Source organism: Salarias fasciatus, chromosome 3 (assembly GCF_902148845.1).
Source record: "Salarias fasciatus chromosome 3, fSalaFa1.1, whole genome shotgun sequence".
Classification (NCBI taxonomy): Eukaryota; Metazoa; Chordata; class Actinopteri; order Blenniiformes; family Blenniidae; genus Salarias; species Salarias fasciatus.
In genome coordinates, this window is record NC_043747.1 from 17,393,256 (window position 1) to 17,465,344 (window position 72,089).

Sequence of the window (72,089 nt, forward strand, 5' to 3'; positions counted from 1 at the left end):
ATTAGTTTTTGGTGTGCCGGTTAAGTTAAAAGCGTAAATAAAAATAAAAATGTCGACATGATGTCGTGAGTTGGAAGAATTCTAAATAATGAAAAGGAAGGACACAGGCGTCACACTTCAATAATTAATTTAATCTCCAGGAGTCGCACTGACTTTGTCTTTGTTACACACTGCACACGATAACACGATAAAAACACCTCGCAACGTACAAGGTCGTGCAACATCTAGTCCGGCTTCCAGTCTCCATGACGACGCTCGGATCCAGGGTCGACTGATCGTTTCTTTCAGTTCCTATGCTGAAATTTTTTTTTTTAAATTTTTTTTTTTTTTTCAGTCCAAAATGACATTACTGCAACAGGAAAATCAACACATTGGAACAATAAGAAAAAAAAAATTACAGTGTTTAAAAAAAAAAAGTTTGGATATGTTAAATAATCATCAAAAAATGGCTTCCATGAAAAGGAGTTTCCTGACGAAAGCATATTACATTCACTCAAGAAAAAAAGGCTTGCTCACCATTTTCACTCAAGAAATCTTTTTGTTTTTGCATTTTATGAGATTATTTTGTGAATGAAGAAAACCAGGTTTTTTTTTTGTGTGCGTTTTTGCTTGTATCAGTGAAATTTGGCACAAAAACAAGAGCTGAAGATTTGTGTGTTGAGTCCACAGCGTCAGCTCTTTGGAGAAGTGAGAGTTTCTGGTATCACCGTGAGGAACACACGGAAAAAAGTATCTCACTGTTTATGAGTAAAAACAGTGTTTTGTTGAAAATTAGGAAAAAAAACATGTCTAAACTTTTTTTTTTACTGATTTAGGAAAAAAAGTTTAAAAGGGAAAAGCAAAAAAAGTTTTCTAAAGTTGTAAAAAAATACACAGACCCACAAATTATTAAAAAAAATAAAATAAAAAAAAATTGGTAATTTTTTTTTGATAATCAGGAAATAAAAAATAGAGTGGAAAAAAAAAACTTTTTTTTTTTTGTTTGTGGTACTTTGGATTTTTTTCCAGCAATAAGGGGAAAAAAAACAAACTTGAACCGTAATCCAGATTAACAAGAAGCATTTTTTTCCATAGTGTGAATGCAAAATGTTTTACGGTCACAATAAACCCAAATCAACTTTGACCCCAATATGGACTGAAGATGATCACTTTCTTATTCTTTAAATAACACTGAGAGTGTGTCGATAACTCTTACCTAAAAAAACAAAGAAAAAAGAACTTTTTCCATTCCTGACTTTTTACAGCATTATCTCTGACTTTGCTGTGACAGTGAAATAAAACAATCCCACAGGAGGTTTTAAGCTGCTGTGGGAATATTTGTACACCCAACAAAGTAATAAACATTTGTGTATACATCTATATATATATCTATATATATAATTCATCATTCGTCCACGATTGGTTATATTACATCTTATCCACATGTTTTTGTCCGTATACTTTTGTCATAAATAAAAGATTTCTTGTCATCTGATCAATTAAACAAAACAAAACAAAAAAATGCTCGTAAACACTCATAAACGCACGCAAATCTCTTTTTTTTCTTTTCTGGTAAAGTTTGCTTCTTCATAAAGTGCAAGGCAAGATACAGTAAACTTTGAAATGTACGACACACGACACTCGTGTCCGAAGCTCACGTTAGCTCGCTAGCTCGCTCTCGCGCGCACGCCGTTTGTATTGTTTGGTTAAAAAACCCACTGAACGCAGTACGGACTTGGCACGACACCACTGAAGCCTCTAAGGCGTAGAGCATATAGCCGGCACACTATGGATACAGGAGCACGATCCTACCAGAGCTGAACATCGACGGCGTCCCGCCGAGGGTCGGCGAAAACGGGGGGAATCAAACCGCCGACCTTTTAAAGAGGAAGGGAGGAAGCTGGAAATGATCCTTTTTTTTTTTTTTTTTTTTTTTTAAAGTCGTCCACCTGCACCGAGGATGTAATGTCCAGGACAAAAAAGAAGAAGAAGAAAGAAAAATGCAGCGTTTGCACATTTTCAGCGGACCTGAGTCAAATGAAAAAAGACACTTCTGTGGTTGTTGGTTTCTACCGTTTGCGCCGTGTAGCGAACATGAACATTACTTCGTCCTGACATCCAGGCTCAGAAAACTTTAAAAGGTTTAAACATGACAGGCTGCAAATTCACTTGTTTGCCGTTTCATTTTTTCCCCCAGTCAGTTTGACGATGAAGGTAGAGTCCAACACATAACTGCATTTGTTCATGCTGAGTTTTGATGAATTTGAAAATCAAATTAGTAAATATCTTACACGTTAAATCATAACAGCAAAGCAAAAAATTCCAAAAAAATAGAGCAAAATGACTTCAGCCTAGGATAAAAAAAACAACAAAGGGCTTAAAATAATAAAAAAACAAAATAAAAATAAATGTTAATTTAAAAAAACTCACTAGCTTAGCACACGTTTGCGTGAGTTATTCTCAGTAATTCTAAAGCTCCTAAAAAGGTTTCACGAGGCTCAATGTTCTCGATATTACGACAGTAGTGCTGCATAGCAAGTTTTTGACAGAAATACAGATGGAAAAGTGTCTAACAAAGAAATGTTTGAGCTCGGAATGGTGGGAACTGTGAGATGTTTGGCAGTGTGAAAGGTTTTGGTATGTTTTATGAGGTTTAAATGGCACGTGAGGGTGATTTACACTAAATTCTATCGGATTTCAAGACAGCAAACGAGTGAATTTGCAGGTTTCCCTGAAGGATCATTTCCAAAAAGAAGTTGCCTCGAGGCTGATTAGCTCGAAACCTTTTTCCTTTACAACCTGGATGATGATTTTCTCCAATTTTTTTTCTCCCACAAAAGTCAACTGAAATCCTCTAAAAAAAAAATGTCACTACGACAAGGCAACTTCCACTGTGAGGCGAAGGAAAAAAAAGGCAAATTTTGCATGCAGGGACACACAGAACAGCATCAGTATGCTTGGATTATATGTGGCCGAGGCGTTTGTCAAAAGGGGGGGAAGCAGCAAAGCCGGGACATCTTCACAGGTCACCATCGGGAAAATAAGACTTACAAAAAAATAGATATATGTATATAGATTTGTAATAATTCTAATAGCTTTTAACCACACACAAAATCAAACATCCACTGACTCTTATAGTACAATCATCAAAGTATGGCGGAGTGGGAGTAATACACGGAGTAGCTGCGTCCTTGATGCTTCCTCCTCCTGTAAACACCTTCAGACGCCGACCGAGTCGCTTCGTCCGCCCCGACGCTCCGCAATCGAGAGAAAAGCTGCACAGAGGGATGAGATTTCCCGATTTCTTCTCTCATTCCCGACAAATCCAGCTGAAGCGACTGTTTTTTTTTTTTTTTTCTGCATAGCCTCTGTACCACACACAAGTCACACCACAGCTCACCGAGAACCACGACAGTAGAATCATTATTCACAGGTTGATACAAGTCCGCACGGGTACATTCCTCGGTAGATATTTTTTTTGCAACATTTAATTTTCAAGACGATCTCGACGAGGGTCGAGACGTTTGTTCGTACTCGTCGCCATTTGGGAGTTCTCATGGCAGTAGCGCTAAACACTCTTAGAAAATATCACAAAAAAAGAAGAAGAAGAAGAAGAAGAAGAAGAATTAAAGGCTATTTAGAGATGAAGAGATTAGAGAGAAATGGCAAAAAGACTTAACAACTTCTTAGAATAGATATAAAATCAAAACGGCTGCGCTCAACATGCAAAGAGAGCGCGGCGTAAACACATTTCTCTGTCGGAGCAAGAAAAACAAAACAAAAACAACCCTGCTGTGTTCCAAACTTCTCCACCCTTCACTTCGCCTGCACAACTAAAAGCAGAGCGGCAGCGGCGAAGCGATGCAAAGCCAGGCTCCTCCCTCCGAGGAAAAGAATCACTAAAATCCAGGAAATCAAATCCTCCGCTTGCCGAGAGGACAGAAATGGCGGCAGAGGAGTGAAAAGAGCGTTAGAAGTCGGGAAGATGGCGCTCCTCTGTTTTCCTGACGGCCTCTGTGAAGCCACCCGGGCATCGCGGATGGAGAGAAGAAGAGGGGTGGCTCCTCACCCTGGATAGCGGTCCGGGTGCTGAGTTTGGGAATGAAGCACCGCGTCCGGGGGCTCAGTTACCGGAGGAGTCGGCCTCGGCCGGGCCGCCTTTCACATCCAGAGTTCCTGCAGGGATGACGGACGATCAACAGTCAGAGACTAAAATCCCACCTTAAAATATGAGTTTCGACCCTATGCAGACGACACACCGCTCTACGTCTAACTGTCTTTTAGAGTTCTCTTCGTGTACAGTGCCTTGCAGAGGGAGTGACGGTGTTCTTACCTGACAGGGAACTGTTGGATTTCTGCTTGTGGAGCTTCTCCCTCTCCTTCTTCACCTTGGGGATGATCTTCAGCTTCATGCTGCTGCTGCCGCTCTTCACGCTGCTCCTCACCGAGTCCTGCCAAAGCAAGCAGAGGGCCGGTGGGCATGCGGGCATATCGGAGAGGGTGGGAGGGGTTCTGAAAGGAAACCTCACCTCCTCGGAGCACTGCATGAGCGGGCAGATCCAGTGGATGTCGTCCAGCTTGTGGAGCTCGGCGCTGAGGCTGTTCAGAGTCGAGCGGAGCTCCTCTTCCTCCGGAGACTCAGACTGCGAAGAAATGCTCCGTTAACTCAAATTCGTGACACTGATGTTTGGGTTTGGACTCATTTTATCTCGAAACTTTAATTCAGTTCACAGGTCAAGGTCCGATTCAAGAAGAATGTCTCTGGAGTCATGCAGCTACTTCACCAGAGCTTCTGTTTCCTTTGTTTTGCTCTTAAAGAGCTTTCCTGACTGAGTAAACAAAAGTGGAGCAAATAGAAACCAAACCAAGAAGCCAGAAAGGCGAATCTGTAACATGAGACATCGAGGTTTCAGCACAAAGAGGAAGGAAAAAGAATACTGAGAAAACCAGTTGGAGAAGAAACCGAAGAGTTTTACCAGTAGTTTTCCATCGAGCAGCATCCTGGTCTCGGCCTGGAGGACTTTACTGCTGTTGACGATTTCCACCGCTGTGCTGCGGCTCAGACACTGAAAACACAGAAAATTATTCACTCCGAGTCTGCAGCCTCAAAACTGAGGTAAAAAAAGCAACTATAGTAAGTCGAAACAGCTGGAATGATGAGGAAAAAGTTACTGCGAAAAGCTGAATGATCAACATTGATTAGTACATGGATGTGAGAAACAAGCATATTGCAGAAAATGAGAACGCTTTCCTTCTCCAGCCATCTGTTGGCCGGTCTGTCCCAGGACCCGCCCCGCCCATGGCGTCTTACCTCGGGGCTGGACAGCTTGGCCTCGGTCAGCACCAGGGCCGTGGCGTTGACGGCGTGCGCCAGCTCCTGCTCCACCAGCTTGTGGGTCTTGGCGGCCTCGCGGATCCTGGCGATGACGGAGGAGGGAATAACGCACAATGAGATTTTGCAATTACAATTCTAACGACGCGAAACGCCGCATTTCCGTGGTGCCGCTTAGATTAAAGCCAGTTTTAAAGAAGATCAACGAGAAGAAACCTTTGAAAACATTCTCACGTCATATTGTGGCAACTTTTAACAGTAATATTCAGAGACGCACAAACTGAAATTAAAATGAGGGAAATAAACCAAAGAGTGAAAATGGCCCCTCAGCACAGCAGAGAGGCAGTTTAGCATTACTGAGCTGATTGCAGCGGGATGAAGAGGATCCCTAAACGTGGAGGATGGTTCCCCTCTGACGTCTTTACCATCGTCACAAACGGCAGAGGATCGTCTGCAGGATTCATTCTGTCTTCCATTTTAATGAGACAATAATCAGAGCATTCCCAAGGCAGACTAATTATATACTGATGCCAGTTTTTCAGCAGATTTCATCAATATTTCAGGTTTATTAGCTGCGACGCCGTGCGATATAAGTTTGACTGCACAGTTAAGTTTATGTGAAAAGCCTCGTGATCGGTTTTGAAGGAACAATAAGATGAGCAAAAGCTTTTCAGGGGGTTGTTTTGTTTAAAAAAAGAACACTTTAAAGACAACATAAGTCAAAAGTCGTATGCCTCCAGAGAACACTGCCTGACCTCTTTACAGTATGAAAACCTTTTTTTTTTTTATTACTTTTTCTCTTATTTCTGTTATTCATCTATATTTAACAGTTTCACTCATCTGCTGCAGTACTTCCAAAGAACCACTAGGGACACTTGTTAATCTAACTATCATTATCTGTTGAAAGTGTTTTCTAGTTGGGATCTTGAAATTCGGAGTCTTATTTGACATTGAGAAACAGCATTTTCTCACAACATAATCTCACAAGTTTTGAACGATTTTCCATCAGGAAGCGACGTCACGCCGAGTTTTATCCGATCAGGACTAAACCCAGTGAGAACCACACAGGTTTAGCCGTCGCTCACTCACTTGTTGATGAGCGTGTCAGCCACGATGCCGAGCTGCTGGACCTGAGCGCACTCCTCCTCGGTCAGGTACTCCATGGACTGCTGGGAGTTGAGGCGAGGCCTGCTGGCGCGGTAGCTGTCGATCTTCCTCTTGTCCTCCCACGACTTCAGAGTGCTCTCGAAGGCCTGAAACATCGGGATTTAACGCTCATCATCGGAATGAAATCAGAGAGTTCAAATGTATGTACAATAAACGCAACGAATCTTCACAGAGCTCTTCTGGGCCTCACCCTGTCTCTGGTGAGCATCTGCGCTCGGTTCTTGTGGACGATCTTGACGATGCCGGGCGGCTGGATCCAGGCCTCGCCGTCCACCTGCACCGGGACGCCCTCCTCCCCCAGGATGGTGATCTTCACCTGCCTGCACTGGAAACACAGCAGGAAGCGCATTAATCAATCCGCCACCACTCTGTGACCTGCCGATGAGCGCTGAGCTCATCCTGCTACCTGCGCGATGCGGTGGTGCTGCAGGTTGATGACTCTGGACATGGCCATCTGCATGCTCCCGAACACCGCCACCACCTCCAGCTTCTTATCGTCGAACGACGGGGCGCCAAAGTTCTGGAGATCAAAACACGGCTTCAGAGAAACGGCTGAAGGACGTGTGTGTGTGTGTGTGTGTGTGTTGCGTTTGGGCGTGGAGACTCACGTTGTCCTCCTTGGTTCCGCCCCAGAAGTTGATCCCTCCCGCATAGCTGGGGATGTTGAGCACCGCCAGGCCCTGCAGGCTCGGCAGAGGCATGGCGACTCCGTCACACTGCGGAGAAGAGGGAGAAACCCTCAAGACGGCTGTGTCAGAGTGTGTGTGTGTGTGTGTGTGTGTGTGTGTGTGTGTGTGTGTGTCAGGGCTGAAGGAAGTGTCTCATACCTCCAGCTGGACCCGCTGCTCCAGGTTCTTGTAGGTCTTCTGGACCAGCTCCTTGGTCCCCAGCACTCCGTACCACATCATGTTTTTGGTGCGACTACTGCAGGAGCCAAAGAGCGGAAAAAAAACGATCAAAACCCCGCATCTGGAAGCGCCGAGCAGCTGGCGGCGGCGGCAGCGGCGGCCTCGTACCTGCACTTCTTGGGGTGCTCGTCTCTCTTGTTGTTGAACTCCAGGGAGATCTTGGCGTCCAGGCCGATGCCGAAGTAGTTGTTCATCACGCACTTCTCCGAGCATTGTCTGCAAACACACACACACACACACATCACTGTTAAAGAACCGCATGGTGCCGCGCAGGGAGGCAGCGGTCACCGGTCAGGATGGGCGGAGCTTACACAGTGTCCTCGCTGAAGGTGATGGTGTGAAGGCTCTCCGGTTTCTCCAGGACGATGGGGGAGGTGGGACTCAGGCCTCCGACACCTGCACAGAGTGAGAACCGGCAGATTCAGGAGCTGCAGGTCTCTAAAGCGGACGCCCGAATAACTGACGGAACATATCTTGCCTCTTTATACGTGACCATTTGGATGAGCCTAATATGTGTTTATTATGTTTGAATTCAAAGGTTTTCAAAACTTTAGGAGTGGTAGAGCGAGAAAAACAAGCTCAACTTTTTCCTTTTTAATAAGGTTTTCAACTAATTAACCACCTTTAACCTGAATTTTGGAATTTCTATTTTGATATATTTGGTATTTTTAACCGTGTTCCAGTCAGCTTTTCCTTTTATTTAAGCGATACGGATGGGAGGGTACCGCTCTATTCACCCTGTAAAGTGCTTTAGGCTGCATTTTCATGTAGAACAAATGCTATATCAATCTTTGTTTGATTGATTGATGGATTGATTGATTGGATGACGATAGGCTATCCCCACTTACAGCATTAAAAGAAAGATTCTTAGAATTACTTTTTCTAAAATATGGTTCCCAACATTTTTATTCTTTGGTGAATAGATGTTTGGCAAATTATTTTTTTCTCTTTCAAATAATATTTTAAAATCTGAATTTTATTGATTTATTTAAACAAAATTTTAATTTATTTAAAAATCCATTAAAGTTAGTATATATATATATTTTCCAATTTTGAATAACTTATCTGTTGATTTTTTTATTTTTTTTTTTTTTTCATTTATTCTAAATATTTGATTGTTTTGGACAGCTTACTGAGGCCTAATTTCATCTGGGGAAAAAAATTAACTTAAAAAAAAAAATCATCAGATACAAGGAAACTGGTTCAGAAAATAAAATCAGAAATTGTATTATTTTCACCTTCATTATTAGATATTATGTTTATTTTCCCCTCACTGAAACCCTCCAGACGTACGTGGTTCGGCGTCCTTCAGCTCCTCGCTGTTCTCCCTCTTGATGGAGGACAAGGACGACATCCTCTGGACCTGCGTGTGTCGGTTCTGCTCGTCCACCACTGAAGGAACGAGGGAAACGTCGGTTCAGCTCGACACGCCGACGGAGAGAGGGAGTGACAAAGAGTAAAGGTTTTCACACCTTTCTCGGCCTGCTCGATGATCTGCCGCAGGGCTTTCTTCAGGCTGTTGGCTCGGAGCATCAGCTGCTCCTTGGACCGGTACGTTTTGCCCTCCGAGCCCGAGTCGCCGCCGCTCTCCACGGGACTCGAACCGTCGCTCTCTCGGCTGGGCACCGAGCCAGCTGGAACCACCTGAATGGAAACAGAAGGAGAGAGAAGAGAGACCGTTCCTGCTTCTGCGTTCCAGAGGTTCTAACAGAGGCCGGACCAGGCTGGGACCAGCTTTAACACTGCACCTCAGTGCCACGAGAAGTCAGACTGAAGAAGTCAGGATTCGTTAATCTTAATGACTACAAGAGACTTTTCGCCAAGTAAGATTAATTTCTCAGGATTTTCCCGTCACTGTGGGATTTCCTTCAGTTTCACCACATGATCGAACCAGAGCGTCTCCTCATTCAGAGCCGAAGCCGCCGTGTGCCGTCCAAACTTCTAACGCAGTTCAGCCCTGATCCGAATCAAAGCTCAAACCCAGCAGGCGTCTCTTTTGAAGTAACTCTGACACTTTGAGGGCCGGGCTGCTTTTTTTAACCCGAGAAAAAACTCTGAATGTTCTGCTGTGTGTCTCCAAAGAGGAACGGTGAGATGTGCAGTTTTAAAAACAGGATCAGATTCACAGAGTTTAATTTTACTGGAGTTACAAAAAAATACAAATAATTATAGTAGTCACTAAGTAACATCTCACATGCAAAGTTTCATAATGTGCGGCAGATTTCTGATTTATTGGATATTCTATGAGCATCCTGACATTGATAAACCTGTTTAAAGTGGCACAGAAACCAAAAAGAAAGCATTGAAATAATCATAAAAGAAACAGTGGATACAGGACAGCACATTCCGGTTGAATCATGAAGTTCAATGTTATTATGGAAACATTTTAGGCCGAAAATGACAGTAAAAAATTATTTAACAAGTACATTATGTGACTGAATTCAAAGGCTAAAAAGTGGAGGAACATGAATAAATAATGTAGAATATTGATTAGATTTATGTCTCCACGTGTCACAACAAAACCACCTCTTGATTAAAAAAAGTCTGATTTCCACAACATTCAAAATTAAACTATATTATACTAAACCAGTAAAATCAAATTGATATTAATAATGAAAAAAAGCCCTGACCAGGAAAAAAAAAAATCTGACCAATGAGAGTGTGTCAAAAAGATTTTTTTAAAAATTAAAGTTTTAATTAAGATTAAGGATTCAGGATGTTAAAATTTCTTCATAATAATGTTGAAACTGCTGGATAACGTTACCTGAGCTTCGGCTTCCTCGCTTAAAGCCTTCACCAGGGAGTCGAGTTTCTCGTTGAGCAGCGCGCACTGAGAGGAGGAGAAGAAGAAGAAACTCATCATCTCTGAAGAAACCAGGAGAGGAAACGAAAACAGCAGAAATTCTTCAGCCCAACAACAAAGCATCCTGAGCAGATATCTGTTTGATGGATCTTTATAATATAAAAACTCATTTAAAGTGTGTGTAATAGAAAACGCTCCCGAGAAATTCCAGGATGAATAATGAATTCTAATTATCTTCTAATTATCATGAGGAAAAAAAAAGTACATCTTTTCATTAACTGTTGAGGTTCTTCCTCCCTACACAAAGTTTTAGCAAACAAATAACTTAAGACAATAAAACTGCGAGTATTCCTTAAATATTGTAAATCTATGTGCATTTTGAGATGGATATCAATACATATGTGCATCATTTTGATGTGATAAAGTCAATATAGAAACATTAAATGACAAATTATCATAATTCTGTATAGAAAACTTTAAAATTTGGTCCTTTGGGAGGTAAAATAACATTTTATTTTACACTGAGAACGGAATATTAGGGCTTGAGCATGAGACGACCCCCGTTTCTCAGCTGTATTTCCATGAAAAGATTAACCTTGTGTCGTATTCGGACCCATTCAGTGCTAATTTCAGTCTGCAAATACTATAAAAGCACATTTCTTCACCCTTTATGTATTATATATTTCAACTGAAGGTCATTTTTCTCTGGAAGGAGGACTCTTTGAACACAAACACTTTAATTTGAGACTTTCGGAGTCACATTTAAAGCTTTTTCGCCATTCTGTGTGCATTAAAGTTGAATAAGAACACACACATGGTTATGAAATGTGACTTCGACCCGCCGTTTAATCCCTTTTCAAGACATTCATGCTCAGACTTTCACTCGGGCGTCGCTCTCAGACTCACCGAGAGTCAATAAAATCCAGCAGAGAGAAGAAAAAAACACGAAGCGCCCAAGGCTCCAAACATTGAACCTTCAACTGTAATCTCTCCATTACACACACACACACACACACACACCTACACTTGCCCACTAGTTAGTGTTATACAAGCCGTTACGTAACACACACACACACACACACACACACACACACACACACACACACACACACACACACACACACACACACACACACACACACAAAGCCATCTAGCTACCTTCTTGGCCATGGCGTCTGCCTCCTCCTTGTTCTCCGTGGCTCTCTCGTACGCCTTCCCCACCTCCGCCACGAAATCGTTCACCGTCCCACACAGGAACCTGACGAGGAGGAGGAGGAGGAGGAGGAGGGCGGAGGTTAACATGATTACCAGCGAGAATGATACAAATTAGACGGTTCACACTTTTCAGATTTGGTGATTCACCGTGCAGTTGAGGATCTCACACACACACACACACACGCACGCACGCACGCGCGCAGGCGGCCTCCTTTCATGGCCGCCTACCTGCCCGTCCGCCGCGTCGCCTCCGTGCTGCGGCTGTTTACTCACAGCTGCCGCTTCGCCGCTGCGTGACTCAGCAGGGGAGCTTTCTCCAAAACCCGGGAGGCTCTCCAGCTTCTGGCTGGAAGCTGCCATAATGTGGAATCTGATCGTTATTTATCGTCTGAACCGTTTGCCCTGAGTGCTTCTTCCTGACGGTAAACATGCATGAAACCCTCAGAGAGGCGGGTCCGCCGCCGGCGTCGTGTGTCTCGGTGCGCTCGGAGCGCCCGGCGGCTCCCCCGGGGTGTTTTAACCGGCCTGAACTCCAATCAGCTGAGCCGCGGAGGAAAGTGCTCCGTAATGGCTGCAGCACTCCCCCCTCCACCCCCCCGAGGAGCAGCGCTGATGCACTAATGCACTGAGGACGACCTCTAAATACTGATTCAGCCGTCTCCTGCACTCACGGCTCACACACTCTTAAGTGTGTGTGAGTGGTCCGGATGAAACCACAGCAGGACGCAGGGAGAGGAAAAAAAAAAAATCAATAGAGGCTGACCAGACGCTCGCTCGTCTTGGTTTCTTTCTTCCGCCCGTCTCGGTGTTTTTATCACCTCATGGCGGTTCTCGTTGCACGTACTTGGCGGAGGAAATGACGTCGCTGTGCCTGTCCGAGTCCAGGATCTTGGCGAGGTGGGAGGCCACGGAGTCCGCGTACTGAGTGATGTGGACCTGAGACGAGAGAGATTTCACAATCAGGGATGGAGAGAAGGCTCGGAAACGTTTGGAACATTCTGAACACGTTCCTCTATTTGGGGGGGAGAAATGCACAAAGGCTGGATTCATGAGGTTTATTAAAAAAACTGACAAATTGCTGCATGAATTCTCAGAAAAACTGTTGTGTTTTGCATAAATGCCACACTTCAGGCATCAAATGAAAACCTCAGTTCCAAAAAGATTGAGAGATGGTTCATTTGAGCCTCTTTTAATGGATTTTCATATTATAATTTGTGCCATAAACAAGATCCAGAAACTAAAATGAGTCTGTCACATCTGACAGGAAGTTTCTAAATAAGAGTTATACTGAGTCTGTATCTCCAAGTCAGACAAAAGTTCAAAAACTAATTCAAGTATTAATGTCTGTGAACTAAAAAAGAATCTAATAAAACATTATGTACACTTTTAATGGATTAAGCTAATTCATTTTGTGCATTTCTGAATAATGAAACGTCCTCCTTTGTGTTGAAATACAGGATTAAAAGTGTTATTTACTCATTTTAAAAGCTTCTAGAATTGATCTGACTTTAAGACGTCCTCCCACTCGGTGTTAAAGTCGTCTCTGAGATGAATGTTCAGGATCAGGATGTGATTTCGTGTGAATTGGAAGTGGATTTTCTCGAAACTTGTGCAAGAATTCCTTTAATAGTAGTAGAATTAGCCCTAAAAATGTCAGACATGTAGCAGACGGTATTGAAAAGTGATTTTTTTTTTCCCATCCAACAGCACTAATCTCATTCATATACATGAAGTTTCTGCAGAGTTTTTGCAGTTTTACCTTAAAAATGTCTGAAAAGTGGAAGAATGTGTTTAGTTATGTGCTATTTATGGATACGTTCTGTATTCCCAGAGGCTCGGCTGGGATTGAAAACAGAGCAGCGGCGTTCCGTCGATATCTCGGCGGCTTCCCGCCGCTCACGCCCGATTGCTTCGGCCTCCCGCCTGCCGGGCCGGATTGATCCCGAGGCGGATGCTCCCCCGTCTGTGAGACGGGATCGCATCCCGCGAGAAAGCTTTACGCTGCAGATTTACCTGCAGGGGCGAGTCCGGCCCGTCGTCCTCCTTCACCGTCGGCGTGTGTTTATTGGATGTCGGCACCTCGTAAGTCATCACGCTCCACCTGAACGCACCAGATAAGGAACTTTATCAGAGGAGGAATTCTGCATGTTATCAGGAGGATAATAAAACTGTGATCCACTTCTCCGTCTGCCCTAAACGCTCATGTGTTTGAAGTGACTGGGGAAGGTGTGCGATTGTTTTGATGGACAGGAAAATTACACCCAATGAAAAGAGCGTTCAACACAGTTTTTTACCTTTTAAGGAGCGACGGCGCGTCACCGCAAATTTGCTGCGAGTCTTTAAGAAAGTATCTGGTTTCAGGCGGAGATAAGCTGCAGACTCTCCCTCTTTATGATGTACGCCTTTGAAACCAGTTCACCGTCACTCTTTGCCAAGTCTGTCCGCCAGAAGTTGAATTAAACTTATTAAAAAAAAAGCAGCTTTTGGCTTTTTTGAAAGCCAAAAAATCCACTTGTTTACCCACATTATTAGTCCTTTAAGTGTTTAAATGTACATCTTCGACAGAATCGTCCGTCTGAGTGAAGCAATCATCGTAAAACAATCTGTTGACGAGTCTTTTCACGGCTTTGTACGCAGTCAGGTATGCACGGCACATTCCCTCGGTGTCGACAGACTTCCCCCCCCCCCTCAGGAAGTCTTAAGGAGCTCCGTCACACGTGGCGCCTGCGATCTGCTCGTCTCCCCCCTCCGGGGTTACTTCACAGAAAACAGAACGGCGTGCGAGCAGCGGATGATCAGGGAGCTAAATGCCGAGTTGTCGGAGGAGCTGAGGGTGAGGAGTCGACGGATGGAGGCAGACGGGGAGCCAATTTTAAAACCCGGCTCCGGCTCATTTGCATGTTTTAATACTGACAAAAAAGTAAAAAGAAAAAAAAAACGGAGGACGTTTATTTCAATATTTTATAAAACTCAGAGCACCGATTTTTAAAGTCGCTCCATTAAACAAACTGCCTGCAGCTGAAAATTTGGGCAAAAAGGCGACTTTCATGAGCTAATTATGGTCTGACTTCTCCATTTTGCGCTCATTTAGAGCTGAAGCAGACTGAAATGGCGAGTTGAACATGCATTTGTGGGATGAGCAGCGCTCACCGGTCCAGCATCTTGGTGGTGGCTCTCTCCAGCTTCTCCAGGATCTGCAGCAGCTGGGCGTCGTCGTCGCAGAGCCCGCCCCAGCCCAGCACCCGGGCCAGGTCGTTGCCGGTGCCCAGCGGCAGCACTCCCAGCTGGCACTGCGGGGAGACGCACACGTCCTAAATCTAATCAGGTCCACATAAACCGACTCCATGCTGATTTGCGACGCTGCTTATTCACGGAAATCGACGACTAATTAGGTAGAAACGCCGTGTCCGGCGAGCGTGACGCTCATTTATGTCAACATTATTCAATTAGGCCAGGTGAGGGAGGCGGGCGTTTCTACTATCACGGCTTAAAATACAGAGATGATTAATAAACAGATGTTTTATAGAAATGGAACATTTCGAAAAGAAAAAAAAAGCTATTCAGCCGGATCGTCCTTTGATTCCAGCACAACAGGTACACCTCTGCGCTCCATTATCCTCCGCACGCCGCCGTTATATCATCCTGCTCTTTACCTGCTTGTGGAGGTTGAGCTTATCCAGCATGGAGAGCACCCAGCCCACGCTGCCGTCTCCTCCGCACACCAGAATGCGGAACGTCACAAACTTCTGGAAGAGGCGCAGGCTGCCGGGAGAGAGAGAGAGAGAGAGCAGAGCAGAGCGGGCCGAGTGGAAAATGTTAAGAGGCAGGTGTCAAAGAGAAGCGGCGTCGCATTAAAGCGGTCGTGATGGACTCAGACGCCCACCGCCAAAGCTCTTATTATGAAGGGCTTTCACTTTCCTAGTCATTTAACCGCGTTTAGAACTTCTCACTGAGTCACACGGAAAAGTTTCAGAGTTTTAGATCAAAGCTGCAACTTTTGAGGGTTCAACTGAAGTTACTGGGAGGAAGATGCTCTAAAATCTGAACGCTTCTGTAGGGAAACGAGACAAACGACGAGCGGCGACGGCTGTTTGAACCATCGGCTGCTGCAGTTTTAAGGCTTGACATCAGAAAATCCTTCGAGTTGTTAAATTAGTTCAGGATTAAGGAGGCGCTGCTCCTTGAGTAAACAGGAGTTTAGTGAAATAGTGACAGACCTGGAGATAATCCCAAACGCAACGCTAATGAAAACAAGTCTGTACTTAGTTTTTATTTGTAGATCAAGATTAATAGAGCATCTTCCTCTCACGAGCTGATGCAACGTCAGCGATTTGAGAACTTTTTTTTCCCTTTTCATTACTGCGTGATTCACACTTTCATGCAGATTGAAAATCCGAAGGCCGGGTACCCGAGCTCCGGCCCTCCGTTCATCAGGTCGAAGACCTGCGCCGGGTTCAGCAGCTGCTTGAACTTGCGCAGGAACTTGACGCCCTGGTTGTCCCCGCTCTTGGAGTTGACCAGGACCAGGAGGGGGCTGGAGCAGGACGCCGAGGTGGCCTTCCAGAAGCCTGAGAGCAAAGAAAAAAACAGACACGTAAAGGAGAGCAAAAGCAGCCCCGCAAATGTAAAGGTTGGTGTTTGCATAAGGATTTCAAACTGCCGGTGTCGGTGTTGGAGGAAAGCTAAAGGTCGGGGACGATTTCACACCCAGTGCGCTGAAAGGATTTACGCCGCTGGAGTTGAAAGGTGACATTCCTGCACTTTGACCCCGGCTGCTAACGCAGCAGCGCAAAGAAAAGAGCCGCTGCTTTGTGTGTGTGTGTTTGTTAATGTGTGTGTGAGTCCGTTAGAGGTGTCTCACCGTCGGAGTCGATGCTGTTAAGTGCAGTGGGAGGAATGATGGACACCCGGCATTGACCCAGGGGACACACCTTCCCCATTTGTTCTTTACAGCTGTTGTGTACCTGAAAAACACACACACGCGCACGCACGCGCACACACACACAGAGTGAGCGGTTGCCATCGTAATTCTATATTTCGGTGGAAGCAGAAAGGTCATTACATCCCTCTGAAACACAGTAAATGCCAGTTCTGCAACCTTTACAAATGCCACTGTGATTCATTTGTGTGCGAGCCCGTGCGTCTCTTTGTGTGTGTGTGTGTGTGTGTGTGTGTGTGTGTGTGTGTGTGTGTGTGTGTGTGTGTGTGTGTGTGTGTGTGTGTGTGTGTGTGTTCGGAGGGTCTGACTTTACATTATGTGTGTGTCCTTTCTGCCCTGAAGCACTTGGAAAAAAAACAACGCGCCCTTCACTTAACGGAACGACGGGAGAGAGTCGAGTCACATCGGTGAGACAGAGAAAAATAAACTAAAAGTGGAACAAGACATTTTAAAAAATGGTTAAAATAAGATTGTTTCTCTCCTTTTTATCTCCATTTTTGGTCTCCTCCATCTGTTCAAACACAATAATCCCCGTCGACCGTCTAACCTGGACGAACATCTTCGCGCTGAAAACCACTTTTACCTTTTTTTAGGAATTCATTAGCCCAGTTCTATCTGACTTTAACCTGCCGTCCTCTCACTCTGCCCCTCGAGTGCCGTCCCATTACCCTGATGGCTCCACTCTACAGCTCAAAGCCTCAAGTCCTGGACGGGAGGAGGGGGGTTAAGAGAGTGGGGGGCATCGACAAGTTTTGTGGGAGAACTTGGTCGGAGTCACGATTTCTATAAAAGGCATAAATCAACATTTACCGAGGGCTTAATGAATAAAACTGAATCAGATCAGCGTGAGCTCTGCAGCGCTGCTTAAAGCTGTGACTCACAGTTTTAATATGATCAATGTTGCACTTTTAACTCTTCAAATTATACCAACTGGTTCATTTCAAAGAGCGGCTTTGTTTTCGATGTTTTTCCACATCGAGTTAAAAACTGTGGCTCCTGCCAGAAAGCATTATCATTAACGTGGATCAGCTTTCATCTTTATGATTATTACCACTGATGTAATGTGGTTTACCCTCAAAGTTATTTGTTGACAGGATAAAGCAGGAGTCTAACTCAGGTTAGACTCAACTCCAATGCTTTTTCTGCGATGACATCTTGAAAAGTTTTCATTTTTTTTTTACAAATCCTCTGCTTGGAGCAATCAGTAAAGCTGAATTCAGACGGTTCTAGACAGTGTTGTAGAAATCGACGTGACTTACGATGGCCTTGCACCAGAGGCAGCGCCAGTCCTGCAGCCGCCGGACGCTGCCGCAGTTCTTGTCGCACACCACACATTTGGCGCTGACCGGCAGGTTCCCCTCCAGCCACTGGTGAGGCATGGACACCTGGGGGAAAGACACAAAACGACAGAAATCAGAACGCGTAAAAAGGCACGCAGCAGAGTGCGGTCAAATCCTGACGGATGAAGGTTTACCCCGTCCTCGTCCTCGATGATGTCGTTGCCGATGGAGGCCAGCGTGGTCCACTTGCAGTTGTTGGTGGAGCGGACGGCGCAGCGCTTGTGGGCCTTGAATTTACAAACTGCACAAATAAAAGATGGAACAAATAAGACGATCGAAGGCTTTGCACTCTATAAAGTCTTGAAGTCTACAAGGAGCGTGTGCACCTTTCAGAAAAGAAGCAAGGACACATTTTTTTTTTCCTTTTGGTTTGAGAATTTCCTTGATCTTCACTCAACTGAAGACGTTCTCTGCCTACCTTCGCAGGACAGGCCGTGGGAGGTGACGCCCGGCAGCGCCTCCCTGCACACGTTGCAGAAGGTGGGCCTGGCGTGCGAGCAGGCGTACCAGTTGTGCATCCCCGAGAAATGCTCCATGTTGAACTGACTGGCCTGGAAGAGGAGGATTAGCCAATGTTTTGGACATGCGCATGTAAAGAAACTTCCAAAATGGCACTTTGAGCTGAAATAAGAGGCTGATAAAAGCAAACATGAAAGATCGAAGGGATATAAGAGAGCAGAGATGATAAAAAAGGGAAGTATTTCCACCAAAAAGTAGAAAAAAAAAAGGGATCTAAAAGAGATGGAAGAAGAGGTGAGGTGCTAAGCTGCTTGTCGTCAAACTGAAGTATAAGAAGCAGACGGAGAGATTAGAGAGACTAACCTCGTAGGTTTCCCATTTCTGGACGGACTTGAGAGCAGTGATCCAGTCCTCCATTTCCTTCCTGCTCTCAGCACAAAGCATGAGCTTCCGGAAGGGAGTGATCACCTGCGAGAGCGCCAGAGAAGACGGGGATTTAGACGTTACACCGGCGGAGAAACATCTGAACGGTTCCGTATTTGCACTCGATGTTTGCAGCCTGAACAGCTGATTGGTTCTTGCAGATGATGTTTATTCACAGTTCAAATTGTCAACAAGAAACCTGTTTTTTTTTTTTTTTTTGCAAAGAAGCGTTACCATGTACTCATACTGTAGTGGTTAGCATGAGCCAGGTTCGTTGGAACATTCTTTTGCTTTGGTTAGATTTGATGCTGCAATATTCCAATTTTTGGATCCCAACATTTTTTTCTGCATTTCAAAACAGGTTGAGTTAAAAAAAAAAAAAAAAAAAAAAAATGCTTCCATCCACTTTTTCGGGGGTTTGCCGAGACGTTTCTCACCGTGAAGCTGTTGTTGATGTTCTTGGTGCTGGTCTCGGCCACACTGGCGTCCGACAGATCCACTTCATCAAAAATCAGGGACTGACGGAGAGAGGAAGATCAGCAACGTGATGAAGTTATTTATCGTGCATTTTTTGCAGTTTTGCAGCGATAAAACTGAAATAAATCCACGTTTCTAAGTCATAAAAGGATTCATAATGCAAACAAAATTAATCCAACATGTTTCTTTTCATTAAAGCCTCTGTAGGCAGCTCCTACACATGAAAGCACCTTGCAGTCTTTGGCATAGTAGAGCGTCCTTCCTCTGAGCTTGAAATACCTCCTCTTCCATCTCTGGAAGGAGCTGGTCTGCTTTAACAGGATTCCCTCCTTCACACTTTTCTAGAGAGAGCAAGAAGAGGAGGAGGAGGAGAAGGGAAAACAGACGTCAGTGCATCCGGATCCTCGCAATAAGCGACGGATTTTGTTCTTGGAGTTCACACATGAGCAGAAGGAGAAGACTCTGGATGGAGACCGTGGCTCGTTCTCGTCAAACACACGGAAACGAACAAGAAAACCTGTGAACTGGAAGTTGGTGTGTCTGTGTGTGACCCTTTACCCGGCCCGGGGTCTGCATCCCTTCCCACAATCCCCTCCCGCCCAGATGTTTTGCAGGAAGAGATGAAAGAGTTTCGTTAAGCTTATTTCAACACAGGATCTGTGGTTTTAATCTCTGAGATTAAACATCAAACAACAACGTCCCCGCAGATTTCCTCTCAACCGCTGCGTGCGAGTGCGCCTGTGAAATCGCTCTCGCTTGGCACGTTTCTGCCGATATGCGGCGGACTGTAACACGAAAAACGATTCACTTCTCTCATTTGCTTCGCTGAAAAACACCCACTCCGCTCTGACGGCTTCTCCCGTCCTGCGGCTCGCCGCTTCGTCTCCCCCGTCGCCCTGTTTGTGATTGCATGCCCTGAGGGGACACAATGCACCATGGGTAATCAATTTCTGAAGGGACATCGCAAGGGGGTGGGGGTCGCCATGGAGATCTTCATTTCTCATCGCAGAGCTTGAAAGTCTCGTCACGTTACCGACGGCTCCGTACCTGCACCCGCATCAGCTAATGCGGCGGCGTTCCTGCTCCGGTCGCCACGGCAACCGCCATTAAAATCAACCTCCAGGACAACCCTGGGACTCTCTGTGGAGACGGCCACATGCCTGTACGCGGCGCGCCAAAACGACGGTGACACAAAACTTCAATAAACTCGCGAAATTCTTGAAAAATGTTCCTAAAATGATCAAGACAAAAATTTTCAACAAAGCATTAAATTCTAATTATTTTTCAAAAAATGGCATAAACCACAGTTTTCCGATCATTTCTTGATATATTTATATATTATCTATTTTAAGAATATCAAAATATACATATATAACAGTTCAAGCTAAACACACTGTTTTTTAATAAATTTGTTTTAAAAAAAGAAACCTAAATATATGAACGTATCCTTAAAATTTTCAAAATAAACCAAAGTTGTCCAAATTCACACCTAAAAAATCTTGAAATATACACATAAATAAAGCTAAAAATGTTATCTTAAAGTGACACTTCAACATTTTGGAGAATTGGCCCATTTAGCGCAATTCCTTAGTCATTTCGAACAGCATACTTACTTTTTTTGTGAGGGCGAGCTGTTGTTTATTCAGAGGTGAGTCAGGGAAGGTTTTCGGACTGACACAATGGAAGTGAATGGTATTTTTGTTCCCCCTCGTCAAACTCATTAAATACACAATCCAACAACGCCAAAACACTTTGGTGGGCACGTTATAATCCACACATTCACTACGCTGTGAAATATTAATGCAAAATTACCAGATTGAGTTGTTTTTGCGAAGATTGCTAAGACGGAACTACTCACTAAACATGGCGTCTGGGCGTAGTGATTTCTAAAGAAAAAGTAGTTCCCAGTATTTGCTTCAGTGTCGTAATGCTACAATATTATTTGTTGGCGTTTCACAGTGTAGTGAATGTGTGGATTATAACGTGTCCACCAAAGTGTTTTGGGGTTGTTGGATTGTGTATTAGATGAGTTTGACAAGGGGGAACAAAAATACCATCCACTTCCATTGTGTCCGTCCCGAAAACCTTCCCCGACTCGCCTCTGAATAAACAACAGCTCGCCCTCACAAAAAAAGGAAGTATGCTGTTTGAAATGACTAAGGAATTGCGCTAAATGGGCCAATTTGCCAAAATGTTGAAGTATCCCTTTAATGTCACAATAATCATAAAATGTAATTAAATTGATTCTTAAATTTTATGAAAACACACCTATTTACTAAAATTAACAAATGTTTGACTGATATAACATTAAATCAAACAAAAAAAACACCCTCAAAATATATATTACTCTTAAATGATTGAAATATGGTTATTAAATTATAAAAATTTCTGCCAAAAATATTCCTAAAAGCATGTCACTTTTTTATATCCTAAAATGTTCAAAATACGCCCTTAAAATTTCAAACACTCGTTTAAAAATTTGTGTGAATTTCCAAATACTGCAGCCAAGTCACCGTTACACAATTGGGAAAAGTAACAGTGAGAAGGAGAAATTCCATGAGTAACGTTCCTGAACATGAGTAATGGAGCTCTGAGCAATCTGAGCCTCTGATCAGAAGTCATGAATCACGTCGTCCGAAGCCGTCATTAGACGTGCTTGTACAACTGGCTTTGCTACAGCAACCTGTTGTCAACAGTAAACTTCCTCCTTGGCGGTATAGAGTTACCATTCAATTACATTTACTGTGAATAATAGTGTCGTTAGTCTGAGTCACTAATTATCACATAAGCTTTTTCGTTACATGAAAAACAGACAGAATAAAGGACGGGACTTTCTCCGCGATGGCGGAAGTCGCGTCTTTTTCCAGCGTGAGCTAGTAAACTGTCTCGGCAACGCCTCGGCAGCTCGGGCCAGAAAAATGTGCCCTGGAGGAGGAAGCGAGGCTCTGACTGGATGTTCATGAGCCGCATGACAAGAACCGAGCGGATGACGCCAGTGGAAAAGGCTGCGAGCTGGAGGCGCCAGGAGTGGCTGCGTCAGGGCAGAGAAAACTCATCCGATCGATGGAAAAAAGACCCAAACACTGCACGGCATTGGCCGTCTTCCTTGTTTAATATCCTAAAATACTGCTAAAAATCCATCCACTGGTCTGCATTCATGTCTTGATCTGGTGCGTCTGTTTCCCTCTGCAGTAATGGCCTCGTCCATCTGAGCAGAGGGAGCCGAACGACGCAGACGCATCGTCAGACAACCCCTAAATCTAATTCATCGCTTCATCGCAGACTCATTTCTCTGCGAAAACGTGCACGAGTGCGATCGGGAGATATCCCGCCTCGGAACGCCACAGTAAATGTGCTTTTTTCCCCCTCGGGGAGGGAGGAGAATCACATATTGTCATCATGTTGGAGAAGAAGAGGAAGAGGAGGAGGAAGGGGCTGATGGATCGGCTCGTGGTGCGGATCATTAGCGAGAGCAGACGGGTGGAAGCAAGGCGGCGGTGACAGCGGAAACGAGGAGGGGGGGAAAACAAACACGGCGACAAACAAGAGCCCGAGGAGTCGAGACGAAACCAAGAGTCCCCCCCCCCCCCCCCCCGAGGAGGAAGAAACACAAACATGAAGGTGTGGAGGTCTCCAGAGCCGCAGAACCGTACCAAATGCTGACCTGAACCGTCAATCAGGAATCAATGCATGAGGTCAGGGGTCACGCTGGAAGTTAGCATCAAGGCGCCGTGGGCTGAAACTCAATGTCTTCACCGACAAAACATCGTGTGACCTTGTCATCGATGCCTCCATGAAATCCTAGTTTCAGAGATGAAGACACTCTGCGCGCTGTAGAAAGGGCTCCAGGCTGTAGATGTGGGTTTATTAAAGCAGATGTGCTGTGAGCAGGAGCATATCAGCAGAGCAAACAGCACACGTGTACGGTACGAGCACAACGTATACCGTACTCAAAGGTCGGTATGTACTCCCTGATTGTCCTCGCTCAGTGTTTTCATTAGAGCGGCAAAGGTCTGAGCTCACACACACACACACACATTAGCATGCGTGTACTTTCCAACATGTGCAGTCAGAAAACATCGGCTATGTCCAGGTTTGTTAAGACAAACTGTGTTTTACTAAATCGAGCTGAATTACATCAAGTATATGAGGTGAAGCGGAAAAAAAAAGAAATTAAGTTGGGCAACGTTAAACTAAGCTAAAAAAAAAACTGAGCTAAATGTAGCCGAGTCATGCTACGTTAAGTTCTAGAAGCTGAATATATAATATATTAAGGCAAGTTATGTTAACACAAAGTAAGTCCAGCTAAGTTCAAACAAATCCCATGAAGCTAAATCACATTCGCTACATCACAAGCTGAAGTAAGCTAAGCTAGCATGGATTAGCCTCGTTCAAACCACGTCAAGCCATGTTCCATTAATCCAGGTTATGTTTGATTTATTACGTTGAGCTAATAAAAACTAAAAATAAACTGAGCCAGGCTAAGAGAAACTAAGCTTCGCTAACTGCAGTTAAGCCAGATTACGTAGATATGAATAAGCCAAACGTCATGAAATACACAACAGGAAAGGTCACAAGTCGCACCATTAATATATGTTAACCTCTCATTTGCACTGATATGAGAAAATGTACATTTCATTTAGGCGTGCAGCGACTCACAGCAGCACTGAAAGGATTTTCCTCGGTGCTGCAGAGCTCCCACACAAATCTGACTGCTTCGGCGCTGCCATTGTTCCTCCCTATTAAAACCCATTTGAATGGCCTCCACATGCGAAGTTTGCACACAGCATTGACCTGAAAACGCTGGTCGAACACGTGAAAAGAGAAAAGAAGAACTCATCGTGATTTATTCTAGTAAGATCAGCACTTCCCTACAAAGCTCAGGAGCAAATACCTGAATGCCGTGAAGTACTGCATGTCAGCTCTGCACGGCGATAAAGATTACAGCAGATATAAGGGGTGTCTTAATATTAACTGTTTAAAGCGAGAAAATAAGAACGGAAGCTTTTGTGAATCTTCAAATTGGCAGAAATGCATAAAACAAGTAAAGATTGATGCCCCGTTAAGATAATTTATCCTCGTTTTTTTCGTCACATGTTGACTCAACGATAAGGCTGCAATGCATCACAGCTGGACTGAACACTGACAAGCAGCCGCAGATTCACATCGAGAGAAAAACGCACGTTTATGAGACTGAGATCGAAGTGGGAGTTTCCAGATAAAAAAACTAAACTTTGAGTGGTTTAATATGTTTTCTTTGATTTTTGTGCTTTGGACCCGTTTTCAGATTAAAAGAGATTACGTAAAACACAATAAGGTGCGACCACAATGACAATAAATGTACAATATGAGAAAACATGGACAATAACTACGAGCACTGTTCACAAGAATCAAGTAAAAGTGACTTAAAGTCCACTTTGTGTTGGAGAAACACATTCAATAGTTTGTACGGAAGAAATCCAGTGAAGATTTATCCACGTTTAAGACATTTTAAGCTTGAAATGAGGAAATATGTATGATGTCGGAGGGCAGAATTGATTGAAATTTGGTTTTATTATATGGAAATGCCACATACTGTGTTTATTTACACTGAGAAGTTTTAACATATTCTAAAATATCATTCTGGGATGGAGGAATGCAATACATTTTGAGACCAAAAGCCTCAAATTCTGTCAAAAACAAACCAAAAAATTAAACTGAATAATAAACAGCCGCTAAAAGTTTCACCTCTCTAGATGTGTTTGATTACAGTTCAAAAGGAAGGCATAGCAAGAAGAAAAATATATAGATAAAGGCTGAACACTGAGAGCTGGACTCATATTTGGTGTTTTTCGGGCTTTTTTTTCTGATTACAATACATAACATAACTTTTTGCTTTTTTTTAACTTAAATATTTACAAAAGGAGCGACGTATTTGTTCTTTAAAACTGGCTCGACTTCATCTGACAGCAAAGAAAACAAATAAAAGACTAAATGTTTTCAGTTCAAAAGTAACATTACAGTGAAGTAATTTTTCAGTTCTAACTTTTAAATGATGCAAGTACTTTTTAAATGGCTATTTTTTCATCTAAAACTAAACTTTTAACAACTCTGCCAGAAACAAACTTGCATCAGCTTTAAAAGAAAAAGTGAAACATATGGTCTGCGGGACAAATCAGGGCCACAGAGGAGCTAAAAACTCAACTTTGAACCAGAAAAAATGAGGAAGTCAAGTCATTTCCTACATTTAGTTGCAAAAAAAAGGAAACTTAGTCCAAGGATATATGTCAAAAGTTTGAAACTTTTAGAGTCCGACACTGAGTTTAACTTACAAACAACACACACAGGTGAGCAATGCGCTCGCTGCTTCCTGCAATCTTAGAAATACCTGCAGATGTAATTACGATCAACCACAACAAGGAGCCAGGAATGGAAAGGAATGAGTTGGCTGATGTAGGTGAACCTCTCTCCCTGTCACACACTGACCTCGTCCGCCGGCCGGCCCTCCTGGGTCTTCTCGGCGTAGCTGGACTCCAGCTGGTCGGCGTGGCTGAGCCGGCCGTCGTCGTCGTCCTCGCCCTCCCCTCCGAACAGCAGGGGCGCGATGCAGCAGCCGCTGGGCCGGCACAGGCCCGGCATGACGGCCCGGCAGGCGAGCCAGACGCCGCACGGCCGGTCAGCCCGTCGCCACGTGGAGCCGCCGCAGTGTCTCCGCTCTCCTGCCCGCTACCTGGACTCTCTACCTGCCATCGCTTCTTCTACTGCAGCTCTGAAATGTTTCTTTTCGTGCTCTTTTTCTTTTTTTTTTTGTTTCCCCAGTGAAGCTCGGCTCAGCAATCCTCCTCTCACTCCAGCAGCAGAAACTCAAACAATGCACGTCTACTTCCTCCCTCTCAGGTAGCCACGCCCCCTCAGGAGGCCACGCCCCCCTCAGGTGTGCAACTGGAGACTCCTTCAAGTGTAGGAGTTTGTCTAGCAGTACACACACATACACACATACTTACAAAAAGCTATTGCTTTACCTTGGACGACACACAGACACACACGAGGGGAGTGGTGTGTGTGTGTGTGTGAGTGTGTATGTGTGTGTGTGTGTCTGAACAAGCACACTTCCTCCAGGTTATAAATAGAACTAGTAGAACCAGTCTGACTCACTGACTGACACGCACACGCACACACACACACACACACACACACACACACACACACACACACAGGGAAAGATGGTCACTTTTCGCTCTTTTTTTTTTGAACTGTGAAACTAATTTTGTGAGGTTAAGACACAACCAATAACGTGAAGATGTCCACTAGCCTGGAAAATGTAACTATTTTAGATATAATAAAGTCAATAATAACAGTGATTTTAATTTGACTGATGATTTCCCAGAGAGACAGTGAGCCGTTTTAACCCTCCTCGTAAGCAGCACTTATCTAGCCACACACTCCAACGTTACATCCTGCATCTTCACCCAAAAAAATATTATGACAATGACAAGCTATGTGGCCGCATCCCATCTTGTCGTTGTAGATTCTTGCATACATACAATAGCAACTATTTATTTTTTTTCTTAATATCAAAATACATAAGCGAAGCCTTGAGTGAGTCCCATCATATCAATCTGATTTAGAGGTTTACTGACGGCGGAGAGCTGGAATATCGCTGCGATCACACAAACTCATGTCCTGCCAGGCTGCGTGAGGTGTGTGTGTGTGTGTGTGCGTGTGTGTGTGTTCACGTCTGCACACTGCTGCCTACACGCTGTCAGACTGCTTTCAGTGTCAGATCAGCGTCTCATCTGCCAAGGCAAATTACACCGAGTGTGCATATCTGTGTGTGTGTGTGTGTGTGTGTTCTGCCAGTCGGTGTAGCGTCCTGTCTTTAATGAGCAGAAACATGCTGTTCCCCACAGACTTGCATACTGACACCGCATTTCCCTCTCCAAGACACACACACACACACACACACACACACACACACACACACACACACACACACACACACACACACACACACACACACACACACACACACACTCCATCAGATCACTGGCAATTAAATCAAGTGGGAATCAGGTCAAAGAGCCTCATTAGCGACTCCATGAAGTCATCTTCCAGTTGTTGATGTGAAATGACTCTGATATTAACGTGTTACCCACGTCTGTTCCACTTCCTGCAAACATGCACTTCCAGGTGTCACACCTGTTCCCCAGAGCCGTGCTAAAAACGCGCCGCCGCCGCTGTGCAGGTAGATTTGGTTCTCAGCGGTGGACGAAAGAGAACAAATGAACGATGCAGCGAATGCTGAAACTAGAAAATGTGAAAGGCTTTGCGATGTGACCTGGTTTAAGGGAGGAAATGAACAGATGCACAGTGTTTGCATGTTCTCCCTGCGGGTAAGGGGCATGCAAATGGATGCAGATATTTAGTTTTTTGCTAAACTTCAACTTTTAATGAATATATCACCTTCAAATTCAAAGTGCTTTTGAGGAAATGTCAAGAAAAATGTTTAAACGATATGAACAAACAACCTATAACAAACCTGGTGACTAACCCTTGATGACTAAACACTTTCAATAAAGTTCGCTTGAGTCACTGCTTTGAATTATCTGCATAAATGACTTCAATCGAGAAAGGTTGTGAGTTCAAATCTGCATTTCTGCAGGCCGTTTTTGCCACGTTCTCCTGGGTTTTCTCCACGTACGTCAGTTTCTTTTCACAGTCTAGAAACATGCGCACGAGGTCAAAAGGTGACTCTAAATCGCCTTTAGATGTCTGTGATTGTCTGACTTGATCAGAGAGGATGAATAAATGCAGAAAGTGACGGATTTCAATCCATTCGGTTCAAGCGACTTTGCCAAAGTGAAAGTGACGGTTCGAAAGCGCCTCTTTTCCCCAAACAGCCGGTGACAGCTGTTCACCGGTGAATCAGAGGAGGAGACGCAGGTATGTCTTTCCCAGGACTAATTAAAACAGACGCTGCTGGCTGCAGACACCGAACCCCCTGACCTTCTTTTAATGCGCCCGTGTTTTGGTAATCAGGCGGGCCGCGCCGCCGCCTCCGACGCCGCCGTTCCCCAGGACGGACGATGCTGGAATGCCAAATGAAGCCCGGCCAATGTCACCCCCGCAGGAGGAAGGGGGGAAAAAAAAGAAAAAGAAAAAAAAAAGAAAAGAAAAAAGAGCTGCAGTTGTGGGTTTTGTCCAGCAGATGGCAGGCTGGGAGAGAAAGAGAGGGAGGTGACTGAGTGCAGGGGAGCGAAGCAGCATGGCAGAAAATGAGACGAGGGGTCATAAAGGACGGAATGACACAGACATGAAAGAGCTCCGAGAAGAGGCGTAAAATAATAACAATAATTTAAAAAGAAAAAAAAAAGGAGTGGGGTGCTGTGTTTGGCAGTATGCTCCGAGCTGTGTGAGACGGTTTATTAATAGAAAACACACGTTGGGCTCCCATTGTCAACGGGCTCTCAGGCGATTCGGAGCGTTTTGTTCCGTGCGCGACACGTTTAAACGCCGCTTAAGAAGCGCAGACGCACATCTGCCGGCTGAAGAAATCCTCCGCGCCGCGCGAGAGACGGAAGCAGATGCCACCTGGATGCAGTTAATCCCCACCCACCTGCTGCTCGCGGGCGGTTAAAACAAACAGGGAGGATCGCCGGCGGGCCAAAGGTGACACAGGTCACAGGTCAGAGTTTGAAGTCGGCGCTGCAGAGGCGCGGAAGGAAGCCGGCCCTGAAATGAAGCTTCAGCTGGAAGAAATGAGGATGGATGTGCAAACACTGACGAGATATTGAAGATTTTATCACTTTCTCACTTACGCAAGAATGCAAGAGTGTGTATGTATGCGTGTGTGTGTGTGTGTGTGTGTGTGTGTGTTAACCCTACTGCCCTTCCACCCATTTCGACTTTTATTATGCAGACAGTTTTATTCACCTGTGCAAAGTACGATAAGAAACGCGGCTGAGACGGCTCGTTGGAAAACAGCTCGCCTCATCTGTCGTGCATAAACTCGATGTGACCACACACACACACACACACACACACACACACACACACACACACACACACACAGAGTCAGAACAAGGCGTGGGAGGACTTTGCACCATGGCGACCACATCCTGTCTCATGTACCTCTGTGCGTTTATTAATAGACACACACACACCAGTGATATGTGCCAAAAAAAAAAAGGCAGAAAAATAAACTGATGACACTTCACTGTGCTCAAGATAGACAGGAAGGTACAGATAGACACACACTCATCTCACACATTTTTTTTTTTTTTTTTTTTTGAACTTCAGCCACATTTCATGTCTGTATGTTAACGTGTTTTGGTAACATCCTCCTGTTTTTGGCTTCTGCCCGTGAGGTTTGTGCACTGAAGGACACATAATCTGCTGCTGCGGGTGGAGGTGGGGGTGGAGGGGGGGGGGGTTGCCTGGGAGCATACGGACCAAATCTGGCTCTGATGCTGCATAATCCTCCCATACACACACACACACACACACACACACACACACACACACACTGAACAACAAATGAACAGATAAGTCTCTCGGCGAGGAAGAGATAGACGGTGAAAGAGAGGTAGGAGACTCTCTTAATGTGCTGATGCGATTAACGCGTTGTCCCAGCTGTTATTGATTGCTGATGTAAATCACGTCGGGGGGAGCGGAGGGGGGGGGGGGGGGGGGGGTCGTCTATGCGAAGGCTCAAGCCAAGGCTCCAGACTTTAAAAGAAAGGGTGGAGTGAGGATGAAAGAGCGCAGAAAAGAGAGGAAAGAACAAAACGAAAAGCGGTGGTGTGATGTAATGCAGGTGGGGCAGAAAATAAAGGAGGGGGTGGGGCAAAGACGGGAGGAGATAAGCCAAGATGATACACGCCTGTGTGTTCCAGTGTTTGTGTGCAGTGACTGGTGATTATCCCCGATGATCACACCGTGCGCTTTAATCTCGCTTTCTTGTGCAAACACACATCTGATGTGGGGAATGCTCCTGTGTGAGTGTGAGTGTGAGTGTGTGTGTGTGTGTGTGTGTGTGTGTGAGAGTGTGTCAGAGGATCAATAATACCAACACATCTGAGACACTGAAATATAATTAGACCTTCAATGTCAGGGATTTGTTTTGAAATGCACTGGAATGCACATGGCCCACAGATAACCTATTCCGCCTGAGTTTCACTTCCACGTGTTTTTCAGCAGTTTTACAGGACCCAGGATCGAGCCCTGAGGGACACCACAAGTTGGTTTGCAGGCGCTTCGGAGGCAACATGAATATGAAGATCTGAGTTCATCAAGATAAAAACATCAAACAGGGCTGAGAAGATTTATAGACAAGCTGAGAAATCTGGTAGAATAATAAAAAATATAAAAAATACATCCCTTGCACATTCACTGCTGTGTGCAAACACAAGCCCGCCTCTCGTTCTCTCGTCCGGGGAGATGAGTGTTTTCCACCACAGACCCGCGGGGGGCTTTTCCTGTCCACTCCACTCATTCCCCGCCGGCCTCGTTGGAGAACATAATTGCTGCAATCAACTGAGGCCGGCTGCACTTCGGCAAAAGCACCGCAGAGAATTAGATTCATTAAAAAAAAAAAAAAAAAAAAAAAAAAAAAATCCTCCGCGGCTCGGACGGAACCAAACGTCTTCGGCTGCACAGCGAGGACTGAACACGTGCGACAGTTCGCACGCTGGATGTTTCTCAGTACAGTTTGGCACCAGTAATATTTGCATGAGTCACCTGAGCAACGTAACCCCGACGTGCTAAGAGGGGCATCCGGTACAAATGAATATATATCTGCAGATAAAATCTGACAAAAGAGACACAGTGAAGAGAAACAGGATGTGCTGGTGAGAAGCAAAAACCGCCACTGGCTCGACTGAATACTAAAAATATCAAATGATAATCTTAAAATAGGTTATTTGGAAAAAAAAAAAGGTTGTTTTTCCTCTTTTACATGGTGCTATCGTTGTAAAAAACATGCATTTCGGGGTCATTAAAAGACAAATAAATAAGCTTTCTAATAGTTTCACATTCACTGAATCAAAATAACTTTCTTCAAATCACTCCTCATGTTGTTCATGGTACCTGTGTTTTCACCGCGCCTGTTTAAACATGTAAAACTCCAGGGTGAAACGAAAGCTGTCAACATCACATCACAAACTGTTACTACCACATTACCGGTGTGAGGAGCCTGATTAGACCACGGGGGTCAAACCAAAGTTATTTCAGGAGCCACATACAGCGGTATTTGATCTCAATAATAGCATTATAACCCAAAAATAAGTAGAACTCGAACTCTACGTCTATGTTTTCGTGGAATATATCATTGAAAAGTTCACATTTAATAAACTATCCTTTTACCAACATAAGACAAACCTGAAAACTGAATAAAAGAACTTCCTCAATTCACACTGGTGCAGATTTTTTTTTTTTTATCACACTGAATAAAACGTTAAATTCTCTGAAAGTAACCTCTCCAGCCCCGCTGCTGTGTTTTATTATTATTATAACCGTCTTCGGTGTCACAGGAGCCACTCTGCACCTCCACGCTCCCTCGCCTCTCACAAACATTGTGTTCTCCGTTCCCTCCGCCGAGCCGTCTAAATGCAGAGCGCCGTCAGCGGCGAGCCGGTCGGCGGGTCGACTCCACAAACAGAAGCTGCGAGGAGCGAGCGATTAGAGGAGAGAACCCTGCGGGGCCGGGGAGTTTGTGCAGCTCCAGTTCCTCCACAGCGCTAAATGTGACAAAAGAGCTCGGAGCCTCTGGATGCTTCTGTGACGGAAAGGCCGGGGTCAAGTCGCTCCGAATCAAGTCAAATTACTTGAATTCGGCGGCGGCGGCGGCGGCTGGTAGGCAACTCGCTCGGCTTTCTAAAAACAGGGCAGCGCTTTCCTTCTAATAAAAATTCCGTTCACAATGAGTTTGTTACTCGTTGCGAATGTGATTCAGTGCCGCAGCAGATGGTGGTGATCCACACGTCGGTTCTGCCGCGATGAGAGAAAAAAAAAAAGCAGTATTTTTCTAAAAAGGCAACAGGGCAAACAAGTCTAGGAAGTGTTGGTAAATTTGGATTGGGTGAAATACTTTATTCAGGCTGAAGGCAAATCTGTAAAAGTGAATATCTTAAATTTCACAACACCAGAAACATTTTGCCCAATACGGGTAAAAAAAGATAAAGCGAGTTGCATGAAATTAGCTCGTTAATTAGCAAACTAGTTCAAGAGCGTAATGGATGCTGCCTGCTGTCTTTAACGCAACAAACCAATTAGTACACTGAATAATTTGCTCTAATTGTCTTTTTCATGTACCAATGACATAAACACAACCTCAATTTTCACTTTCTAGGCTAAAATGAAGCTAAACCGCAGTGGAAAGTTAGAATTTAAAGAAGCACTGAGGAAAATATTGTTTTGAAGGATAGCTTATTTCCTAACTTGCTTATAAATCACACCGGTTAGGAAATTAACAATGCAGGTAAAGTTACCAGAGTTGTCCGTTTTTTTTATCACTTAAGCAACTGTTAGCTTTAGCATTAGCATCATTTGAAGATGTTACGTATCTTGAGAGGCAGTTTTCTTACTATTTCACTAAACTGTTCTTTATTAAAAGATACTGAATAAACAGAATCTTCCTGGAAGCAACGTGACGCTCCGTTAATGTTAGCATTAGCTTAGCAGCCTTTAAAACAGAGGTTTTTAAGCTGCTTTGCTTTGTTGTGGGGCTAAGTTTAAGCCATGAAAATGTCAATATTTTTTCACAAAACCACAGCAGTGTTCAGTAACTAGTTTTGTTTCAGTAATTAGTTTTGTTTTTGGACTCGTCATTTCCCTCTAAAACAGATAATTCGGTGGCGTGAACTACCGGTGGGTGGAAAGTTTTGAATAAATAAGTCAAGAAACTGAAACCTTCAGTCAGATAACTGCACACGGGAGAACACAGAAGAAATTTCCATGAATCATCGCTGACGGAAAGCGATACGGCCTTCCTCGTGTTGCCGCTGTGCGAATCCGGCGGCAGGCTTTTGTCGACTTTCTGGGTCAGCAGACAGTCAGTAGCCTTCGGCCTCGGGTTAACCCCGTTTATGAGGACAGAGTTCAACCAGATTATTTCTCACTTCTTATTACTCAAGTTTCAGTGAAACCAACATTTTTTTTTTTTTTTTTTTTTTTTGCAACAGCCTTGAAATGAGATCTCATGATCTTATTATAACTGCAGGATGTTTATCATAAAGGTCTGTATCTATAATAATTTAAGTCAGTGTTGCTCAGGACACATTCATCTCTACATTTCCTAAGAAGCTGATGAAGATGTTTCAAATTCAGCGTCAATACCACTGAGCGCAGTTTCAAAATTGAACTTTACAAGATGAAGCAAATAGACATCGACAACAAATTACAAGTAAATGCTGAGCCGCGGAGTGAAAACCTTCGGAGCGGCGAGTAATTAAGACTCTGAGATCATATTTTGCCAAATCATTTACCCAGAGAGAAAGAAGCATCTTCCCAGAGTAATGAAGTGAATTGAAACCAAAGGCTTCCGCAGCAGGAGTGCTTCACTCGGGAGTCGGCAGATTTAATTTCACATTGTAGGAATCAGCATTAATGGACGCCGCCTCTTTTCCCTGGAATAAATCTAATATCTGGATTTATGAGACGTCTCGGCATTGAATAAAGCTGCGGTGTTCTGGGCGCTCGGAATGACGCGCTGAACCAGGAGACGCACGTTCTCGGTGTTTCAGCCATTTTTCTCGGGTCAGAATCACGTTTTCTGAGCGACATGTGATGTACAGTGAAGAGGAAGTACGGAAAGGTGGATCAAAACCTTGATAAGCATCAATAATTCTGCTTTATCCCTGTTTTCCCCGGCGGTTCTCTTTCGAATGCTTAGTTTCTCTTTCACATCTCTTTTTTTTCCCCTCGCCTGTCTCCCACTCTTCCTCCCCACCATTAGCTCTCATTCTTTTCTCTGGATCAATATCGCTCTTCCATTCCATCCCCTGACTATTCCTCCTCGGTCCACGCCTCCTCTTTACTACCCAGATCGATACTCTTCCTCCTCCTCCTCCTCCTCCTCTCTTGTTTTCTGCTGTGATTTCTTCTTCCTCCCTCCTCCGTCTCCCCGCTCCTCTGACCGTCGTTTCGATTCATCCTTCCCGTCATTGGGATGAGCGGCACGCCCCGCCCCCCTCTCATCTCCGCCGTCTCTCGCTCGTCCCGAACGACCGTTTCTCTGTCTACTTTTACGAGCTGAAAGCAAACCCCAGTTCACTTCGATCTGCAACGCAGACTTAAAATTTCAACCCGTTGCAAATCGTACGAGGAAATACAAAAAATAAATGTGGAAATGCGACAGTTTGAGCTTATGTTAGCTTCAGTTTCTGTTGCTTATTTCAATAGTTGCGTATACACTCTAAAGAAATCTGCTTGGTTGTTCAGTGGGCCAGATTGGAGCCTCTTGCAGGCCATTTTTGGCCCACGGACCTTATATGTTTGACGCCCCCGGTTTAAAGGCTGAACTCTTTTCAACGTTGTTTCGACTCTTTTCATCAATCAGTCCATTACATCTTTCAAACAGACGAGCATTTGTTTGAATTTCTGTCGTTTTTCAGCTCAAGTGGGACACTCATCCGTCTTCATCGGGGTCACGTCGCTCGGCCGGGCGCGAGCCGCGAGTCCGACGATCCGTCACGTTAATGGGGAGACGAGCGGAGCCGGGGCGACCCCCCACCACCACCCCCACCCCGCTATGCGCCGGCGACCCCCTTTCCTCCGTCTCCGTTATCGGCAGGTTTTTTTAATGTGATGGATGGAGCGGACCGCCGCGTGTCTAGACCGGCGTAATCTGCCCGCTCCGATTCACCGCGCACAGTCTGCTGGTCTAACCGGCTTGACCTAGAAGTGCTATCAGCGGCGTGAGCGACGCGGCGGACTGCTTCCAGCTTCGTCCGTGGGTGTCTGAAAACCGTCAGCCAGTTAATGTGAGGCCAACCTGCTGAACATCGACGCAACAGGAGGATTAAAGACATCAGCGTCTTTTATTCTACACCGACTGATGGGTGACTGCTGGGAAACGGTACAGTTTGAAGAAAAATGCAAAACACTTCTGCCGCAGATGCATCTTCCAAATAACAGTGCGCTTTCTCTTGGCCCGAGTTACATGTGTCTATATTTTGTACCTGCAGCACTTGAGAAGCAGAAGTTGTTGACTTTGTCAATTTTGCTATTCTTTTCCTTGGTTTTCTGGTTCTGGCTTGAAAATACATATTTTGAATTCGTTAATTGCACATTTTCTGTGAATTAATCACAAATACTTGTCCTTTTCTTAGATAACAGAAGTTTTGTCTTTCTGGATTTTCAGAGCACATCTGAAACAGTTCATTGTAGTTTGGTCAGACTTTTCGTTATCTATGCACGTTTCCATCACAATGACCATCACATCTCAATATATTTGTGCAGCCATTGCACAGATAACATTAAAAAACAAAACTGCACTGTCCTTTTTAACATTGATTCTGTATTGTTTCAAGTACTTGTGCAAAAGTTGGGGAGTTGCAGTTGATCCAAAAAGGGGAAATTTCAGTTCAACTTGCTGAAACAGTGACAATTCTTATTAAAAGTGTCACCTGTATCTCAGAAAATAAGCTGAAACCAAATCATTCTTGTGCACATTTTGACTCATGATTGTGCGACTCTGACAATAAAGATTATAACTTTGAAAGAAAGAGTCCGCTTACTGCATTTCATACCAGCGTTCTCCATCAGCGTGCCGACAGAGACATGATATTTGAGGCCATTTACATATTTCTAGCAGAAACACTTAAAAGTAGACGAGGGTGTGTTTCACATTTAACTGCCTTAACAGCAGCAATATTCAATATTTGATAAAATAGCTTTTATGGAGGAAGGAAGGAGGGAATCTGAGGAGAAAATACACTAATAATGACTGTATTGCTGTTTATTTGGTTTATAAGATCTTCTGAGATCCAGTTCAGGTGAAAGCCCTTCGCTACCTTTACTACGTCTTTAAAATTTCACAACAGTAATCAGTAACTAGATTGTCACAGTGAGACGACGACTCAGCGCTTCCAGCAGTTTCACAATAAACAGAAACATCGGTTTTGTGTCGTTTCAAACTACTCGCAGCCCAGCAGAGTAATCAGACTACTCTGATGCGTGGGGCGCGGGTGGTGGGTTTTTTTCCGGCAGCTCTCATTTTTTCCAAAAAACAATATTTCACCACGAGAGCAAAAGCAAACAGAGCAATTATGAAACAACACCCCTGGAGCAGGCCGGTAAACACCCGGCTGGAGATTCAGAGTGTCGAAACAGTGAAACGCGAGGACAAGTTGCTCTGGAGGGACTTGCACAAGCTGCCATTGCAAAAAAAGAAAGAAAGAAAGAAAAAAAAAAAACCCTGGAAGAGCACGTGTGCGGTTTTTAAGAGGGCTTCATTTCCATCTATCACACTGATGAAAGCGAGCTGCTCTCCCTCTACTGCACTGGCTCACCTTTCCCCCCTCGGATTTCTGCTGTTTATAGAAAAAGCGCAAAGTTAAAATAACCCTTCATCCCCTTCCCCTCCTCCTCCTCCTCCTCCTCCTCCTCCTCCTCCTTCGCGCGCATGTAGCCTCCTCCGCCGGGAGATAAATCTACGCGCACAAACACACGCTGCTGACGGAAACACGTGGTTGGCCATGTTTGGACAATCTTCCATGGCGCTGATGTCGTATTTGTTTAACAAAATGACCTTCTAAATTTAGACGCCGCGTCCCCGGGGAGGCTCTAAAAATGGAGACGCGCCTGCTTTTTACGACATGTGTGTGAGCGCACATGCGCACTGGGGGGACGGAAATTCCTCCGCTGGTGTGAAGACACTTGAATGGGAGAGAAAAAGAGGCTGTGTGCTCTTCCAGCAGACCGACCTGAGCTGAATACACCCGTGTTGACATGAATATTTAATGTCGGACTCCCTTTTTTCTCCCTGCTTCCATCTGTTCTCAAACACTTTTCCTCCGGCGGCGCATCAGGTGTGCCCCCCCCCACTCCGACGCCGGAGGCGCCGAAGGCCGGGGATTAGAAACGCGCTTTCGGGAAAAGGTGGGCGGCCGCTTTGTGTTCGGGCGCCGTTGTTTTTTTTCGGCTTTCAGTGGTCGCATCACGAAATTGGGAGCGCGTTGCGTAACCACGGGAGGAAGCCGGTTCGAGTCAACGTATGCAAAAACAATGACGCATCAAATTCCTCTTTTTTGTTTGGCTGCTTCCCTTAATCTGGTCCTGATTTGATTTCTCATTTTATTAAAAAAGCAGCTTTGCTGGTGTGATTTACACTCGCTCCCTTCTTTTGATTGAAAAGCCACATAGCTGCTACAACTGATTTAAAGCCTTTACACCTATGTTGTTCTGTTTTTAGGTTGTTTCTTTTGCACTGAATTAATTCATGTCACCGTTTTACACGTTTATTTACATAATGCCCAAACAGAGTCGTCCCTTGTTTCCACATTTTCCAAGATTCCGTTATCTGCCAGTGATCAGCCACTCGTACGAAAACCAGAGACAGAAGAAGAAGGTGCCCTGACAAAGACACTTGGAATTAAAGATGCAGCAGGAACCGAATGGAAGATAAATGCGCAAAAGACCAACATACATACTAAAGATGAGTGTGATTAGTCAGTTAACTGTCATGCAGTTGTCCACCACTGTTCACAAGCAGATTGACCACATGTGACCATTTCTAACCTTTTCCAGTTGTAGATTTTCACGAATTTCAAAAGAGGTATCTGTGATTGCATGAATCAGCGGCTGCTTTATTAGACTGTACGAGGTAAATCGGCACAAAGCGACGCAAGAACTGGGCGGTAAAATCTTATTTTAAATCACCGACAGATTCAAATGATGAGAACAAACGTGATAAACCATAAAAAGAAAAAGAAAAAAGAGACAGGTGTGTTAAAATTCGCTGGTGTGGTAACAACAAGGTCTCTTCCCTGCTATCGCTTGCATAACAGGTGGGTGCATCCGCGCGCGTGTGTGTGTGTGTGTGTGTGTGTGTTTGTGTGTGTGTGTTTATCATCTGACAAGCAACAGACTGCAGCTCAGCACGCCTGAACACACACACTGACAGACTTCTGCAGCGAGTGAAAGGTTGAAAGAAAGACATAAGAGAGGGAAAGAAAACAAAGAAAGAAGTGAGCAAACACCAGAGGAGAAACATTAAAAGGTACACAAAGAACTGAGAAGACAGGAAGTGAGAAAAAGTGAGTGAATAGGCAAAAAAATCCACAAAGGAATACGAAGAAAAAAAGAGAAGAAAGAAAAGAAAACAAAAAGAGACAAAGAAGAAAGAAAGAAAAAGGATGTAAAAGCAAAGCGTGATAAAGAGCGTCTGGGGATTTACCATATACAGTAACAGCCTGTTTCTAGAAGAAGCTCGGTTTCTCAAACGTAGACGCGGGAGGCCAAAAATAGGCTTTTCTACTGAGAGTCTGCTGAGTGGTTAGTGGTGGCGCAGAACGCATGACAAGCTGGGTGTGTGTGTGTGTGTGTGTGCTCCAGTACTCGGTACGAAGTCAGACCCAGAGTGTGTTTTTAAACCATCACATTTCCACCAAAGCTGGTTTCAGAAGAAGTTCGGCCCCAGAGCGACTTCATTCATTCTGGACGGGGAGTTCTAGACGCAGCGGACTGAGGATGAAACGGAGAGCGATCCGCCGCTGCGGTCTGCAGCCGAGTCCGACGAGTTGAGAAACAATATAGAGCGTTGGGTTAGGAGGGAAAAAAAAGAAAAAAACAAGGCTGCTTTAGAAACAAACTGAACATATTCTGAGAAATTTGATTATCTGACCGGGTCTCGAACGTGGGAGGCGAGAATTTACCCGCACATGAATTCTTACGAGGGTTTTCGAGAAACATATATATAACAGACGCAGCGGCGTGGCTTTTACCTGACTAAGCACTAAAGGCCCGTCCATGCTTCACATGTCCGCGTGGGTGCGTGTTGCGCGTTGGTCCGCGTGACGTAAAAATCGTCATGAATTCCTGTCCGACGTCCGCGCAGCAGCCAGAATTTGAGACCGCGTTGCGCATTGCGCGCAGGTCGCGGAAGTGTGCGCCTGCGCCAGAGCGCCATAGCAAACAAAACATGACGGTAAAAGTGAAAGTAGACGGAGCTCCAGCCTGATGGCTCCACTTAAAGACGCGGAAAGAGTGAAAAATTCGTGGAAAGAGAGAGCAGACTCTGACTGGAGGGAGGAGAAGGTCCGCAGACAGAAGTGAAAAAGTAACTAATCGCTCCGGCGCTGCCCCCGCAATTCAGAAACGGAAAAAAAAGGCTAAATAAACTTTAATACTTAAAGATAATGTACTGACAATGTTTGTGCTTAATTTTCTCTAAATAATTCGTAATAAAGGAGCAGATAAACAGTCTGTAGTCCTGGAAAAGCTTCTCGAGGCTGCGTGGATCACCGCGCCTGCATGAGACGCGCACAGCTGAGCTCAAACTGTAGCATGGGAGAAAGCGCGTCCGCATCGGTGGTGCGCGGACCTTCCAAGGCGGACGCGGAAACGCGTACATGTGAAGCATGGACCAGCCTTTATTACCGACCGAGCGCCAGCACCGAACTAGCACCTGGTTCTTTTGAGGACCTTCTAGAAATTTTAGTTTTTCTTTCCAACTGTGTTCATTTGCGAAACTTTTCTCACTTTATTATTATTCCTCAGTGAACATAGTGGCTCCAGACTGAAACAAGTTGCTCAATCTGAATACTTGTGTATGAATGGAATATTTAATGAACTTTGATGCCTCTAAAATCAGTCACATGTTGCTGCATGTCTAACCGTGCCGCACATGCACATCTTCTAAAAAGAGGCAGAAACCAAAGCGCTCCAGCTGCATCCGCGCATTCTTTCATCTGTCGAAGGGAATCCTGCGCATCGGCAGCGCCGACGCGCAGCTGCACACGCACGCGAATGCACGGAGAGATCCCGCCACGATCTTATCAGGTCTATCCACTCGCCTGCACACAACGTGCACCACTGTGCAAAAAAAAAACAAAACCCAGGAAACTCAGAATCACAAGCTTGCTTCTGCAACCTTGACCTTCAAATGTTCTCACAAGAAATAGTCCCTGGCCCGTATGAAACGGATTTATGAGTCAAGAGGAAACATAAAGCCTAATTTTGGGATAAACGGTATTTTAAATGAAGCGTGCGTTTTTACGGGAAACCGTGGTCTTTCATGCCAATTACGAGCTGGAACAACAGCGCCGCTGGAGACGGCGTCATTAATCACCTAATCATGTCCGTGTTTGTATAATCTACATGACAGCGCCGCGGTAATTTCTACCAAAACACAACAGATGACAGTGATGTACGCGCTGCACAGATGTTCGCTGGAGCAGGGGCGCGCACGCCGGGGATAAATCACAATGACATTTGCATGTCTGCGGGTTGATTTGCATGCGCACGGCCACCGCAGCGAGCGCGTCCAGGAAGCTCCCCGGCTGCCGTCTGAGATTTGCGCCACGCCGGGTTATCTGGGACGGTGAAATAGGAAGAAGCCCCCGCTTCACACCTTTTATTTCACACGCTCTTCCTTGTTTTCTTTTTTTTTTAATATATTTCTGCTCGTTTTTCTCCCCTCTTTGTCGGCGCTGACATTCGATCGGCTCGTTGTTCGGAGAACAGAAAACTCTCTCGACCCCACTCAAAGGATGTGGCTTCTCTTTCGCAAACACCCATGTCTTTCCTGGTAAAAGCCTTTGGGTATTGGGTGTGTGTGTGTGTGTGTGTGTCTGAGAGTTTGTTTTCATCTAGACGACACTGACTGTATTTTACGTGCGTTCGCTTGTAGATGAGGACAACTTGTCAGGGCTTCCAACCTAAAAACACGAAAAAGAAGGAAATGGGGAGGGGGGAGTCTGGGCTTCTATTCTGACAGCTCGCCAATACTTCTAGCTCTAATATGATTCACTGTCTGGCTCGGCCTCAAGCCTGATGACTAAGGAAGGAGTGTAAGTGGCGGAGAGGCAGCGAGACTCAAACGGCCGAGTCAGGTGGGGAGATAAAGATGGAGACGGAGGGAAATTGGCATCCGTGCGGCTCAAAGACGAGCAGGCCGCTCTTTGCTAATGTGATTATAAATCGCCCGGCCCTCCTGTGTCGGTGCCAGTTGTGTGTCCTTGGCCAAAGCCATGGGGCCAAGCAAGCTAAGCGTCCGGTCAGAAAGTTAAAAAGCCCCCCCCTTCCTGACGCATCAGCTGTTTAAGTTAATGTGACAGGGCGTGTCAACAAAAAAATCTCCCCGTCCGGCGTTTCAAAGCTCGATGAGGCGGAGTTTGAGCGGCCGACCTCATCAACCTGAGTCACCAAGTGGAGACGGATCAACACTTTCCTGATAATTAAGACCCCGAAGTTCAGCGGGAAATCAAATTAAAGTGTTGGGCCGGAAGCAGGAAGTCAAACGCTTAGAATTTATGAGCATACAGCACAGTGCAGGAAGCGGGGGATCGTGATTGATCGCTTAAACGCATTACTTTAAATACTGGATGTTCATCCATACATCTTCTGTTGCCACTTCGTCCAAGTGAGGGTCACTCGGGGCTAAATCCAGTCCTGCTGACGACGAGCAAGAGCTCACAACGTTTAGGATCTTAATTTGCACTTTGGATCAACTTTTGCTGTTTATTAAAATATCCTATAAACAAAAGTGGACTTTATGATATATTTTATTTAACATTAAATAGGCTGTCAAGATATTGACGTCGGACTTATGGAGACAAACTTTGATAAAACACGTCATATAAAAGTCTCCATATTCAAACACAAGTCATGTTGCTCCCATAACAGCCACCGTTAAAGAAAGAGAAAGAAAAGAAACATCTTAAAGAAGCTATTCTTTTTCTCGTGAACATTTTAATCGAGTTTTATTTTAGGATCATGTTTGTTTTTCACTTTTGTGATTAAGAAAGTTATTAAAGATGCCACTTTATGGCAATAATATATGATAAAACTACTTTTAAACCGTAAAACAGACACTTTTCTTCAGAATTTAGAAGAGAAAATCACTAAAAACCAACAATTTAACATCTTATTTACATTGAAAAATTACTCAAAAACTTATAGTTTCCATATTTGATCAAACTAAGAGACAAAACACAGAATTTCGAGGAAGTGGCTGTCTTGTTTTTCACACATTTTCTCTCAACTCCACCCAAACTTGACTTATCTCGATGTACAGCAGCACAACTATTTCACACATCATGAATTTGTAGCTGTTTTTAGTTAAGAAGAAATGAGGAAGTAAATGTTCCCATGAAGGATTACTAGAGTTTCTATTTATAAAGAAAAAGAAAAAAAAACTTTATTTTCTTAGTTCCGGCCTCTGAGTCACTTTATCGGTTCTATTTCTCCTCGTCTTGCGAGATCTGCTCTTGTCTTTCCATCATCTGTGTTTCTCTAGCTTTCTTTCTTTCTTTACAGTCTTCCTCTTTCAGATACACACAGACAGCTGTGTAAAAAAAATAAAAAAATAAATAAAATGTGCCGCTTTTAGAAGCGAAGCCACATCCTTCCAGTACAGTCACCCTGGCTCTCACTCTCTCTGTGTCTTTCTCTTGATTTCACTCGCCCCGTTTCCAGTAAGAACAGCGGAAAGTCCAGGACACTTCAGCGCAACCAAAACTTCGCTGTGACCTCCGCTCACGGGCCGGGCGTCACAAACTGAAGAAATGACCCGGCAGTTTCATTCTTTATGCACTCGCCGCAGATTTGACCATCTCTTCTTCGTAACGCTGGTCAAAAAGACGCTATTTTTTGCTCCATTTCTTCTGTAAAACGCAGCAGTAAGGTTTAAAAAACCTGGGCGGGGCAGAGATGTGACCGTACATGCAGTTTAATGAGCTCATCTGAAAAGTGATTTTACCGTAACACCGCATGTGTTCAAACACGCAGCGTTAAAAGATACTGAAACCTCCAACAGCATTTTAATCATACTCATTTTTTAACCATCTACAGGAGCTTAAAGTGGCTATTTATAGCAAAAGTTGGGTCAGTCAGGAAAGAAGTTGAGAGAGGGCTAAAAAAAGAGGATCTTCAGGGTCCTGCCACTTTCCAGCTGCTCTTCAGGGAGCGCAGAGGGGAGCCCTCCTGCGCAGCACGCCGTGCACGCAGCATGTCAAGCACACGCCCACACAGGTTCACGACACAGAAAGAGGTGTCTTCTCACATCCTGCTGCAGGCCCGACGCGCAGTCGAAACCGCGGATCTCCAAGAAAGAGCGTACGCAGAAGAGGAGTACTCGGAATTTTGAGGGCTATAAAAAGACGTTGTGTACATTGGGAACAAATAATTCACACGCCTCATTTAAGTCTTAAAAACTGGATGGAAACCTTTAAGTCAGCTAATAAACAGACACTTGTGAGCAATTATGCTCATATTTACCAAATATAAAGTAAAACACACTCCTGTTGCACGTTTTTCATGATTCGACTTGCACAAAAATAGAAATTTTAATTGTAAAAGGGAACTTTTGGCATCAAGTCGAGGGGAAATAATGACTATTACCTGGAATATACGTCACATTCTTTTGAAAAAAGCGTCAGACAAAATATGGTAGTTAAAGAATAGAGTGCAGAGTGAATAAAATATCTAAAGGGAGATTGATAGGTCGGTTCTCAGTGGTCGAGGTTTTCGGCGGCGTCTCCAGCTGCTTCCGAACATCTGACAGAGACGGCCCCGAGCCACGCTGGAAATCAGGTGTCGCCCGTCGACATCAAAAGGCGAGAAGTGTTTTAGGACGCAGCTGCTCCAGCTGGGCGCCGTCAAAGACGGGTCAAGAGGTGAGGAGAGCCTGCTGTTGACAGGAGGAGGAGGAGTAGACGAGAGCCGTCCTCCAAACTGTCATATAGGCGGTGGGGACTGTGGAGCTTCTCTTTTGGTGAAATACTTTGCTAATACTTAAGCGAAAACACGGGAGGGGGAATGTAGGTGACTGACACACACACACACACACACACACACACACACACACAAGTACAGTCTTCACTTCAAGTGTCATTAACAGATGTGTTCCTTCATGCTGCTGACTCAGGCTGCTACTCTTCATGCGCTACTTCAAGTCGGGACATGTGACGACGCTCGGACACACCGCACTCACACACACACGCACACACACGCCAGCAGAAGCTGTTGAAAAAGAATGAACCGATTCAGGCGCTTTATCGCAGTTGAAATGACGACGACGACGCAGCAGAAGCGGCGCGTTCGAATGTGTGCGTGCGTGCATGTGCGCTTCAGTGAGTGTCTCTTGCTTCCTGTTGAAGAGGTTTCAAGAGAGTGAGGCTGACAAAAAAAACCCAGAGAGAGAGTCTATTTTTGGCCACAGAGGAGAGATGAAGAGACAACAGGGTTAAATGAAAAAAAAAAAAAGAGAAAGTGCAGCAAAGTGTGAAAACAAAACAAGACAGAAAAAAAAGGAAGAAAACAAGAGAGCAAATACAAAGTGAGGGGTGACAAATGTAAAATACAGGGCAGCTGAGTGTGACTGTGCCCAAAACCCTGACAGTGACAGCAGCAGAGCATCAGGGGAAATGTGTCCTCATTAAGACTTGCTCCATTAAAAAGCACAGAGAACATCAGATGACCCATAATGCAGCTCAACCCTCACAAAACTGACCCATGCTGACGTTTATCAGCAGTAATAAATGTCCGAATTGCATTTCTTTTACCTTAAAATACGATGAGTTTTGCCAAATGGACATAAAATACACCAAAGTGATAATATTTAAAATTTCTTTACTTTTTGTACACGAATGTAGATGTTTTTGTTTGCTCCCTAATTTGGCTAAATGTTCTGGCAGTGTTCATTAGTGTTAGTATTATTACTGAAAATCCCAAAGTATTGTTGTATGAAAAAAACATGAAGGAAAAAAAGAAGAGAAAAACTTGAGGTTTCCTAAAAGAGGATTTGAAAGCGAAAAATAATATTGGAGGCATCGATAAGTATGAAAACCACCTTCTCAGGTCTGTTTGCATCAGATTTGATGATTTCCTGCTTTATCTGCTCGAGACCTCAGTGCAGAATGTTGTCTATTTAAAACAAGAAAGTTAAAATCTCATGTTTCAAACAGAGCATGAGCTGAAGGCCCACATACCAGACCAGGAAAAGATGGCTCTCTTTCTAGCCAACAATGTGAAGTTACACCTCAAAACAATATAAATGTTAATAACAATGACTGATGATGAAAAAAAAAAAAATCTTAACATGCAGAAAGATAACAAAAAAGCAAACCTTGAATCCTGAACTCTGCCCATATGTATTAGGCGCCATTTGCACGAGCGAAAACGCTGGTTACAATGAAATGAACTGATGTTAATGCAAATTCTTTGGTCTAGTGCTGATAAAGACATTACAGCAGTTAAACCTGGAGCAAAACAGGAAACTAAGATGAAATTTGGCACTTTTTAATCAAGCGTTCATTTGAAGAACACATTGACTGGTGTTTTACCCTCTTAGCTAGTTCAGCTAGCTAGTTCACTAGCTAACTTGCACTTTACGAAATTAACTTCAATTAAAGCTAAAACTAGCACCACAAGCCAGCCTCCATTTATAAAGGTACAATTTACAAATACTAACAGCAGATGGTGTTTGTTTAGCATCTGCATCCATGTTTAAAATCAGATAGCAGTGAACCGTGCAGGTTTAGCTAGCAGAGCTACACGAGCGAACATCATCAGTCAGTCCTGAGAAAAAGACATGAGCGCATGAGACGAGCGCACTCTAACTCCTGCTCTGCGCTGTCAAGTCTACCTTAATGAGACAAAGACGTGATGCACAATGATGCCTGTGGACACACACACACACACATACACACACCTTGTGCTGCCTGATAACATACGTTAGCCCATTAGCAGCTCCGCTCGCACGCGTAACGCGCACAAAAAAACTGACAAACCTGACAGGGGTGAAATGTGTTCGCTCATTAGCGATAACACAAACACACAATTAGGAGCACACATTAGTTCATTTGCGACAACGCAAGATATAATTGTCTCCTCCTCGTTAGCACGTTTCCAAAGAGAGTGTCACCGTGTCGGCGGCAGATATCGTCAGCCGAGTCTCGGCCAGCGACGCCGCACCTGCGGGGAGGGAGGGAACGAATGGCCGCGCGAGACGGAGAGGGAAAAGACAGAAGACGTGAGGCTTTAAAGAGGCGGACCGAAAGAGAAAGGGCAGACAGGAGGAGGAGGGAGAACGACGGCGAAGGAGATCAATACGGGCGAGTGAACTCACTTAGAGTCACTTCATCCATCGCTGGCTGGTATAAATCTCTGTGGTGTTCACACTCGCACAGGATCGTCCTGGGTTCCACGTTTGAGTTTTGAGGTGATAAAAAGGAACCGTTTGATAGAGGCAGGCTGTATATTATATGGAAATTGAATGAATAACAAATAAAGCTACCGATAACATATACAGGTAGCTGAATATTCTAAATAAACCATATCAAGTACTGGGTGTGATTTCATTTCCTGCATGGGGAGACATGGAAAAAATAGCGTTTCCAGAAGATCGTTTTTGCACAAAGAGCACCTAATGCATGCAAACCTCTCATTTGAATACTGTTTGCATGTAAAGTTATTCACAGTTGATCACCTACAAAAGCGCAAACAAACTAAAAGTGAAATTTCCTATATTTTATAAAGGATCTCAGTAAATCAGGCCCAAAGTAAGAGTCGTTTACTGAACACAAGTCAAAGATACCACTGCGACGAGGAATTTTGGTATGTTCACGAAGCTATCGGACGAAATATCAACGAGGCATCCGATGTTTGTTTGGCCACAATCATTAGTCTGTTAAGCTCAAGTTTTGTGAGAACTTGTTGACATAAAGACATAAAGTGTGAGAGCAACCAAGATAAATCCTCTTGAACCTCTCGAGAGACTTCAACCAACTGTATTAGGAAAAGAAAGAAGAAAAAAAAAGGGTTGCCAAAAAGAAAGAGCTAAAACCGAGCGACGTCAGGCAACAGGATGGACAGATGAAGGAGGACGGGATGAAAGGAAGGGAAAGGAGCACTGGATGATGGATGACGAAGGTCAGAAACGAGAGAGAGGAAGGAGCACGGAGAGATCAAGGCAGGAGGAATAAAAGCATAAACAGGTGGCGGCAATGAAAAAGAGGAATCCTAATAAGAAAGGACACAAAGGATAAACAAGAGGAAGGTAAAAATAGAGACGGGAGGCAAACCGTGTTCCTCCATTCAAAATTAATGTAGAAAGTGACCAAAAATGGGATAAAAGCAGGCTTGTTGGAGCTTTTCGCTTCACTTAATGTAACTTTTTTTCCCCTCCAGTTTGTAACAACTCTGACAGACGAAAATCAAATCTCTTTGTCTACTCGGCGATTTGCCACACATCAAACGTTATCAGTCAGCGCCAATTTAGCTCTTAAAAACCGGTTTCTCTTTGTGCTCTGTCATCTTTTGTATATCACCCTTTGAAAATCGGGAACAAGAATCACAAGCGTTTATAGAAACAACCCCCAAGATTCAGTCCGAGACATCCCACTTCATTTTACGATCGGAAAAAAAAAAAAAAAAAAAAAAAAAAAAAAAAAATGGGAGGGGCAGAATTCTTTGAAACTCTAATATCTGTCTTGACGCTCACACTTTCAAATCTTTTCAGGGGTTTTCCTTCGTTCTGTGAACGCAGAGTTTTGGAAGATTTTCCTAGTTTGTTGGACGACAGAGAGTCTCCTCGCTGGAAGGTTTGACATCTGAGGGAAACATGAGGTCGGATCAATAGAAACCGAGTTAGACGTCTCCAGTTAACAAACGGCCGTCCGGCCAGTGAGACGGGCCGACTCAGCATCACACACCGTGTCTGTGCGTGTGTGTGTATGTGTGTGTAGTGGAAGACACTCATGCATGTATGATTAACAATGCAGTAATTTCATTAACGGGAATCAATAGTCCATGCCGACTTGAGGCAAGTTAGCCACTTTGTCATGGATTAACTATAAATTACAATATTGAAAGTGTTCCGGTGGAGGCCGGACCTGCAAGTGTGAGTCAGGGTGAGGCTTTTGTAGAACGAAGGGCTCCCAAACTGGAATCTGGGTCGCAGGGCTTTTGAAATGAGGCCGGAAACATGTGGACACTCTCTAGGAACGGCTCTGGCCAATCTGGGTCAAAACAAGTGGGAATCACTGCTTCAAAGGGAGCGAAATGTGCGCCGACGAATACACCTTTTGCGTCGACACGTTGGACAACGGATGTAGTTAAAATTCAGTCAGCAGTGCTCACGCAATCCAGCGGACATCCGTTATAATGCTCACGGAGTTTTATTTTCAGAACCCAACATTTCCGTGCAAAGGGCCGTCGTGTTCAAACCCTCGCCGTTCCAACACGAACCCGCTGCTGGTGCGGTTCAGTGCGGAGGACCCCGGGGAGATTACCCAGCCCGCCGCGTGGCTAAAAATGGAGGACTAAATCCAGCCTTTACCTCGGAGACTCAGTGTGTCTCTCATGTGGAACTGATAATAGCAGCTGTGCTACAGCCGCAAATCGCCGGGAAGAGGTACCGACACGGCAATAAAGCACGAGCGGAGGACGACGGGAAGCTCATTGAGACGACTCGCGACACCGAACGAGTCTTTTAAATGTGCCGAGTCAAGGTAGGGGAGGAGAAGGAGCTCAACTCCGAAGCAAGAGGCACACAAACAATGTGTTTCCTGCACTCTTTGTACCAGTGAGTGGTACACACAACACGTCCGAAATAGTTGGGACGCCTCCTCAACAGTCCTGCCAACCTGTTGTGGTGGTAAATAAGGGTATTAGAGCCTGTTGTGCACTGGTTTCTTATGTAACTCTCTCTCTCTCTCTCTCTCTTATTGACCCGCACACTACTGCAGCTGTATCACATCAAGCCAAGGGTAGAAATCAAGGCCAACACACACACACCACACACACACCACCGACCATCCCACACACTCATGCACCCTCCTCAAGCCATTTCTATCTCATACACACACACACACACACATACACACCATAACTCGTCCTCATCTCCATTGCAGCGAACACCCACACAGATTTCTGCACTGGAAGCGAGATGCATGATAAAAAAGAACAAATATAGCCGGTTCGATTCCAGCAACGCAGGAAATCCGCAGCTACGGAAAAAAGTGTTACCTGTTGGTCAACACTGACAACGCCACAAATAAGACCGGTTATATAATCGCAAGTGGTGCGAGCTATTTTCTGAAGGAGGAGGTTGTGAATCGGGAAGGAAAAAAGTTTGGGATTGTGTTCACTGACTGGTTACATTCACATCCAGACGAAGGCAAACCATTAAGAGTAACGGGAGAACACACGGAGCTGTTCATTTAGCAGAGAAAATGGGGTAAAATAGGGGATTTTAAACAAAAAACAATGAGGAAAATGAAAACAAGGTAATGAAGAATGCTATCAAAGTGACAGCACACGCCATACAGACAACAGGATGCGGAAAAAAAAAGGCTAGCAAAGGGCGGGCTACGTTCAGCTGAAATGATTGTAAAACACATATACGAAATCTAAACGATCAGAACAGTTTATTTCTAGGTTGTGAAGGTCAGTCAAAACTCGGACAGTGCAGCACAGATCCACTTCAACTGGATCAAACCCATCCCAATTAGAAGAGATAGAGTTAGAGAGAACAGGATTTTACATTCACCTGCTCTGTTTCAGAATGTGCTCAGTTTACAGCTGCTGTCTGATAAGAATCAGTTGAGATTTTCTATTTATTTGCTTATCGCTGATCTATTTCAACGATAAAATCGGCCCTGACTGAAAACACCACCGATCCAGTCAGGATATGCACACTTTGAGGGCAGTAGTACTCGACAGTGATGAACCTTTTCCAAACAGCCAGTGAATAATTCATACGTCACCTATGAATCTTTAAATATGGGGGCAGAAATGTTCATCTCGTAAGTATTTGAGTAACTTCCCCACATGAACGGACATGTTTCTCCGTTTGCACGATCGACCTCGAAGCAGTTAAGAATCACAAACTATTTACAGAAGCTGTTTGCTTCGGTATCTCTCATTTTCCGCTAAGGAAATGAGAGCGAGGCAAAGAGGAGGAGGAGGAGGAGGACAACGAAGACGACGACAACAGCTGGACGGGCAAAAACATGCAGGTGAAGGAAAGCAGGCAGCTCAACATTAAAATTATAATTCTTTTAATGAGATAAATGCATGCTTGTGCTAAGTGCTGAGTAAATACATGATGAAGATAAAGAGAAAGGATAATACACAGAGTAGTTTTGCTAATGGCCGTAATGTTCACACAACCCGGTCTCTTTGTTGCCTTTTTTGACTTGGTTCTCCCCGTTCGCTCGCTTCACGGCCCGGTCATTTAGCTCAGTGACGGTTTACTGCTAACTCGGGGGCCGTTTTTTTTTTCCTTTTCGCAGTAAGTCTGCACTGAATTAAATTAGGGAGAATCTCGTGAGCCAAAAGCCAGCGGAGCGACGGGGAAACGACGGGACCGGGCGTGTGCGAGCACATTAACGGTTAGCTCCCAGGTACTCGCAGGAGGACTCGGTCTCACCCCGGAACGCAAAGCACAATCCATTTTTTATCACCTTGCTAAAAGGCTTTGGTGTGAAAAATAGATTTGGGGTTTATCTCAGATAAAAAAGGTGAACGTGCTTCAAAACTTAAGCTTAACTTTCCCTAACTAAATTGGTGGAATCCCCATACAAACTGGACAGTTTTCCTGGTCTGCTGACGATTCTAGCAAATGTCTTATTATGGTTTTCATTGCGCAGTTTGGGAACCAATAATCTAAACAATTTCTCATTAAAAAGTCACAGAAAATTTAAAAGCTGAACACATTTCAACAGATAGATACAGTTACATATTAAGGAGCGCAATCGACACAACAGGTCACCTCAATACAGGCAAGAGGCAGGCAGGAAGTGTGAAGTAAGACAGGACGTAGCGTGCAACATAAAGACGTGAAGCAGAGACACTGTGGTTTACGAGGCAGGTCTCGGCACCAAGGACACTGCAACAACACTTCCTCGCGCTCAACAAACCAAGAGTTTGTCTTGTCTCACCGCGACGAGGCGGCTTCGCAAAAAAAAAACGTCCAAAAACCTTCAAGCCGGTGAAAAGACCAGTGCAGAAAACGTGAAAGCCATCCTCTCAAAGACATCAGAACAGGGCCGCGCACGGCGAGCGCGGCGGATCAATCTCCATCAGGCTTAAAATCCAATCTGCTCGGTGGAGTCGACAGGCTCGGTTTTACCGAGTCAGCCAATTAGCAAATCTCCAAGGTCACTTTCATTTTAATTACAGAGAAGGCCGTAAACCGGCGGCGGCAAAACATTTACTGCGTGAGAGGCTGCCAGGCGGAGTGGGATTGCAACAAAGAAAAAAAAAAAACAACAAGATTTTCATCCAAACTCATGAAAAAGTGACAAATGGAGAAGAGCGAGCCGTGATCCAACCCGAACCCCACAGCTCCACATCTGGCTGCCTCGAGTCACTAGTTAGTGTATTCCCTGGATTATAACATTTTCTGAGACTCCTTCCATAGTTTTGTTTCCAGTTTCTCAGACTGTCGACTCCTGGAAAACGACCACACAGTTTGTTTTTTTTCGTGCGCCATGGCCATGTAAATAACTTCACCGGCGTTATTTTTGAAAATCAAAGAGAAGATATTATTTAATGCATGAAAGTGTATTTTTGGACATATGTAATTAGTTTAAGAGCACAAACTTGGCTTGCTAAAAAAAAAAAAAATTGAATTCAGTCTGTGCTGTCACGTGCATCAACTTCATTCCGGTTCGCTTTTCCCAGCATCCATAGCAACCAGCACAGCAACAGCTTTGTTAAGGAAGCAGATGTACGTCGAAACGAACAAGCTACAGATCACACCAAGGTGTTGCTGTGGGCTTTGTGTAAATTTCAATACATAGATTTGTTTGTTTGTTCCTTCGTGTTTTGTGTTTGTATCTATGCAAGACTTTCGTGTCAGAAACATTACTACTTGAAATAAATGAAAAATGAATGAAAAAAATAATTTATTTGTTCATGTACAAGTCTACATTGAAAAAGTAATGAATCATTCAATCTATACAAACATAATTGGATTAGAAAGTAATGATTTACACATAAATATACAGTTTGTCTGGAACTGAACATGCTATTTAACTACATTTTATTGATTTTTTTTCGTTGAACAAAAATTCATGTGTGACTCACAATGATCGTCTGGCCGACTTCATTCAAACTACACAGGTGACAGGAGGAAAAAAGGAGGTAAAATTATTTCCTTGTAGACTGGTCTTCACACTGACCTGGTAACCATGGCAATGTGTATGCACACACACACACACACACACACACACCGTGTCATGGCGGCGTCCAATGAGATTAGTTGATCAATACCAGACTGATATCCAATACTTTTATCTGCGCCGGGCATTATGGGATGCAGTCGCCATGGCGACACGGGGTTGCTGGGTATCCTATGTCTCCTATTGATCTGAGTGTGTTTTACAGTTGACGGTCAATGCAGGTAATGGATAATGATCTCTCTCACACACACACACACACACACACACACACACACACACACACACAGAGGGAGATAATGATAACTCCAAATTTTATCATCTGTTGTGTTTGTTTTGAAATTGTAGATTCAATCTCATTAATAACCAATGAAACACTCATCTGAGTATTTAAAAGCCGGCAGGAGCCTGATCTGTTCATCCCTAATGGTGAATGTGATGCAGCGGGGGCAGAGAGCGGCTACGGGAAGGCCGGCACGAAAGGGAGCTGTTCCTGTTTGCTACGTCATGGCCTTTTTAGAGCAACTTATCGCGGCATCAGCAGACCTCCACAGACTCGGACTAGATCGGAGGTCTGATATAATAACTTGTAATGAGACACCACTGCAGCGACATGAACGGATCCACGGCAGGCAACATTAGCGTTAGTCTTTAGCCACGGCGCCTGCGATTAGCATTAGCAACATTACAATGTCAACTTCTGCAAAATGCATATGGAAAAAAGACAGAACTTCTTCCAATTTCATGCTCGACAACAATATCAGATATTGTATGTAAAAAAAAAAAAAAAAAATTCCAATTTTAGTAACTTGCACTGGATCGATAAAGTTAATCCATAGAAATGATTACCTGGAGGAATACAGATCACAGCATGGTGCTGATAAAAGTTCATGACGTCCCTCAAACACCGTCAAGTTCACCTCCGTGCTTCAGTGAGACGTCTAAATTTTAAATCAACTCTTAAATAACCAAGCAGCTCCAAAGTTCAGTGAAGCGGCTACTTTTCAACGTGAATCGAAAAGCTTTCACCCTTCGGGCCGCAACACACATCCCCTTGTCAACCCAGACGTATCAAAAGACCGAGTTGATGACGAAGCACAAACACAATAACATCGTCTGCGTAAAGCATCATCATCCACAGCGAAAGTCGATTTCGGTCAACATGCGTCAGGATTCAACGGTTCAAAGTTCTCCTCCAGTCAGGCACACACACCTCCTCTTTCACGCCGTGGGGGTCTCCTACCTTCGCTCTGATCTGTCCCGAGGTGGACACCTTGCGGATCAGCTTGTGAGACGTCTCTTCTTGCTCTCCGTCGCTGTCGGACGACTCTTCTCCTGCTTCACCAGCCTGGAAGGAAACATTGTTTAAAAAAAAAAAAAAAAACTCAATCAGAACCTCCACAAAATGTTCTAGAAAAGACACCAAGAAAAAAATGTTTAATATTTGAGATGTTCAGTCTATTATCTGGATTGGTTTCTGCTTTCATATGACTTCAAACAGCGGACACTTGGGGAAATGGGGCTGGGGTTTGAAACATAAGGCCCAGGGGGCAAAATCAGGCCACTGAGCAGCTTGGTGAAGTGTAAAAATAAAAAAAAAAGCTCTTTCTAGCTTTTTTAAAGCTATTTCAGTCCCAACACTTCAGGCACTTTGGCTCTTTTTCCTTTGAACCTCTTAGCCGCTTTGGTTCTTTTACATTTTTTTCCTCTTTTCAACCATTTGTTGTGGCTTCAGCTAATTCTGCTTATAATTCTAGCTATCTTTCCATCAGTTTTAAGACAAATAAAATAAACATAAGATACAATGTTTTCCTTCGAATTTGGTTGAAAGCACCAGGGAGTCGCTGCAGAGGATCTACGGCGCCACAAGGCAGATCCCTTCTCTGAGTTCCGCTGATAAAAAGAGCTTAAAGATAAAGGTGTACTTACAATGTGAGTCCTCTCCGAGTCGGCCTGGGGCGACCCCAGCGACTCGCCGGGTCCCGCCACGTACAGGACGTTCGGGCTGAGTTTGGACGCCATGACGACGGTGGTTCAAGACTTGGAGCGAGAGGATGGGAGCGAAGGAAAGGCTTGAAAGGACAGGGAGGAAGAGGAGGAGGTGTGGAAGAGAAAGAGGAGGATAAGGTGGAGTCTGAAGTCAGGAAGAGAGGAGAGGATGAGGAATGGGACAGCAGGCTGCGGGACGCCACGCTCGTCCTCTCGCCGATCCGTCTGACTCTGGAAAACATGCAGGGATGAATTATTGATCGGAAGAGAACTTAGAGATCTTTTTTTTTTTTTGGCTGAGAGTGCTGGCAGCTCTTGCTCTATAAGTCCAAAGCACATAAACAACTGACTTTCCCAAAATCTTAGTCAGTCTGCTTCCACCGCCGTCACATCAGGAGAAAAGACTGAATGAAGCGGGCCGTTTCTCACTTCCTCTTTGCGTCTTCCTGAAGTCGCGTTGAAGAAGACCTGTGAGGTTTTACAGTTGACTGAAGGTTTCTAAATAAAGCTGCTGTGATGCAGGGCGGACCTGCAGGGACAATACTCCATGTAGATGAGAAATAAAACCGTGCAAAGTGCAAAATTACAATCCTGCTAATTGGTAAGTAGGCAATACAAAGACATATTAAATAAATAGTTTTAAATTAACACAAATCATCTTGTTATCACAGTACTCAACATGCTCACATGTTTATTGTGATGCTGTGCTGCCCTAAACTTTGAAGTACGCTGCTGCTTAACAGAATAAAGTCCTACAAAATACATATTTCATGCAGATAAATTAAACCAAACACCTGATTTTGACTCTGGTTGGAAAGTATCCGACACTTTCAGTAGAGGGTTTTTACTGGAGCGCTTAGAAAGTTACTAAAATACTCACAATACTGTAATTAAGTAGTATTTTGCAGTCACTGCCGTTAAAATTATAAGTGGCTACACGTCATTGCGGACCATCCTACTCCTGTGTAGAGGATTACTTGAAAAAAGAAGCACTTTTTCAGTCTGACTGTAGATATTTTAGCAGTGAATGAACCAAATTCCTTCTATTGCCAAAGCAGTTAAACTTAAATAATCTTAAGGATCTGATTTTGTACTTACGCCAGATTTTGTATATACAACAAAAGTACTTGTACTTGTTGAATGAAACTGATTGAACAGTGTAAATGCAATAGTACGGTTACCAGTATTCTTCCCAAAAAGTAACTTCTGATTAAATTTAAGGCAACAAATTGTGAATATGATGCAGCTTTGGCAGGCAATATAGTAAACGATGGAGTCTATTCCAGTTCAAGGTGGCAGAAGGAACAGATATTCACACAATTGTAATAGTTTCAGAGTAAGGGGCAGTTTCTCAAATAAAACAAAGCTGCATTCTGCATTTGATCAAGTACAATTTCTGCAATGTAAAAGTAGCTATCCTTCAATAGACGTTTGCTCATCTGATTTGTTATATTTAATTTTCCAAGTGCACAAAACACAGAAGCATCGTGGAAAAAAGACAGTGTGAGCTGATGGATCCTCAAATATCCGCAAATACAGTAACATGATGAAGATGATGATGGTGAAGATGAAGATCTGTGGATTGTTGCAGCTGTGATCCACCTTTCTAGAGAAGATCTGTAATGTGCGCGTGTGTCCGCGCGCGCGCTTCCTTGATTACGGTGTGGACGTTATTCAAAAAAAAAAAAACCTGTCTGCATCTCTGCCACCAAACTTGCACGCATAAATGTTTTTTTTTTTTTTTTTTAAGAAAACACATAATCATACTTCATGCACGAGCATCATGTCCAGATTATCAAAGCCGGGGCAGGGGACGCAGGTTGCTGTTGCTTTTACTGTTATTATCATTTTTTTTTAAAGAATAATAGAGAAATAACCCCGATGCACAACAGGCTGTCGCGCGCCTCGTCCAGCTTCATCATCCCGTCCGTCCATTTTTTTTTAATATATTCAAGCAGGAAGATTTATTCTTTTTTTTTTAATAACGTGATCCGTTAAAGGGAATCATCTGTCAGAAACACGGAAAAAAAACGACCACCGCTACCGCGGCCACCTCCTCTGCACAAATAACACACGCGAGCCCCCCCTTCGCTCTCTCTCTATCCGCGCGCGCGCTCATGTGTCGCTACATGGAGGACGTTATTTACCTTCCGATAGTTCAGATCTTCTTCTTCTCCTGGAGGAGAGGAGGAGGAGGGAGGAGGAAGAGGAGGAGGAGGAGGAGGAGGAGGGGGGCGATCAGCTGGAGACGTCTCCCGATCTCCCACCGGCGCTGTTCGGCGGAGGAGGTGGTTGGGGTTGTCGTTACCCGGCCCGGGAGGTGGAGGAGGGCGGGAGGGAGAGGAGGGGGGGGCAGCTGCTGTCGGCGGCCGGCTTGTCGGGTGGCTCGCGGGGCGGGCGGCCGGCGGTCAGCTGCGGCGCGCGGGTCTCTCCGGTGGAGCTCGCCTTGCAGAGAGAGACGCGGTCGTACGCATAGCGCCGGAGCGGATCTGATCAGGTAGGAAGAGAGAGGACGGCGCGAGGGAGGGAGGGGGAGAGAGAGAAAGAGAGAGAGAGAGAGAGAGAGAGAGAGAGAGAGAGAGAGAGAGAGAGAGAGAGAGAGAGAGAGAGAGGCTGTGTTGAGTCGCCTGAAAGCGCGTTTCTGAGGTTAAACGCAGAGCGAATGGAGAGAGAGAGAGAGAGAGAGAGAGAGAGAGAGAGAGAGAACGAGGAAACACGGGGGGGTCAGGGGCCACCCCTCTGTTTTGAAAGCGCGTGCTTCAAATACATTTGTTTGACTTTCAGAAGACTGTTTCCGGTGCAGACTGTGATTTACTGACAGGATGGAGGGATGGGACTGGAACTGTTCATCAATCAATCAGTCAATTTAAGTTTCATAGCGCTAAGTGCTGCACGCACGCGCACGTATATGAACATATATATCACGGTTATTCCTCCCCATTCCACAAACAGTCCACAATTAATAATTAATTCCTGGTTTCACCAGAACAGATTGTCTTATATATATATATATATATATATATATATATATATATATATATATATTTAACTTTTGGAAGCACTTTGAAACAAATAAAATAAATAAACTGGCCTAAAGAGGAAACACAGAGGGTTACAATAATAAATAAATGACAGGTAAATAAATAAGGAGTAATAACTAATTCCCAAATTACAATTAAAAGAAATATAATGTACAGAAATGCATAATAATTCAACTTGATAAATAAAAAAATCTTATCAATTGAAAGTGAAAGCCATCCCTAAACCTTTTTAACATCATGAGTAGTCAGTATGGCCCTCAGATTCTCAGGTGAACTGTTGGGAGGTCACAGTATTGAAAAGATGCCATTACCATTATGTTTTGGTGTGTAAAGGAGCACTTCTAGAAGACCTGAGAACTCTCACATAACATTGACATTTTGTCATTATCGCTATTATCAAAGGTGAAATTTACATCATATTTAACAGTTATTTTAGCTTTTAGCCAGTTTGCTCTGTCATCATTGCCTTGCACTGGTTAGCGTCATGTTATGATGTGATATTCAGATATAGTCTACACATCGTTTCAAGTAAAAACACATCAGTTCTGAATTTTCATTTGAAAATATGGCAACATTTTGAAAATAATGCCCATTTAAATGGCAACGGTAGAAATTCTGAAAACGGTAGTTTTCCTGTCAGGCCACAAGTGGGTGCTGACTCTCAACCGTAAAGCTACCAAGTCCCAGGAGAACACTGACTCAGAGTCCTGCCATGAGGGCACCATTGTTGACATTGTCCATCTACTCACTCTTGCATAGAGGAACTATTTACCACGGCCGTGGTGCACATGCACAGCAGCAATGGCCAAATTCATATAGGCTTCTCAGACACTACTCAATATGCTTAATTGTGTCCCAAAAAAATCTATTTTTACTATAAAATACCATTAAAAATCTCTGGAAGCAATCATAGAAATAATTCCTCTTCTAAGCAGACGATGATATATGCAGTATATTTATTTTCTTTATTGCAATAAGAGAAACACTCCCCAGTGCTTTCTGTTTTGGTCAAAACTGACCAATTTTTACATTTTACACCAGTTAAAAAACAGCCTCAAATATAATTCTCTCACCATAACTTGACCAAAACTACACAAAATTATTATTTAGTGTAGTTTATTTTTATTCCAAGAAATCCTTTAACCCCACCAGTTCTAAAGAATATACGTGTTGATGTTAGATAAAGGTAAATCTGTTAATGTCTAATAGATATATGCATGACATACTGTGATTGAATTCTTTAATATTTACTTCATTCTTTAGTTTTTTGTGTTTCAGTGTCAAGTATGACCTCTCATGGATTCATAAACCCTCAAAGATTAAATGCTAATTTTTTAAATCAAATAAACTGATACCTCATACAAGGTTAAATAAGTTGAGTTGTTAACATTTAATTATAAAAAACTTTGTTGCATTAATAGGTTTAAAATGTGGCAAACAAAAAAATTCTCTAATATACTGTGCAAAGAAGTTATAGGGCAATTTATGACGCATAAGCTTCCTTTTTTATATACTTTAAAACTTTCTTTTAAATATGAAAGTATTGACGTACAGTCCAAGCTGCTATCTGCAATAATATTCCATACAGAGGTCGCGTGTTAGGCTAGCCCAAAGCTTATACGATCAGAATAAGGAGTTAAGGTTCATGTTTTTTGCAATAATAACTATTAAAAAAAAGACAAAGCAAACTCTTATATCTGGAGAATCGGTGGTTTGGTATCGAAAAAGTCCATTAAAAGTCGGCTTTGTTGGGTTTGTTTCTGTGAGAGCCCTCCTGTTTGAACCCGGCGACACAACATTCCCCCAGCAGGCTGACGCGTGGGGGAAACGCCGTCCGGACTTGCTCTCTCCAAACTCCTCCTGCCTTGAAGAACCGGCGCCGTGAGATCCGAGTCCTCTCGGATTTCATCCCGGTCGCCGGGGCCGGCGTCGAGGGGCGCGCGCGTGCCTTATTAATAAGATGGCTGCATCCGCTTTAACCAGGCTGGGAGCAACATGTGCACGCTGACACGGTGGGCGCAGGGGAGGGCGCTCGCACATGTACGCACACGCACCGACACACGCTCGCACACACCGGCGCCACTCAGCGCAAATTGTAATTTGTTTACAGCTGATTAAATATTCATGCTGAATTAGCTGTGAGACTGCCAACAGTCACATCATTTACACTGCTTGTGTCTCTGTGCGTGTGTGTGTGTGTGTGTGTGTGTGTGTGTGTGTGTGTGTGTGCGCCCTCTGCCTCCATCCTCCACCTGTATATATATGCGTGTGTGTTTGTTGGTTTATAAGTGACGTGGAAAAAAAAAAACGCACGTGCGCTCACACCTGCTGGATTCCCTCGGCGATCAAGCGATGGTGCTACTGTATTCATCTCTTTTCCTTCAGTTGCCCTTGACAACGGTGAGAAGGAAGGGCGCGAGGGATGGAAATGAGGGAGACAGAAAGACAGCCAAGGGCAGAAAAAAAAAAATATATCATTAACAATGGATTCAATGGCTATTCTCATGATGGATCTTCGCAAAAAAAGAGCTCATCTCGCTTCACAGAATTCAAGGTGACATGTTAATGCTGTCCGAAGTCGAAATCTATTTCACTTCTAACCAAAAGTGGGAGGAATCTCTCATTCGGGTTACCACTGCATGGACATCTGTGCTGGTCTGATGCCGATTCCCGCCGCTTTATGCATGTTTACGCTGGGCGATGGCGGTACAGCTGGCACGCCACCAGCATACTAACAACAAACCACAACATATGCTGGTTCAAACAGAATAATCAGCACGATAAATCATGTTCGTATGTAGGATTTTGGGGTTAGTATGCTAGTGGGACACAAGCTAAATGAGCATGAATCAGCAACAAATCGGTAGAACTGAGCAACAAGCCAGCATTGGAATCAGCATGAATCATTAACCAGTATTGGAATCAGCTGAAACTACGACAAACTGGCATTAACCAGCATTAAGCCAACAATAAACCAGGATAAACCAGCATTAAACATGTATAAACAGTGTAAATCCACATGAGAAGAGCACTAAGCCAGGATAAATAAAACACCATAAATCGGTATGAAACCAACAGAAAACAACTATTAACAGCAGAAACTGACATGAAACAAGCATTAAACCATAAATCATCATTAAACCAGCATTAACCAACATAACCCAGCAATAAACCAACATGAAACCACCAGAAATCAGCATTAATCCAACAAGAAACGGCTACAAACAGCAGAAACACACATGAAACAAGCATTAAACCATCATAAATCTGCATTTCACTGATATTCAACCAGCATAAACCAACATTAAAACACCATAAACCAGCATTAAACCAACATATAACCAACATAAACTCACCAATACACCAACATTAAACCAACAAACCTGCCACAAACCAGGATAAACCAACATTAAACCAACTGAAACAGACATGAAGAAGTATTAAACATCATAAACCAGGTTAAACCAGCAATAAATCTACATTCATCCAGCATGAACCAGAAATAAATCAGGATAAACCAGCATTAGGTCTTTTTCCATGCGTTTCCAGGTGTTTTTATCGTTCACATCGCATTATGTTAAAATCTAATGAATTGTCTTGTTTATTCCATTGATTTAATCTGTGATGAGTGTGTAAATTCAGCAGAATTTGTAAAAATGAAATACTCCGTTTTTCTGTTCATTTCGTCTGACCACAAAACAAAGAAAAACAATCATTTCCCCACATAATTGAAAGATAAAAGATAGGGAGACACTGTAAATCTGCCTCGCTGTGCCTCTTTCATTGTCACACACACACACACACACACACACACACACACACACACACACACACACACACACACACACACACACACACACACCTCTTTGAAGCACTCCCGGGGAGATGCTTACAGGTTGTCAAATTTCCTCTCGTCCCTATCCAAGCACGCACAGCGTGAGCAGCAATCAGAGCCGAGCAATAAAAAAAAAGAAGAATCTGATAACGCTGAGATAATTAACGCCTCTGTGTTACGTATCAAACGGAGGGCAAATTGCTGCGCCGGCGTTGCCGAGCGCGCCGTCGCACGGCCTGCGCCAGCCTCCGCCGTCTTTGTTTGGATTATTTGTGCTCTTCTACTTTGCATTCTCTCCATGTCACTGTAATTCTTCAGATGTTTTGAAAATGGAGCAACTTCAGTCAATCCGCTAATTCCTTCTGCCCACGATTGATAATCTGTATTTTGAACTTGTTTCTTCTTTCTCTTTATTCATAAACCCTCTTTCCACAATTTTCAAGCGATCGCTTCATCATATTTTTTCCCCCCAAAACTTTAAAAAAGGTAAACAGTACAGGTAATTCAAGAGAAAATCGACCGGGTAAAACGTTTGTGTGTGCAATCCGCCATCCGCCAAAGCGCCAGATCAAACTCGTGTGGTAATATAAACACACTCTGCGCTCAGATTTCAGATGGGAAATGCCATAATCTCAGTCCCAGTTCATGTTCTCACCACCCACAAACCAAACCACACAACTCCCCCCACACACACACACACACACACACACACACACACACACACTCCAACAGCATGAGGAACGGTTACATCAGATCCTAAAATAAGTCGGCACACAAACATTGAAAATGAGTCATTTAAGAAGAGTTCAGAGTTATCAAATCACATCTTCTGTGAGAGGGGAAAATATTATTTTATTATGCGTGGACACAGTCGGCGTTGATGTCTCTATTTCCATGGCGAACAGGAAGAAGTTACAGCAACAAAAACTACACCTGGGTTTTCTGAACAATGACTACTGCTGCATCCGTATTATGTTATCAGGTTTGAAATTTGCCTTCCAGATGCTTCTGAATGCTTTCTTTTGTCAATTATAAGGATTTTTGATGAAGTTTATGGTTAAAATTTCCTGTTTTTGTTTTTTTTTTTTTTTTACATTGGCACAGAACCTTAACCCACTTTTTGGCAGTGATGCAGAATTCAGCGAAACACCTGGAACACAAAGATGAGATGTGAGATGCAGCTCGTTTTTAGCTGCATAATGTATAAAAACTCTCAGTTTAAGTAAAATGTATAAAACCTCAGCTATAGAAGATCTGTGGATGAACAAAAACACTCTTTTCCCAAAATCAAACAGTCAAACACATACATTTCTCTAAATTAGGCTTTTCTGTCTCTTTGTCTACCACTGCTGACCTCCTCATTACCTGTAAGACACCGGGCCTGGATAAGCCCCAATATCCCTTTTTAAAAGGTCATAAAAGGTCGTCAATGGGCCGGGGGAACATTATTTCAATTGATCTGGGATCGACTGGCGGCTTATTGATCGCTTAATTAGGGAAAGTGAGGAGATAAAAGAGGAGACGGATGAACGGTGAAGTGTTTATTCTCAGCCTGGTCTAATCGGGGAGGGAGCTTGTCAGTCCGAATGCTGTTGATGGAGTCTGTGGGGCTCATTTATTCCCCCTGCTCAGCCAATGTATGCACCCTGTGTTACTATGCTGCCACCTAGTGATCCGCTCCATTAAAAGACACCCAGCCTGAGAGTGCATGGCTCAGCGTGCAGAGGAAATGAGAAAGAGGAGAAAGAGGAAATCAAAAAGCACAAGGGTAAATGGTTATTGGAGCGGCGTCGGAGTCAAACGATAAGCTCTTTAATGGCATTAATTATTAAGTGCAGTCTGCTGTTCCCCCTTTGATGCGAGGGATGGAGGTAATCACGGTTCACGCTAATGAGGCAGGGGGGAGAAGTGGCATGTGGAGCAACAGAGAGATGGGGAAATGATAGAGGAGGGACGCGGATCTCGGTAATAACTCCGGATTAAGGGAGGAGAGGGCGACGGGGGAAGGGGGGGGTCCTTCCATCGTCACGAGGTCTGCCAGCGACGAGCTTTAGAAATGAAGTCTCTCAGTAAGTTTTACCTCCAATGCGGACGGCTACTGTCTGTTTCACGAACAAAAAGCTCTCGTTTGAAGATTAGATGGCAGGAAATGAATCGGCTATAAGATCGATGTGGCCTGATTCACTAAGATCCTGCTTAAAGTGGCCCGATTGCATGCTCATGCATGCAGACTGTGTGAGATCCAGTCAGAGTGAAACCCTAATGAGGGTTTCGTGTGCATCAGGCCTTTTAATATGCGAACAATCTGCTGGAAACGGTTTGGTTTCCATGGAGAGATTGGATGGCGACAAGCACAGAATAAAAAGAGTGATAGCATGGAGGATGTGTTAGAGGAGGACACTATCAGCAAAGAGATCTGAACTTGACACAAAATGGCAAAAAGCAATATGGGAGATGATCGGCCACAAAAGGAAAGCTGCTCCAAAAAGGAGAGAAGAGATTCAGAGAGAAGGTTCAACACAGGAAAAAATGCTTTGCAATAAAGTCTTCAAATAAAACCTGCGGAGGGCCGGCTGAGGAAATGACTCGCTCCACAATACAGGCAACATGTCTGCAGAAAAAAGCTGAGCTGATTTACATCAGATGCAATTTGAAGCAACGCAAACATTTTCAAATGCAGTAAATCAGATTATAGGTGGATCTAATCACATAGTGACACAATCTTGAAAACAAACCTGAAATTCCATGTTTGTGATGGAAAATCCACTGAACATGAAGTAGATCAGTCTTTCACATGTGCACTGCAAGTATCTGAAAAAAAAGGTTGAATTTATTTATTTCAACAATGTGGATGTTGAAAATTCTGCATTGATGTAGCAACAAAACATAATTGGTTGCAATGCAGTCGTAGCGTTTCTGGATTTTCTGGCAGTAGAACAATAAAGTGCTAAAAACAGATTGAATTGTGGGTGAGGACAGAGCGCAACATGGTGGACGGAGGCGAAAACCTAGAGCCAGTCATAAAAATCACACCCAGCATTATGAAACTTGGACATATTTTGGATTCTATGAAATACCTGGCAAGTGTGAATTAGACAAGATGCATGCTGTTTCTCAAGCCTGTCACACGGGAATCCCATTAGTCGTGATTCCCGCGAAGGTGTGCGCAGCCTTATTAAGTCGAACAGGCCCTTGGTGTTCGGTTTCCTGAAGAGTTCGCTCGGTGCGTCTCTTTGTGTCAGACAATGACAGAATCCTCCTGCTAAAGATGAGGCTGCAGCAGCTGGTCTGCTTAATTTAGGTGAAAGACTGGAAGCGTTCCCGAGCGAGCGCCGAGCAGGTGCCAGCAGCCAGCCTGCCAAGCTTATAGCATAAAGACCAACAAGAGGAGGCGCCTCGCGTTGACACCCGACGGAAACCTGTGGAAGCTCACAGAAAGGATTTAAGGGCTTTATTACTCTGAAATATCTCATGGAAATGGGGAAAACTTGAGGTCGCGATGTCAAAGTGTGGGGCAGGGCCCCCTGGGAGGTCCCAGAGGGTTTGAGGACATGGCTGTGAAATGAACCGTAAGAGGAGACGCGCCGAGCCACACGAAGAAAGTTTGGTGTAAAACACTAGAGAAGTATAAAAGAGAGGTAGAGTCCACAGAGGCTAAGAAAGGAGGAAAAAGAGCGAGCTCTTCCGCCTCTCTTTCATGTACTGAAGCTATAAATACCCCGGTGGAATACACAGATCAGGAACATTTGACTCATCTGCCATTTGAAGTGCAGCCTAATGCAGCAGGCCTGAATATCACAGGTGAAGGATGGAGTGAGTGCACTTTGAGGGCAATTTAGAAGACAATAAAGCAAGCAGCTGCAAAAAAAACAAGGAAGAAGAGATGGTCATAACAGCCCCCCCCCCCCCCCATATGCACACACACACACACACACACACACACACACACACACACACACACACACGTACTCCACACTCACAGACACAAAAGTGGAAAAACAAAGAGGCCATTGTGTGTTTGATTGGCCCCGCTCGTCACCGTGTTGGTTTCCATGAGAACGCGCGAACAGGTGGTAACCTCAAAGAGCACGGCACCACTTCCTGTTACGAGCTGGCTTCAGACGGAGAGGAGACCGCGAAAGCACGGCCAGCATCACCATCCGCCGCCCCCTCCTGAGACCACCACGCTGCCCACAACAAGAACAGGGCATGGTTTTCACCTTTTTATGCACAATAAAGTCACGTATCTGCTATTCTTGTGCATATTCATCTATTTCACCCCACCACTGGGGCCCACGGTGTCTATAAAGACCCGTGAATTAACCACATAATGATGTTGAGGCAGTAAATGGAGCCTGTGGTGGCACGAGGATAATCTTCTCAGGTGTTAACCTCAAAGAGTTTTAGTGGTTTCTAAACTCTCTGAAGGGAAATTCATTCACTTAGAGATACGATCGATACAGTGTGCTGAGCAGCAGCAGCAGCAGCTGCATTATTAGCGCAAACTGCTTTAATCCCAGAGTGACTCATCTCCAAACCACAAACAACTCCCTCACACGATGAATTAAACTACAATGCCGATGCTATTCAGCCAAGAATAAAAAATAAATAAATAAAGCTTTCACAACAAATTAGAAACAGCCAGTTGTAGGATGCGTATTGGAGCTGAAACATGAAAATATATGTTGGGAAGAACAATCTGACTGTATTCAGCAGGTTTTAACCAAACATCGAAGGCTTAGAATAACACTGGAAATCTCTATAATTGATGCTCTTTGCTTTCACTGACTGCAATCTTCGTAGAAATCCAACTATGATGCATTACATACTTTCTGGAAATGTCACAAACACAATTATGAAGTTGAGAAAACAGCTAAAAGACTACTTTGAGAAGGCATGTTGACGCAGAGGTTAAGGATGCTCTTTACCAGCATGATTGAATTTCATTCAAGGAAATCAAAATGCAAAAAAAAAAAGAAAAGGGTTCAGGCTAAAATTATTTCAATCAGATTTAGAGCCCATGTATACAACAATTCCAGTGAAAACACATAACATTTAAGAAAAGTATCGCATTTACACGGCAACGTTTTGAAAACGCTGTCCGTTGATATGGACAAAGTTGGATTGCTATTCCGAGTGACTGTCAACTCTAAATTTACCAGGTCCTGGAGAATATGGACTGGGTGTGATGGCATTCTGGAGGCAAATGTTATTGTCCATGACCATGTGAAGAAGTTTTGTCATAATAGGTCAAGTCACCATATTTTCTTGCTTTGTTTCAACCAATATTTCACCCAATTTTTCTATTTTATATATAATTTCTACTTGTTTTACAAAATTTTCAAAAACACGTGTGTCATGGTCTGATTTAAAACAATATTCAGAGTGTTTTAGCCTGTAAATACTTTATTACAGAACCAGTACTTCATTTAGTCCATCTCAAACAGTACTCAATCAGAGGTTGCTCAAGCTTGACCAAATGTCTGGGTCCCTTATATTTATAAAGTTCACTTTTGATCCAGCTTTCACTGCATGAAAAGATCATGTCTCACTGTCACAGTGAGTGCAGAGTTTTCTTGATGATATCTACAAACAGTTAGGGTTGTCAGTATTTCATGATCAAACCAGGGCAGCTCTCAGAATCACATTCACAAATATATAACACCTTCCAGGAGAGAAAATGATTCACCGTTCGACTGACAGCAGCTAAGGAGTTACTGTATGTTTCGGATCTCCTTGAAGCATTATTCACAAATAGAAAACACTTTCATTATTCCATCTATCTTCTACCACTTTCTCCTGTGCAGGGTTAGCTGGAGCCAATCCTATTTCACTATGGCGGAGGACAGGATCGGAGAAGGAAGAAGGAAACCACGTGATGCACATTTCATTAAAAAAATGTTATTAAGGTCTTACCTTGTCTTATCGAGTTCATATCCAGACGCTTCTGGGTGAAAATCCCTTGAATTTTTACCTCCTGCTTCAAGTGAAAGTCCAGTTTAGAAAATAGTTTGATTCTGGATTTATAATCCGCCATCATGAAAACACGGTTTCTTCCTCTGCAGCTGTAGAGTTCAGAGCCTCTGGACTCTGGAGCGCCCCCTACCATGAGGCTGAAGAACTGCCTGAATCACGTCGAGTCTTTTCACAGCTCAGTGAACACATGATGCACATCAGCTGTCAGAGACAGCGATTTTAGCAACACTCAGTGTAGGTTGTATTTTTAACCACATTAAGAAATCAATCCTATCAATTTTCCTGCTTTGCTAACACTCCTCCATGTCTTCTTCTTCTTCTTCTTCTTCTTCTTCTTCTTCTTCTTCTTCTTCTTCTTCTTCTTCTTCTTCTTCTTCTTCTTCTTCTTCTTCTTCTTCTTCTTCTTCTTCTGTGGTGTTTGAAGGCAGCTTGCATCCCAATGGTTGCATTACCGCCATCTCCTGGTCGTTATACTCATACTTATAGTACTCATAATCTTATTTTTTCCCCATCCAGGCCAATTCTTTCAAAAAAGCTAATCAAATATCCTCCACCTCTTCCCTATTCCAGTATTTCCTTCACCCCTCCGCCTTCCATTCCTTCTCTCCTTAATCCTGCCATAATTTTCCTTCTTTCTTGCCCATATTTCCTGCAGTTCATTAACACATGCTCTACTGTTTGTGGCTCTTGGTATTCGTATACCGGTCGTCTGATTGGCTGTGAAACCAAAAGCCCCTCTCTGATTGGCTGTGAGACGAAACATGTGTTAGGCAGAGACTGACATGTGATCCAATTATAACACAATTCTAAAGCTGCACTCATATCAGTAATATTTGATATTAATTTTATATCTATAATAAACTGAAAAGAAAAAAATCAACAACACTCAAGTCATTGTGTCTCAAGTCAAGTCAAATTGTTTTCAAAACGTTACATTTTCATTGACTCTGTCATGTAAACGGACACTCAAAAGGCAGCAAAAGTTTTCCGTTTTCCCTTGAAAACGTTGTCGTGTCAACAGGGATTCTAACAAGTGCTTTTGGACTGTTAGAGGAACCTGAGCACAGGGAGAGCATGCAAACTTTGAGTTCAAACAAACTAGATTGGAACTAGGGAAAAACTATGCAGCCCTTATTCATGTAAACAACTTATCTCAACACTAAAACATTGAGATATACACATGGTCATTAGACAGCAGCTGTATCTTCCATTAAGGAGAACTCGCAGAAATGCTGCATATTAACAGCCAGGATGAGCCTGACTTGCGTTTGTATTCAGTAAATGCTGCTGAGTTAATAATATGACAGTCGTCTCACCGCCTCCAAGGAACAACACTCAGCTAAATGAAGACTGAGCCACATCCCAGAGCAGGCGGGATTGGAGTGTTGTGTTCAAGGACACTCGAGTGAATCTATTGTGCTAATAATCAAGGACGTACTTGAGATAAAGCACCTGTAAATTAAACAAAAATCATCCACAAAATATTATCATCAGGCAAATTTGATTCTTTAAAATAAGATATATTAAATAAAAACTTTTTAGTAAATATGTAAGAACAGTGTAATTACCAAATGTGATAATAGCAACTTTTCATGTTAAAACTGTGCAAACAAGTTTATTCTCCAACAAACAAAAAGACCCCTAGTGGCTATAGTAGTTACAGCAAGTTAAACGTGTAGTTTAATGGTTCATAAGAGGTTGGGGATGTACTATACTGGTTAGTGGTCACTATCAAGTACTGAGGTTTGATTCCAGATTTGGAGTTTTCTGTATGGGATTCGAATGTGGGGTTTTCCATCTACTACTGCAGCAATCCAAAGACATGCCTCTTAATTAAACTAGTCTGCTTCATCTAAACCAGACACATCTGTCATTCATATGGCAAAAACTGAGCAGGCCTAGAGAAAAAAGAGGGAACGTTTAACTCGAATAATTTCATTGTACTGTTCTCAAAGTCACGGAGGACACATAAGTGGGTCAAAAAGTTTGAATGTAAGAGCTGCTTCATGGGTGTTAAATCACACTGTTTGTAAAGACATTCTATTCTACATGCTATGCTGACTAACGGGGGTTTGTGTTTACTGCATTGACTACCTCTGGTGGATCAGATTCATTTACAGTCAAGACATGGACTGCAGATTGGAGGAACTGCTGAACGAGGATCGGGACTGCAGAATGAATCCTCAAAATATTGGAAAAAGCAGACCTGAAAATTGGCCAAAATTTAGCAGAAAAGTTCACAAGCTGTGACCAACACCAGTTTGTGACCTGAAACTGAAATGCACAATTGTGGTTGTTTCAAGCAAAGAACAGCAGAAAGGTGAGTAAAACAGCTGGACCCATTGCCAAATGCACTTTTTAATCTAACGGATTTCTGCCATGTTTCGATATTAGCAGTGAAAAGCACTTGAGCTCATCATTTTATAATTTCACCATATTGGCGCGGATGATCTTTACATAAACAGGCTGTGGACTCCGAGAGAACAGAGACAAAAGTTTTTCATTCAGGCTTTAAACATCTCAAAATTGGAAATCACAGGATCTTTTATCTGAAATGATGACAGATATCGCCGTCTGAGTGCGAATAGAAGAAAAGTGACTCACTCATTCTCATAAGAGGCATAAAGGTGGCTGCTTTTAAATACATTCACTCCCACACAAACAACAACTGAATAGGATAAAGTCATCTTCGTTTAAAAAAAAACGAAAAAGAAAGCGATGAATGTTTGAGGTGAAACTCCTCCATCTGTGCTGCTGCACACCTTTCAGTCGGTGCACCGAGCAAATGATGCTGCACTGTTATGCAAGCCTGGTCAGTGGGCCGATTGTGTGTGTGTGTGTGTGGGTGTGTATGTGTATGTGTGTCCACATGTCACACTCCAATTAGAGGAGCCAGAGAGCTGATAATTAAAACAGAACAACAATAGCTCACAAACCCACAGCAGGAGTACAGCTGGCTTGTTATGCAAGTAACAACTACTTCTGCTAGCGTGTGAGTGTGTGTGTGTGTGTGTGTGTGTGTGTGTGTGTGTGTGTGTGTGTGTGTGTGTGTGTGTGTGTGTGTGTGATTTCGAGAACAGGTGGAAAATGGACCAAAGTGAGTGTACGTCTTCTCATGTGAGTCTATGTAGGACATCTTGTTCACTTTCTACGAATCCCCATCTGCTGAATTTTTAGTAACTGGGAAGGTTGTGTTAGAAATGACTATTATTCCAAATATAAAAGTGAACATGCAATGAGAAACAGTTTAAGAACAGTCTCTTAATAGAGTTTGAATTTACTCAATGAAAGAAAATGTTAAAAAAGTAGTGATTTTTACAGATAATAAAATAACATAAATTATAATGTCATCAGCATAAAGGGAAATCCTCACGCTTGGGAAATGACTCTCCAAGTAGTGAATGAAAGTCTTAAAACAGGGTGAGATTCAAAATGAAACCTTGGGGAAGGATTTTTTATTTCGCTCCATAAAATCAGATTTCAGTGATTATATCCGGTAAATTAGATTCTTTTTGTGTGTGATTCAAATTAATGACAGACTGAACCGAAGCATAAGGGCTATTGACCTGCCCTTGGTCTGGCCCATCACCCAGGACCTGTTTGTCATGGGAGACCCTGCCAGGGGCATAAAGCCCCGGACAACATAGCTCCTGGGATCACGTGGGCACTCAAACTCCCCCACCACTTTAAGGTGGCAGATAGCCCTTATGAATATATTACAATCGAGGCCCGTGACGTCGCCCGGTATGGCGCAGCCGGGGCCCCACCCTGGAGCCAGGCCTGGGGTTGGGGCTCGCAAGCGAGCGCCTGGTGGCCGGGCCTTTGCCCACGGGGCCCGGCCGGGCTCAGCCCGAAGGGGCGACGTGGGCCGACCCTCCGGTGGACCCACCACCCGCCGAGGGAATCGTAGGGGCTGGGTGCAATGTGGATTGGGTGGCAGCCGATGGCAGGGTGCCCGGCGACCCGATCCTCAGACACAGAGACTAGCTCTAGGGACATGGAATGTCACCTCGTTGGGGGGGAAGGAGCCCGAGCTTGTAAGGGAGGTTGAGAGATACCGGCTAGATATAGTCGGGCTCACCTCCACACATAGCCTGGGCTCTGGAACCCAACCTCTCGAGAAGGGCTGGACTCTCCACTTTTCTGGCGTTGCCCGCGGTGAGAGGCGGCGGGCTGGTGTGGGTTTGCTTATAGCCCCGCAGCTCAGCCGCCATGTGTTGGAGTTCACCCCAGTGAACGAGAGGGTCGCATCCCTGCGCCTTCGGGTCGGGGATAGGTGCCTCACTGTTGTTTCGGCTTATGGGCCGAACAGCAGTGCAGAGTACCCGGCCTTCTTGGAGTCCCTGGGAGGGGTGCTGGACAGTGCTCCGACTGGAGACTCCATTGTTCTACTGGGGGACTTCAATGCCCACGTGGGCAGCGACAGTGAGACCTGGAAGGGGGTGATTGGATCGCATGGCCTCTCTGATCTGAACCCGAGTGGTGTTCTGTTATTGGACTTCTGTGCTAGTCACAGTTTGTCCATAACGAACACCATGTTCGAGCACAGGGGTGTCCATAAGTGCACTTGGCACCAGGACACCCTCGGGCGGAGGTCGATGATCGACTTTGTTGTCGTGTCATCTGACCTTCGGCCGCGTGTTTTGGACACTCGGGCGAAGAGAGGAGCAGAGCTGTCGACCGATCACCACCTGGTGGTGAGTTGGATTCGCTGGCGGAGGAGAAAACCGGACAGACTTGGCAGACCCAAACGTATTGTGAGGGTCTGTTGGGAACGTCTGGTGGAAACCTCTGTCAGCAGGGTTTTCAACTCCCACCTCCGGGAGAGCTTCTCTCATGTCCCGAGGGAGGTTGGAGACATTGAGTCCGAGTGGACCATG

General features: G+C 44.0%; 1 protein-coding gene across 4 annotated transcripts; it reads right to left on the reverse strand.

The window, feature by feature from the left end:
* Positions 1-1,671: 1,671 nt before the first annotated feature.
* On the reverse strand, positions 1,672-56,902 carry LOC115386093 (diacylglycerol kinase eta). 4 transcript variants are annotated; one of them, XM_030088299.1, is made up of 31 exons: positions 56,505-56,902; positions 54,298-54,582; positions 53,612-53,716; positions 19,273-19,383; positions 19,003-19,083; positions 18,506-18,610; positions 18,102-18,234; positions 17,818-17,924; positions 17,603-17,728; positions 16,266-16,368; positions 15,813-15,972; positions 15,058-15,166; positions 14,555-14,694; positions 13,418-13,505; positions 12,249-12,340; positions 11,348-11,447; positions 10,151-10,216; positions 8,859-9,030; positions 8,680-8,778; positions 7,703-7,782; positions 7,495-7,607; positions 7,306-7,402; positions 7,087-7,194; positions 6,885-6,998; positions 6,669-6,803; positions 6,401-6,564; positions 5,291-5,396; positions 4,956-5,045; positions 4,509-4,622; positions 4,313-4,430; positions 1,672-4,155 (listed from the first exon to the last, which is right to left on the reverse strand). In XM_030088299.1, exons 2-31 carry the CDS (start codon positions 54,388-54,390, stop codon positions 4,103-4,105), a joined length of 3,282 nt encoding a protein of 1,093 aa, XP_029944159.1. In that variant the 5' UTR covers positions 54,391-54,582; positions 56,505-56,902; the 3' UTR covers positions 1,672-4,102. The 4 variants fall into 4 exon arrangements, with proteins under 4 accessions (XP_029944159.1, XP_029944156.1, XP_029944158.1 ...); XM_030088296.1 differs by having other exon boundaries at positions 7,495-7,602; positions 7,698-7,782; positions 56,505-56,900; XM_030088298.1 differs by having other exon boundaries at positions 7,495-7,602; positions 7,698-7,782; positions 54,298-54,588; positions 56,505-56,900.
* Between the last annotated feature and the right edge of the window lie 15,187 nt (positions 56,903-72,089).

What these genes read in the sequence shown, in the direction of transcription:
- LOC115386093 (XM_030088299.1), bottom strand. Translation starts at nt 54,390, where the DNA reads ATGGCGTCCAAACTCAGCCCGAACGTCCTGTACGTGGCGGGACCCGGC. An exon ending in ACATCAACAACAGCTTCACG is followed by an intron (nt 18,611 to 19,002) that starts GTGAGAAACGTC and finishes GCGCTCTCGCAG; the next exon opens with GTGATCACTCCCTTCCGGAA. An exon ending in GACGTCATTTCCTCCGCCAA is followed by an intron (nt 11,448 to 12,248) that starts GTACGTGCAACG and finishes CCTCCTCGTCAG; the next exon opens with GTTCCTGTGTGGGACGGTGA.